General features: G+C 41.5%; 2 protein-coding genes across 3 annotated transcripts; both read right to left on the reverse strand.

Annotated features, from left to right (window-relative positions):
• Positions 1-3,498: 3,498 nt before the first annotated feature.
• Positions 3,499-44,232, reverse strand: trim71 (tripartite motif containing 71, E3 ubiquitin protein ligase). The gene is made up of 8 exons (XM_038724903.1): positions 42,966-44,232; positions 42,034-42,768; positions 19,263-19,430; positions 14,773-14,907; positions 11,361-11,603; positions 10,731-11,228; positions 9,255-9,395; positions 3,499-9,129 (listed from the first exon to the last, which is right to left on the reverse strand). The coding sequence occupies exons 2-8, from the start codon at positions 42,766-42,768 to the stop codon at positions 8,557-8,559; spliced, it is 2,493 nt and encodes an 830-aa protein (XP_038580831.1). The 5' UTR covers positions 42,966-44,232; the 3' UTR covers positions 3,499-8,556.
• A 3,837-nt stretch (positions 44,233-48,069) lies between these two features.
• On the reverse strand, positions 48,070-64,311 carry topaz1 (testis and ovary specific PAZ domain containing 1). Of its 2 annotated transcripts, XM_038725337.1 has the most exons (20): positions 63,905-64,310; positions 59,348-61,946; positions 59,209-59,255; positions 58,740-58,840; positions 58,201-58,247; positions 58,039-58,106; positions 57,800-57,858; positions 57,330-57,416; positions 57,048-57,105; positions 56,672-56,823; positions 56,387-56,479; positions 56,180-56,295; positions 54,452-54,515; positions 54,195-54,366; positions 53,972-54,072; positions 53,329-53,494; positions 49,519-49,671; positions 48,801-49,004; positions 48,496-48,682; positions 48,070-48,349 (listed from the first exon to the last, which is right to left on the reverse strand). In XM_038725337.1, the coding sequence occupies exons 1-20, from the start codon at positions 64,203-64,205 to the stop codon at positions 48,148-48,150; spliced, it is 4,977 nt and encodes a 1,658-aa protein (XP_038581265.1). In that variant the 5' UTR covers positions 64,206-64,310; the 3' UTR covers positions 48,070-48,147. The 2 variants fall into 2 exon arrangements, with proteins under 2 accessions (XP_038581265.1, XP_038581266.1); XM_038725338.1 differs by lacking the exon at positions 48,070-48,349 and having other exon boundaries at positions 48,501-48,682; positions 48,801-48,861; positions 63,905-64,311.
• Between the last annotated feature and the right edge of the window lie 7,778 nt (positions 64,312-72,089).

Raw genomic sequence — 72,089 nt, forward strand, 5'->3', positions numbered from 1 at the left:
TATATATTATATGGGAAAACAGACTTCAGAAAAAATATATAACGAAAGTTTTATGATAAGTTATTATGAAAATGGGAATGATGAAAAGATAGTTCATAATAATGATTTGAGTTTTAATAATTATTTCACACTTTGGTGGCTCACATGATTATTTCTTTCATAAATAATGTCTTTCCTATTTATTTAATTTGAACACTTTGGGCTTCCATAGCTTCTGGGCCTTTTTATATGAGTCTCTTTTTTTGCTCAGTGCAAACAAGTGAGTAAAACTATGAACATGGTGACAAAAGGTGACTGATGCACTGGGCTGATTCTGGCAGAGCAGGCCAGTTTGTGTCACTACCAAAGTGAAACAATCTGGATCTCTGCGCTCTGTGGCACCTTCTCAGTCTGCTACAGCTAATTGGCTCCTCTGAGAGCCACGTACAGCCACTCATACACATATAGTAGATGCAGACATCCACGCAAACACACACCAACCGAGATCCTCCCAGCCATCTGTTGGGGGCTCGCACATACAGGTGCTCCTCTGCTCCTGCTGTCCCAACTCAGTGCTCAGGAGATGTTTGAGGTCCCAGCAGCCTGCTGTTGTGTTTGATCAGCGATACCGTGAGGTGTCTTGTCATTGTAATTTTGCAAACCAGCAGTTCACGACTCATCTCTGTCCAAACAGCCACCTCTCTCACGGCCTCCAAACCCCTCAATGCTACTTCTTTGTACCTGAGTGCTGGAAATATGCACTTCACAGAAAGAGATCACACAGATGCAACAGAGTACATGTCACACAGCTAACATGCTTATCCAGTCCTCCTCCTGAGCCGATTATACCCATACATTAATATACTGTAGCACGAATCCACTGCAACACACAGTAAGTAACCCGTGTTGCTCTCAGGGTGAGCCTGAAATGTAGCTCTGCTGACATCTAGTTGTGGAGGCAGGGAACTGCAACTGAGTCTGGTTAATTTTACTGTGCCCCTTGTGGGAAAATTGTCTTGGGGCTTCTTTTCTTGTCAATATTAACCCAACTCACTGGGATTGAGTTGCTCAGTAAAGTCAAATTGGACTCATACTAAAAAGAAACTTGGCAATTTTCACTGGCACACATTCGGCATTTTAATATGTCACAGCCAGGAAATGCACTGGCATTAATAACATTAATTGAGAATAGAATAGGGGCGGCTGTGGCTCAGGAGGTAGAGCGGGTTGGCCTTTAATCGGAAGTCTCTCTCTCTCTCTCTCTCTCCACACTCACACACACTATTCTAAATATTTGATTATATCTTTTCATGTAACAACACTGAAGAAATGATACTTTGCTACAATGTAAAGTAGTGAGTGTACAGTTTGCATAACAGTGTAAATTTGCTGTCCCCTCAAAATGACATATCACACACCCATTAAAGTCTAAACTGCTGGCAACAAAGTTGAGTACACCACTGAGTGAAAATGTCCAAATTGGGTCCAAAGTGTCAATATTTTGTGTGGCCACCATTATTTTCCAGCACTGCCTTAACCCTCTTGGGCATGGAGTTCACCAGAGCTTCACAGGTTGCCACTGGAATCCTCTTCTACTCCTCCATGACGGAGTTGGTAGATGTTAGAGACCTTGCGCTCCTCCACCTTCTGTTTGAGGATGCCCTACAGATGCTCAATAGGGTTTAGGTCTAGAGACATGCTTGGCCAGTCCATCACCTTTACCCTCAGCTTCTTTAGCAAGGCAGTGGTCGTCTTAGAGGTGTGTTTGGGGTCGTCAGAATCCTGCCCTGTGACCCAGTCTCCAAAGGGAAGGGGATCATGCTCTGCTTCAGTATGTCACAGTACATGTTGGCATTCATGGGTCCCTCAGTGAACTGTAGCTCTCCAGTGCCAGCAGAACTCACATAGCCCCAGACCATGACACTCCCACCACCATGCTTGACTGTAGGCAAGACACACTTGTCTTTGTGCTCCTCACCTGGTTGCCGCCACACACGCTTGACACCATCTGAACCAAATAAGTTTATCTTGGTCTCATCAGACCACAATGCTGGGAGCACTCATAATTTCCCAAAGACAACCTCTGGATATGACGCTGAGCAAGTGCACTCAACTTCTTTGGTCGACCATGGCGAGGCCTGTTCTGAGTGGAACCTGTCCTGTTGAACCGCTGTATGGTCTTGGCCACCGTGCTGCAGCTCAGTTTCAATCTTCTTATAGCCTAGGCCATCTTTATGTAGAGCAACAATTCTTTTTTTCAGATCCTCAGAGAGTTCTTTGCCATGAGGTGCCATGTTGAACTTCCAGTGAGCAGTATGAGGGATTGTGAGAGCGATAACACCAAATTTAACACACCTGAGACCATGTAACACTAACGAGTCACATGACATCAGGAAGGAAAAATGGCTAATTGGGCCCAAATTTGGACATTTTCACTTAAGGGTGTACTCACTTTTGTTGCCAGCGGTTTAGACATTAATGGCTGTGGGATTTTGAGGGCACAGCCAATTTACACTGTTATCCAAGCTGTACACTCACTACTTTACTTTGTTATATTTACACACATGAGGGGTGTACTGACTTTTGTGATATACTGTATATACTATTCTTGTTAATTCAGTGATGACAGATTACCATCCAATACATCTTTGTGTAAACAGATTTATCCATACCTTATGAATTTCTGAGATGCTTGTTGTGGATATTATAAACCTGTACATGCTGACGTAGGGTTCAACCTGGGATTACACCTGGGTTAAATCTGGTAAAGTTAATATATGGTCCTTCTACAATTTGAGGAATTAAATTGTACTCGGTACCTTTTGGGGCAGAGGGGATCATCAAAGAATTGGCAAGGGAAGAGAAGAGTTCCACACATCTGAATATTTAGACCCTACTGTTGTAAGCTCTCTGCATTGTTGCCATCTTCTCACACAATCTCAAACTGCAACATTCAAATTGACAACTTGGCCTTAAACTGCTTCACAAAGCTACTTTGACACAGGTTATGAATCAGTGCAATAAAATTAAGAATAAGGACTTTTATAATAGTTCTACTTCTGTTGCTGGTCGCCTCCTTCCCACAGTGAAACTGTCCAAACCAGTTTCAGACTGACTGAAGTAACACAGGGTGTGTAAGATTTTCTGTCCTGACCAGGTGTTAACAGTTTACCGTGTCAATTGTGTGAACAAATACTGTGGCACCGATTACCTCATGCCCTCTCTACACTTGGAAAAAAATTCAGCTGATTGAAACAAACAAATTGATTTATTAAAGAATAAATACACATATATAACTCCTTAAGCTTTAAATGAGTGTGGCTCATTTAGGGCTACATCATGGATGCGTGTATGTACTGTATATCACCTGCAGTATTCAAAACCCTCAGCGAGTAAAGGCAGCACTTGAACTACATTTTCTGTGCAAATATGGATGTCCTGTCTGAGTCATCTGAGCGAAACTGTCACAATGATGATGGATTTTAGCATTTCTGCCAAAAATAAAAAAAGAGTCACCGGTTTTGAAGTCAAAGAAATACAACTTTATTTATGTGTAAACAAACAAAAAAGAAACAAACAACTGCATAGGAAATGTTTAAAGTCCACAGAGTACAGAGAGAGCAGCAGGTGGCCAATATATTATAGTCTCCTTTGCCTTATTTAGACTGAAGACCTGACATCTGCACTAACTCACCACAGTGTGTGAATGTGTGTTAAGAGGGAGGGAAGGTGTGCTGGCAAACACACACACACACACACACAAACACAGCAGCCTGGCTGAGGAAGCGCCAGCAGCACCCATCTAAACTCAGCAGGCCACACTGGCTCGCCCTGCCTCTTGGACTGTTAGGAAGGATACATTCAGTGGATTTCTGCTTAAACAAACAGATGCAGCGCACAAACACAATACCCGCTCCACACCAAACCAGCTGCTGGGAGAACAGGACACAAAAGAAACAAGAGTTTGGACAAGATGAGCTGCCTGTCAATCCCTCAGGCCAAACACCCACCATCTGGGGAGGATGACATTAAAGCTGGTTTATAAAAGAACACTGTGCTGCATGTTCCACTACAACCACATGATTCCACCTAAATAAGTATTACTGCGGTGGAACATTTAGCACCAAATGTTAGGGAAAAATTACTTTTTGTCTGTGGTCTCTTGTGTCTTGTAAGGCTACCAGCAGCTGGTTGTAGTTGAGTGAGCATCAACAAGATCCCATTTAACCCCTTTCTTCACATAATACATTCTAAAAGGGCAAATGAGCATCGAGTGGTGAGACGTATTTGTACGTTTTGTAAAAGAAAACAAAAAAAGATTAATGAGGGGAAACTAATCAAAAGCCTTATTTCAGATTTAGAAATCATTAGTTTTATAATATGTAAATGGGCACACAAAAGAATCAGCCTAGTACTGAGAGGTCACAACGGGGGGAGGGGAGTCACTACATAATCACTATGGGACATGTTTCATGAGACACCTGCAGGACAGGGCTGTTGAGAACTACCTGAGTTATATTTTTTTCCTTTCTAAATTTTCCAACCTTTTTTTTTTAAATTTCTTTCTTTAGAGTATACAATCATTAAAAGGAGGTCTACAACCTTGCACATGTCACCTGGTGCAGCTTTTCCTCTCTTAAAGCCACGAGGCCAGAAATAAAATGGCGGACAAAAACCACAGGGGCCCAATAAAAAAAAAAAAAAAAAACCCCAAAACCCCCTTGCCCAGCCGAAAAGGAGTGCAGTCAAACGGTCAGCAGCCATCACCACACTTTCTGGAGAGATTGCTAGCTTGCCCTGGAGAAACCCAGCTGCGTCTTGGATGACAGTGAGAGTGTTCCTATTACTAGGTTGGAACACAAAATGGCTGGCTTATGGATTTATCACTGTGGGCAAGCAGGCTCAGCAGGAAGTTTTTACAGCTTCCTAAAGTTACACGGCTTGAGTGTGAAAAGACAATATGTTAATATGTCTACCCATATTATGTATACTGGAGGGAGTTAAAGAAAATTAAGCACTAACGGTCGAGGGGCACACCAGCCTTCTGCATTTATCTGAAAACTCTGCCTCTGTTGTTTCTCAGGAATCGAGGCATGGCTGGCTGAATAGGTTGTGCTCTGTAGAGCCTCTTGAGAACAAGAAATACAATCGCAAAGGTCAAAGGTTAATTCCATCTAACGCACTCCTAACACACATACACATCTTTGGGTATATATTTTGGTAAAACCATCCCAATAGTCAGCTACCGACCCCAATTGAGTTTTTCAACACCTATCTGAGAGACGTCAATATAATACAAGGACTTTTTAAAGCATGCAACAAAATGAAAAAAACAAAAACAAATTAAAGGTTTAAAATACAATTTTCCTCTTTAAGAGTGAAGACCTAAGGATCTTAAAGATAGAATTCTGCAATCTTAATTAAAAAACAAAACAAAAGTGATGCAACATGAATGAACATTTCACAGAGTAATACTGAAAAGCACAAAACAGTCTTGTTGGTGAATCTAGGTGTTGGGTACAAAGCAGCAGGGTCTGTGGACGCAAACCGGCTTGCCATCAGTGTGCCAATAGCTCCACTTAATAAACCAGCCTGTTGTCACACATTAGTTGTAATCCTCTGGGGTGTTTGTTTAAACCACAGTCAGAGGGGTTGAGCTTGTCCCAATGTCCTCCACAACCACCATCAAGCATCCTAAAATTCGCACTGAAATATTGGGAAATTGCGCTGAGTTAAATGTTATGTGTTCAAAGGCGGATTTGTGAAGTTCTTAACTCTTTACAAGAGAGGCCACATCCTCTTCCCCTCACCCCTAAGTAAGAAAGTACAAGTGGAATCTGCATGCTCATCATCATGAGGTAAAGATAAAATGGGGCCCAGCCCTCTTAAGTGCATCCAATCAGAGAGCGAGGATTTATTCTCAGGTGCTCTGATTTAACCATTTGTATTTATGATATAATGATCCAGTGACATTTGTCGTCTACAACAGCGTTGTCCAAATGCCAACCCTGTTTGGCACAGAACTCTGACTGATCATTTTGGCACAATGTTTTCATCGAAAATATTTGGTATTCTTGATGATAAATAGGCATAGTTTACCAGGCAATTTACAGTAGGCTGAACAACCTAAAGGCTGTTCAGGGTTGGAAGGTGGAGCAATGACCGTAACAAATCAACTCAAAACAGTACCGTGATCTTTGGTCCTAGAGCTATAGGGCATGTACTGTAACACAAGAAGATATAAAGAATGAGGTATATTCGTAATGCATAAATATCTGATGAGGTATGCTTAAATAAAAGAGTAAAAATGAGGTATTCAGAATGAGTAACAAGTTGAGGTATTTGAAGATTTCAATGCACAGCAGTTGTGAGTGACAAACGAGGTATTCAGGAGTTGAGGTATGCAAGAAAAGTTGAGGTACACGATATCTGAGATATGACGATGTAAATCCTGATCATGTGCAGACGGGCCCCCTCCTCAGAGGTGAGGGCCCGTTGGTGAATCTTTTCATAGGGTCCAAGGTTCCTTGCTAGTCTAAGGAGGCGGCTAACAGAACGTTTTATTGTCTAGTGCTTCCAGTGGGACACAGATGGAACGAAGGACAAGGGGATTCAAAACCCCACAATGTTTTCACCACAGAGTTAGTACCTATTAGTTTCTATGGTAAATAGACTGGGATACAAAAGCTAATCTGAGATGCTACTTTGAGCCTATGGGCCATCTAATAATGATAAAACCGGGGTGTCGTTTGATGGGCTGAGTTCATAAATGCGCGGGGGAGGAAGCGGTTCTTCTTTGGTGTGGGTATCTTCTGTTCTCTTCACAAACATCTCTGGAGACAGATGAAAAGGATCGTCTTTCAAATATCTGCTTCAGACAGCAAGGGCCTTGGTCTTAGCAGGATCAAAGTACTCATGCACAATAAATCTTCTAAGCCTAACGAGGACAGTGCTATGAGCCCAACTCCATGAGTTTTATAAACTTTAGACTTCCCAGCAAACAATGATTATTTAAGAAAACATTTTTAAAGGGGACTTTTTTTTTTAATTGCCAAACCTAGTTGGCCATTGTGCAGAAATTCTAACTTTGGTTGACTCCAGTAGTGGCTCTATAGACCTCCGTCTTTGGAGGAATCAGTCTACTAGAGCTCAATCTGGAGAGGTCTCCTCAACTGCAAAGATCAATAAATAGGGCAGGCTTTGTGATCACGCCCTCTCATCGGACTGGACTAAATCCTAGATCCAGCCAAAGGAAGTGGCTTTTAACCACAATCTAAATCCAAAGGATTGTAATATTAGGCCTTTTATTTGAGCCAAATTAGGAGTCTACTTGTGAGGCTTTTGTCACACAGCATGCCTCACCAAAAAGGTGTCATTCAACTACTTGATTTAATATCTACGTTAAGATCACTAATAGATCCAGATCTTGGAAAATCTCTCTCTAAAATCCTTTGGTGGGTCCTCCCTTTTGAAGGAGATGCTGCTCTCCTAACATACTAATCTTTGCATCTTAGTTGTTCTTGCAGCTGACTAGGCTATAATGACAGAAGTGGTCTTATTTAATCAAAAACATTAGTCTTATGAGACACAATTGGGGGCAGGGGTGTGTGGATGATCAGACACTTTGGATTATTTTATTACAGGGCTTATTTTGGGGATCATTTCCTCCACTTTATAATTTTATTTTGTCAATAAATCCATCAAATCAGCATTAGCCATTAAAGCTGGAGGGTTAGCCTTAAAAGTACTGATTATTTTTAAATCAGTCCTACCTGAGCTAATTTTGATTCTAAGTTTGGCATCACTTCGCACACTGCTTTTAGACATGACACTACAAACTCCACAAAGCCACGAAGAGACAAAGGGTGATGCATAAGCGAAAGACTACCAAGCCTAAAACTGTGAAAAGGAAACTACTGTACCCTAGTATCCTGTCCTCTCTGTAATGAGAATAAATCATGCAGCCTCTACAGCGGTCTGAGTATTGTCTCAGCAACAACATTCAGGAGGTTCACTTTAACTCATATTTCAAAATGCACAGCAAGAATTCTATTAATCCTGTGCAAATATCAACTGAACAGTCTATTCTTTTTTGTCTCTCTTAAATAACAAACTATAGAGGTAGACTTTTCTTCTCTGTAAAACTTCACGGACTAAAACCTCTGCTCAGTGACTATGAGTACATTCATAAAGAGCTAAATGAGGTAGGTATGGAGCAGAGGGTACAAGATTTTAAGAAAAGTGAGAAATTCCCTGAGATGGATACTTAAGGAGAGCGTACAGAGAGAGTTCAGAGCAGCTGAGAGTGAGGTGGGAAATATGGCTCTTTTTCTACTGATTATCAATTTGTAGAGGCCCCCCTTTGTCATACATACCACACTTATTGGGAGTATATCAATGTAAATGGAAAAAAATATCATCTCAAGTTTTAATTTCCCTTCACTTCAACACGCTCTAAATCCTCTCTGAGCTCTCCTCCTGTTGTGTCTGTTGATTCATTCTCTATCCTCCATTTCCTTCATCGTAAAAACTGCAAAAGGGCAAACAGAGGGAGAGAATGTAAAAAATAAACATTCTTTAGAACTTGAGGATGCGATTATTTCCAAAGTCAACGACCACAATGACTCCGTCAGGCGTCACAGCCACACCTGAGGGGCGATCCATCTGTCCATAGCCACTCCCCTGTGTGCCAAATTTGCATAAGAAGTTTCCATTGGGCTCGAACACTTGGACTCGGTGGTTGCGGGAGTCTGCCACAATGATGCGGTTCTCCTGGTCCACAGCGACGCCCTGGGGTCGCAGAAACTGCCCGTTCCCGGTGCCCTCAGAGCCCAGAAAGCGAGCTGACTGGCAGTCCGGCCGGATGACCAGAAGCCGGTGGTTGTTGAAGTCGGTCACCACCAGGTGGTCTTCGTGGTTAAAGGCCACTCCTCTGGGAGAGTCAAAGTGTTTCCACAGGGCCCCCTCAAAGCCGTACTTGTTGAGGAAAGAGCCGTCAGGGGTGAAGAGCTGCACACGGTGGTTCCTGGTGTCCGAGACCAAGATCTTACCCGCAGAGTTGACAGCCACATCCCAGGGATAGTTGAACTGCCCGTTCTTGGTACCCTTTTCTCCAAACTTCAACAGGAACTGGCCCTCAAAAGTAAACACCTGTCAGACAAAGCAAATGGCTTAGGGCCCAACATGTTTACATCTGCAGCAGAGAGAGAGTAAGCACAAGGAGCTGTGTGTTTACATCTGAAACGTGTTGATTGCGTCTAAGTGGGTTTTCATACCTGCACACGGTGATTGTCCTTATCAGCCACAATGATTCGTCTCTGACTGTCACACGCAACACCCGCTGGACGATCAAACTGACCAGGCCGGGAACCCAGAGAGCCAAACTTATGGTGGAAGGCACCGCAAGGCTTGAATATCTGGAGAGGGAAGGAACAAAAACATTGCTTATCGAGTCCACTTTAATGGTGGAACAACATTGGAAGCCCTCACTTTGTGCCAGCTGTTCTGTAAAGCTCCCACATGCTATGCTAAATGTACTGGTGAAACGGCGTTGTGTTTGTGTGTAGTTATTATAGACTGTAGACTCTGCTTGGCTTTCTGCAAGCACTCTAATGTACACACAGCTAATGTCTTTACCAAGCAGAGAAATACACGGATGTGACAACCACTTAAGCACATGAGTGAGTGTTAAGTTGTTAGGGCCCTCCTGAAACTATAAACTTCAAATTTAGGCCGTTTGTTCAATTTAATACAGTGCTTTCATAGTTTCATCACAAAAAAAACCTTTTAGTGACTGTGGCGCGCGTGCGCGTGCGTGTGTGGAAGGACAGATATAAGCTTCATGCACTTTTCAACATTCAAACAAGTTTCCTAAAGCCTGGTGTACACTAGAGGATTTTCAAATCTTAACTGATTTTTAAAATGGGGATAAAACATACATAATGACAGAATTAACCGATTTTTTATATTTTAATCTTAAGAACGCACACACCAGACAATTGTGACGCGGGACCACACACACTTGATGTTTATGCTTAACGATTTCAGAGTGACGGTTCAGGAGACTTGGTATCTCACAGACTTGCATGATCAAACATGACTTCAGACATAAACATGGAGGTAGACTGTCGTCGTCAGCCAGCTGCACTTGTGTGCGCTATGTTTTGCACGGAAAAACAAAAAAGACGAACTTGTGGCTGAGAAGAGGGAATAAGCGTGGTTTATACATTATATAGGGTTTCTGATCAGAGCCACCCCGATTTCAAGTTGGGTTTGACATTTACGATTAGAAATTGGGTTGCGTCCGTTCCAGCCGGCGACCTCAAGATTGTGTCTGCAAACCCCTCACAGTACAGGATCATTTGGGCTGATAATCAGTTCAGACCAGCCTTGGCTTGTAAACGCCCCTGTGATTGTTGGAAGGAGCGAATAAGTCCCAAAATCTGCCCAATTATCCTCTAGTGTGTGGCCAGCATAAGTAGACACAGACACTCTGCTACATGAACATTTTAGTACAAAAATCAACAGTGTTAAGTTGTGATTAACTAATGAGTGACCTATAAATATCATTACTCTAAATGCAATATCTAAGTGTTTTCTTTCCATTTACTTTATCCACATTTATTGGCTTAATTGTTTTCTTAAGTGCTGTAAATAAAAATTGTGTTTGACACTGGCCAGGTGTAGAGAAGAAAGCTTCATAACACATTGACCACAATGTGATTGTAGAGAGACTGAGGTTCATGCTCTACCTGTATGCGGTTGTTGCTGCGATCGGCCACCACCACGTATCCCTCCTTGTCCACGCTGATACCCCATGGACGACACAGCTGACCATCTCCCTCCCCCTCGCACCCGAAGGCTGACACTTGGGAGCCCAGGGAGCCATAGCTCCGCCCTGACTTCACGATCACCTTGAAGGGGCTCCCCTGGATGTGCTGGTTACACACCAACACCGACACGAGGTGCTCCCCCTCACATTTAGGCAGGTAGCTGACGGTGTATGAGCCATTCTGGTGGTCCGATACCTCTGCTGTAGACAGGTTACCATCTGTGACTGACATGACTATTGCAGACACTGTGTCCCCGCCGGAAAGACGTGGCTCGCCGTCATGGTCATATCCGTTCACAGTGAAGGAGGCTGGCTTGCCACGAAGAGCGCTTTTTAGACCCTCGCCATGGGCTTTGGTGACCGGGGCAAAGGCTCCGCTGCTGATAAGGCCCATGGACTGGATGGCTATGTACACAGCCTGTGGGAACCATGATGGAATACATTCAGTCACTGTCTAATTTTTACATCAGGCTCAGTAAACATAGCAATACAATCCAAATTGTAGGTACTGACCACTTGGATTCATTATCTACAGGGTCCCGGTGCCTACCTGGTCTGGAGGAGTGAACATGAAGCGATCATCCTCTTGCGGCTGCAGCAGGCCCCTCAAAGCTTTGAGTTCATGGATCTGGGTGAGCATTCGCTCCCTGGCCAGCAGCACATCAAGGTGGCGGCCCTCGTCCAGCATCTGGCTGACAGCATCGATGGTGCTGTCCAACTTGGTCAGACTCTGGTGCAGTTTCTCCACCTGCAGGTACAGAGACTTGGCTTTCACCTGACGGATCTTCTCCACCTGAAAGGAGACAGAACCAGAGTACAGAATGTTTGCAATCACCGAATGGGATTTAATTGTTCGAACAGTATAGAAAGCATGTGACAGACAGTCAAAACACAGATACAGTCGCATTCATTTTTGCGGTGACAACTACATGAACAATAGAGAGCAATGTTATTAAATAATATTTTTTATTTAAAAAATTATTCACTGGTTGATTTACTACCTTGTAAGGGCTTAGCAGTATTTGAGTTGTGGTTACCCTCACTGTAACCACTTCTTCCACTGCAAAGCAAAATTTGATTTAGTTATTTAATGTGTGTATCTTGATACCACAGACAGTTAATAGCGAGGCTGGCCACAGGATGGCAGCAGTGTGCTGACCATGTCTGGCCATATTCAGTAACAAGAAGAAGAAAATGGGCAACATGCAGCTAGTTGCCTGCACACCAAAGTTTGATTGGGTATCAGCAATTGACAAATTGTAAATAATTTGTGATGAAATCACGAATTTCTATTACTTCAGATTACATGTATTTCTGTGATTATTTCTGTGGCTTTTGTGAGCAGAAATTCAACTCCACAAAACATTGCGTAACCTGATGTAAGTGATCAAGTTTCTTCTTGCCTTAACAATACATATAACAATAAGATTACATACAATACATTGAATAGTGTATATATTTTTATATAAAGAATACCAGAGTCAGGGCTGACAAAACTGAAGGGGGGGGGGGGGGGGGGGGGGGGGGGGGAGCACTAAAGCGTTAAACTGCTGGGGGTGAATTATTTAGCTAATCATAAAAGTTCAACATAAACACATTTTTGTCACGGTGAGAAGCCAGATGAAGTTACAGTACAGTCAGAGAGAATAAAGCATTGAAGATGGTGGTAAAAGCTGAGAAGGGGCTGGGCTCTAACTTACCGTCACCTAACAAAAAGAGTATAAACACAATAGCCTGACTGCCTCTATGGTTAGAAGGACTTTTGATAGTAGGGAGGGACTCTGAAAGAAACAAAGAGTCCACAAGAGAGGGGTCTTTTGTTAATCCCGCACAAGTGGAACTGCAATTTGAATCTGTGAGACTAGAGTTACACTTTATAGTCACAGAAGACAAAGACTCAAGTAAGGCTTGAGACAGACAAATTCTTATAGCTCCTCCTTTGACGCCGCTCAGTGCCAGAGTTGGTATGAATTTCACAGAGCAAAAAGAAAGAGGGAGACTTTGATATTCTTTGATGCAACAACTACTTATAAGTTACAGCTTCACTTCAACTCCTGCGCTACACATTCACACAATAACATATAGAAGACACGCCCAGACTCACACCCATAGCTTTCCAAGTTAAATGTGTCCCCTGTGAGTCACATTACAGTACTTCTGGCATGACACAGTGTTGAGTCAAAGTGTCACGTCTTCCTGGATTCAGTGTAATTATCCCCCCCCCCCCCCATCACTATCAGCACAGGCAGCCATCAACACTAGCTTGCAGTATGAGAAGCGCTAGCGGCGTTATTTCCAACATCTTGTATGATTCAGGAGTTGTTCAGCTCAACTTGCAGGCTTTCTGCATCTGAGCTGAGGAAAGCAGCAGAGCAGAGCGGCGTGCAAAAGGTGGCGGGCAAGAAAGTGCCGGAGAGCAGCCACCAGTGTAGCATTTTTGATGAGCTGAAAAACTCGCTTGCATCTCAACACACAGCTACATACTTGTCACAAAACGTGTCCGTCTGTCAGTAGAGGGGGAAAAAGGAAAGACAGAAACGGTCTGTGTGTGTGTGTGTGTGTGTGTGTGTGTGTGTGTGTGTGTGTGTGTGTGTGTTCATTCTATGGTTGCTTGTAATGACTATCAGGTCAGGGATAAAGAGCAAGTCCTGCAGTGGTGTAAAAAGGATTAAAGGGGGAACTTGGGTAAGTGAAACCTTCTTGGTGAGACTTTGACCTGTACACACATGAGCTGTAAGATGTGAGGGAATAAGACACAGGTCAGTTTTTACAATGTCACCGAGCCTGCTCTCAGAACAACAGTAGAAAGGAGAGTTTGGTGAGTGTTAGGCTAAATTATTGGTTATGTTCTGTCATGCCTAAAGCAACACATTTGCACACATGCACATACTATCCGGTTTCAGTCACAATTGATATGATGCTGATTTTGTGTGTTTGTGTGTGTGTGTTACACGGGTAAAATGACATGCATGTGGTACAGTCTCCTTTTTATGTGGTTATTCATTTATTACCAAAGGGTTAGGGATTTGGAAGCACAGTTTAGGCAGGGGCGAGGGGCCTCAGGGATGAGGGTTCTTTATTTCACCCAAAACCCCACTCGTTCTCTGAGTAACCTTAAACCTGGGTGGCCCTTGCAGAAGGTTCCTGAAGAGCAGGCTGCTGAGCAAAACGGCTCCTTGGTTTTGTTTAGCTTAAAAAAAGTTTTATTAACCAATCTGGACAAGACATCATATGCTCTACTATAAGCAGACATCAATATTCACCATGAGGGAATCTAAGCATATAAATTTATGGGTATTCTGTTGTTGTCAATTTGTTAGGTAACCTAGCTAAAACTACTGCAGTCGAACAATATTCATCTTTTATTGACCCTTACTTTGTCAGTAATCCAGGTATGGATGTGAGTGGGTGGGTTTGGATGAGGATGTAGGATGTCATATTGAACATGTTTAATGCATTATGATTTGACTATGAATAAAATATTTTTACAAGTAAAGTAATTTATGTAAAACTATGAATAATATATTTTAAAGTAAATTTATGGTAATTATCCTATAGTGTAGGGACTGTTTGTATCAAAGCCCATTTTCTTAGAAGTTTCTTTTTTTATTTTATTGTGCCTCCTATCCAGAGGTATTTGTTTGCTCTTTTAATGTGTTACAGGTGGGAATGCATTGAACTAACACACTGCCAGTGAAATAACCATGATGCCTGCAATGTGCATGCCACAAAAACAGTTTTGTACCCGAGAGTCCCGGTGTCAACAGGATATTTCATTAGCATCTGGGTGAAAAGAAGAGAAAACACTAGTATGCAGTATTGATTACACTATTATTGGCACAATTGGCCAATAACTATCAGGCACAGGGGCCTCAGACCACATTAAAACTGAAATTGGCAAATGAACATTGCCCAGTGTAAGAATTGACAGGGCACTGATGAACATGATGGTAGCAGCTCACCTTCCACAGTAGTTCACATTCCCTCTCCTCCAGCGCTTTTTTGTGTCTGAGGACAAGGGCCTTCACTTCAGTCTGCACCACCTTGGCTTTGATCTCCACCTGCTCTGCCATGGCCTGCACCTTCTCCATGCTTAGCTGAGGAAACCAAACACAATATGTGATCTTACTGATGTGGCATAGGGTGTTATCAGCTTATTTGACAAGCAACTGAAGCAGGAGAGGAGAAAAAAAAACCTGAATTTTATTAATGACCACTTCCAATAATGATGGACCAAACAGTGAGGCAGAAACAAAAAGTCACTGGATGTGGCAAAAAGCAAAGAAGCTTGATGATCTCTCACTCAGTCATGTGACAAAGGACCGGACAGGACGTCTAAATGCTCAAACACACCAGCTGGTCTGTTTTATTACTCAGATGGGATACAGATGAGGCCCAGAAACAGGATGCAGAGCATCAGGAAACATTAAAAAAAAAAAGGACACTGTATGTGACATCTTCCTGGCTAGGAAATGCACAAACACCTGCTCAGTTTGTGATCTATTCCTTTCTCACGTTTGGCAGCTCCTTTGAAGATGAAAAGGAAACATTGGTCACGAATAGGAAGTCACTTCACACCACACAAAATGATGCAACTTCCTGTTGGGCTAATCCTCTTCTCATTCCTGATATTCAAAAGTTGGCATTGCAAAAACAAGTCATAAGCACTACATTTGAAACCATTTTCCTCCCCTCACAGTGCTGAAAAGTTTCCAAAGTTGACATTGCATGCTTGGTTAGACTCTAACTTTAGACAAAATTTTATTTAGATTAGTTTAAAGTTCTTTATTTAACACTAATAAGTTTGACATGTTTATGTAATATGGAAAAAAAAAATTTTATATTCTATTCTGTATGGTATTGACAAAATATTGTTTTGGTATCAAAACTCAGGCACTATATAACCAAAATGTTTCAAACAACACTCAGCCCTATAGAGCAACATTAAAAGAATTACTTTTGGTATAGTAGCTGGGATTGGCTCCAGCCCCCCGCAACCCTGTACACAGGATAAGCGGTTGACGATGGATGGATGGACTTTTGGTATAGTATTTAGTTAAGACTGAATGTACGAAATATCTCCTTTTTCTGTTTTTAAATCCTGCACATTGAAAAAGTCCACCTTAAAAAAAAAAAAAAAGGTTTTAGCTTCCATAACCCAATTTGGGATAAATGCACATTTTCCTTTTTGTCACCCTCCCCCCTCCGCCCTGCCCCCTGCTTTATCTGGCTTTTCCTCTAGCATTTTCTGGGAGGTCACAGGCTGAACCGGACCTCACAGGGACGAAGGGGAGGAGGGATAAGGCTTCCTTTGTGATATCGGCCGCAGGGATCAAAGATCACCTAAACCTCTGCAGGTCATGATCTGCAACCCCTGTCTTAAGACACATACCGCCCACCCCTGCTGCACCTCTGCAGGAACAAAGCCTGGCAGCAGGGTCTTTTCTCTTTCGCCTGGCCATTTGAGGTGGGCAGCTAAAGAGACAACTAAATCAGGCCTCCAGAGAGGAAGCAGCAGCGAACGAATCCTGGAAGAATCGGAGGAGGACTATTATCACGACAGAGTGAGGAAGGAGGCAGGGTGAAAGATAAAGCCACCACCTTTCTCCAGTTGTATCTTTATTCTTATTAGTATTCATTTATTTTTTTCCCCTATTATTCTTTTCTTAATCTTTCTGAGCTGGAGTGAGGGAAAGAGAAAGAAATCTGTCTCTCTTTTTAACACACTTCATATTCAGTCTTCTTCTCTCATAACTGCCCTCTACGTCGCTGTTTCCATCTTCTCTCTTTCTCTCAACATTCCCAGAACAGCACAGCTTGGAATACAAAGAGGGTCAAAATGACCAATCAAACCGCAGCGTGAAAGAGCTCTGGCCAACCAGGAGGTCCCAGGTCCAGGGTCAGAGGTCAGGGAAGATAATGGGTGAGGAGTGGGCGGAAATTTCCTACCTCGAGGGACAGGAGCGCGTGTGCGTGTGCGACGTACGTGTGTGTGTGTGTGTGTGTGTGTGTGTGTGTGTGTGTGTGTGTGTGTGTGTGTGTGTGTGTGTGTGTCTTATCTGCCGTCAGCATTTTCTCTCATGGTGACCTGGGGCAACATGGACAAACACACCACAAACACTGCAACGTGTTGCCAGATGGCATGCAGGGTTTCTTTTGGCTCAGCTGCACAGATCCTGGTGCTTTCCATTCAATAAATTGTTGTTGTTGATTTGACTCTCATTGTTCAAGAACAAGCGAGTGCTGCTGTACCTTGTTTTAGTTTTAAATTTTGCCACACATGTCCTGGAGTCTGGCATATAACGGAGTTTATAATATATATTTACATACATGTGAGAATATTCCAGAATTAAAACTTAAAAAACAGCCCAAGCTTTTTATTCCTTTCATACAAAAGCTCAGCAAAGATGGGAAATACTATGAAATTGTTTATTTAAACTAGTATGATTATTACTTGTATAAAATTAGGCTATGAAATAACATAATACAGACAGCGCATCTAGGCCAACCTCATGCACGGACTAAAGGGATATAAAAAAATATATATGAAGGAATAGATACATATTTAGACTTTATGACCGCTTGAAAAGTCGCCACTTTTCCTCATCTTTCGTTTATCACGCAGGTAAATCTGAATAAATTATTCTTTGGTGATCATGGTTTCAGTAAAATTTCCTGAACAACTGAATTGTGGAGAATCTAACGATGTGTAGCATGTTCATATTGGCAAAAGTTTAAATGCTTATATTTGTATGTACGATCTAAGCAGCTTAGAACTAGCTCAAGAGTGGTGGGTGGGCTTTAAAAAGGTTTTACACATCTAAAGCACTGCTGGTCAGCACAAATTCTGCGTTTGACAAACCGGTGCAGTGTCTGGACAAGACAAAACTAAACAAAGAGGGATGATGGGAACGACGACGCAGAGTGACTGTGTTTCTGACTCTTTTGATATTTTGGAATTTAAAGAACACCTTGAGTGACATAAGTGCTCATCCATTAAGGTACAAAGTGCAAACCGGTCACACAAAGGTCAAGATCTGCTGAGGACGCCTGCATGTCACATGGCTTAAGTGGAACAGCTAATGTTTCATGTTTCGGGAGAAACTTTACCAAGGTCACAACACTGCCCCACCTTCCAGGCAAATTGGACAATGCGTGCGCGTGCGTGCGTGTGTGTGAGACAGTGACCTATCACTGTTACCCCCTTTTAGCTGTGGTTTCAACACATACCTCACAGGACAATATTTTATACACCACTTATTTGCATTTTTTATGAACGTGTCTTTTTTCTCTTTTCTCCAGTGCCACCGTGAGGTTGACATTTGTGTTTTGTGAGAAATATTTAGACCTCAGAATGAATGTAATAATAACAACAACATTTACATATATAGTTATAACTTAACTTTTCATCCAGCCCCATCATCAGGTCAGTCAACCTGGCATTCTTACTTAGCTCAAAGTACTTAGTATGACTAAATAAAATGAAGTGCTTATGAAAATTGTTGGTAATTTGTTTAGTGTCAACTGACAATCAATGACAGCAAAAAGGCACACTAAGACTGCTGAGGCAGTTATGAAGCTTCACTTGCCCATATGACACTGTAAAGCTGGAATCTACTGGGGGGGGCAGGTCTAGAAAGCTGCCACCCAAACCATAACTATGTAAATGCAGGGTGGCAGTTTGTGTGGGAGTGAGAGTAAGAGGCGGGGGAGTGAGAGAGTGAATAGCTGAATAGGGGGAGGGCAAAGTATTCCACTTCTTTACAAGAGGAGGGGAGTTTTCCTCTCTCTGAAATCCTTTAAATACCTTATCCACCCTCCCCCATCGTCCTCTCCACTCCTCATCCCCTTTGACCTTCAGCCCTGCCCCCACCACACCTCACCCCATGCGACCCTCCCCTTTTCAGGGCCAGCTGGACACCTCTAACCCCAGGCTTCCCAGCAGCCTAGGACTGGTCAGTGTCAAACAGATTCAAGCTGATCATCTAATAGCTGGTGGCGCTGTGCTGAGGGACGATGGAAAGACACAGCTGCTGTCCTCAGCTTCTCCTGTCTCTCTAGGAGACGGATGAGTGTGGATTTGTGTGGTTTGACCTTCATAAGGATTGTCTTTTCGTCAGACTTTGGAGAATCATGCAGAATAGCGCTTGGCTTCGACTATTTGAGTCCCTTGGTGTGATGCAAGAGCATTTTCTTTTGATGCAAAATAAGAACATCTGGCCACAGGGTTAGGGTTAGGATTCTTAAATTGATTATTTTCTGATTTACCTTTTACAACACTTTGTACTGAGACAAAATACAAGAACAGGTGTCATTTCATGGAGGTGATAGGTTTGATTTAATACTACTGCCTTGGTTCCAGATTTAAGGGGCAGAAAAAGCAAACAAACAAAAAATAACTGACATTTCCTTTTTAAACCCCTTTGAATGTGTGTCTGGGTTCCAGTCTCACCTGTACAGCCTGTCGTCCCTGCTGTGCATCTGACAGCAGCTGGATGGTGATGGCCCTGCAGTCCTGTACGGCGTCTTGTAGATAAACGAAGGTGTGGCCCATATGACGGCCCACACTGCACTCCCTGCAGATAGGCACCGAGCAGGTTTCACAGAAGAACAGGAATACCTGGGATAACAGAGACATAGATGGACAAATTAGTGATGTGTTCAAAATAGTATAAACTGAAACTGCACCTGCCGTTAAACAAAAAAACTGTTCTAGACCACAAATCCGATTGGGCTTCATATATGTATCCTGAAGGCTACACTTACAAATTGACAAACTTGCTTATTTAAGAAGTCGGATACATCTACAATTGATCAGTCATTTTGAGTACTCATTGGGCCTCATTCACCAACGTGTGTAGAAATGTTCTTACTTTGCACACAAAAAGTCAGATTTATGACACGTGAAGACCAGCCAATTTTGTTCTTACCAATGTTCGTATGGTAGTGAATCAGAATCATTCCAAATTGACAAGCGGGTACCTGCTATATCGGCATGCTGCCATGCCCCCATTTCTATATATAAGGAAATATGCTTGATAATTGATGAGGTCAGACAGGGTGTCATTATCTGTGTGTATACACATGGTCTGAGGCAGTGTTCACAGAGTTCAAACAAATTCAGGAGTGAGAAAATATTGATGAATCACTGATTTGTGCGTAAAACGTTCGTACAGTTTAAGCACAGACCCAATTATCGCTCAGACTGACACGCGAAAATGTTTTGAGAATGTTTGAGCCACACTATAATGTTCCTCTGTGTATGCATAATTAAATGACGACCTTCACAGCATGAATGGCACATGAGTCACCGTTTTTGTGTAAAAGAAGTGCAATATTAAAAAGTCCATGCTATAACAAAAATATACCAAACTTACCCCAAATCAATATTTATTAAGGACGTGTCCATTTAGATAGACCCCCAACAATTACTGGTATGATATTGAACTTTGGCAATGTGATAATGGTCAACGTGTTTCAAAACAGATGCAAAGACATATCTGTCGTTGTCACACTTCTTCCCGTGACTTGATAAGAGGATGAACCAGCTCTATGCAGGCTAATGCGTTTTACTTCTGTGAGTCACCAAAGGCATGAAATGAGACTGGCAGCATGAATACATTAATCACAAAGTGTCACCTGTTCGCAATCTCACTCACCCACCCCCCCCCTAATTACTGAGAAAAGACCATGAATGATAAAGAAGTCATCCATATGCATGTGTTACCAGGGAGGCTCAAATAGGCCAAAACACAGAGCCAGAAGAAGCACAGAAGGACTAAAGGGCAGCAAAAATAGATCAATACTCATTCTGGACCATCTTTGAACATCTGAGGACGAGGGCCATAAAGGGATGTTGCTCCTGTTTCCAAACCATTTATTACCGTAACTAAGGTAGCAACAGTGTCAAGCTTGTTGAGATTTCTGCGTGTAAGCTTTTAGTTTCACCTGTATTTTATTTTTTATCTCTCTGTGTCATACATACATACATACATACATACATACATACATACATACATACATACATACATACATACATACATACATACATACATACATACATACATACATACATACATACATACATACATACATACATACATACATACATACATACATACATACATACATACATACATACATACATACATACATACATACATACATACATACATACATACATACATACATACATACATACATACATACATACATACATACATACATACATACATACATACATACATACATACATACATACATACATACATACATACATACATACATACATACATACATACATACATACATACATACATACATACTACATACATACATACATACATACATACATACATACATACATACATACATACATACATACATACATACATACATACATACATACATACATACATACATACATACATACATACTACATACATACATACATACATACATACATACATACATACATACATACATACATACATACATACATACATACATACATACATACATACATACATACATACATACATACATACATACATACATACATACATACATACATACATACATACATACATACATACATACATACATACATACATACATACATACATACATACATACATACATACATACATACATACATACATACATACATACATACATACATACATACATCATACATACATACATACATACATACATACATACATACATACATACATACATACATACATACATACATACATACATACTACATACATACATACATACATACATACATACTACATACATACATACATACATACATACATACATACATACATACATACATACATACATACATACATACATACATACATACATACATACATACATACATACATACATACATACATACATACATACATACATACATACATACATACATACATACATACATACATACATACTACATACATACATACATACATACATACATACATACATACATACATACATACATACATACATACATACATACATACATACATACATACATACATACTACATACATACATACATACATACATACATACATACATACATACATACATACATACATACATACATACATACATACATACATACATACATACATACATACATACATACATACATACATACATACATACATACATACATACATACATACATACATACATACATACATACATACATACATACATACATACATACATACATACATACATACATACATACATACATACATACATACATACATACACATACATACATACATACATACATACATACATACATACATACATACATACATACATACATACATACATACATACATACATACATACATACATACATACATACATACATACATACATACATACATACATACATACATACATACATACATACATACATACATACATACATACATACATACATACATACATACATACATACATACATACATATACATACATACATACATACATACATACATACATACACATACATACATACATACATACATACATACATACATACATACATACATACATACATACATACATACATACATAGATCATGGTTCACAAAAAAAGTCCCCCAGTCCCTCGGGATAAGGAGAAGTGTCATTTAACCTTTGTTCCTAAAAGCTAAAGCTTTGCTTTAAACTCCTTGTCTGAATGTTGCTTGTTTATAATTAAAGGCTAATTAAATATGTGCCATCATATCCAAAAGAGACACCAGATCAATGGCCTCCAATAGCAGGAGACCTGAGTGGATGGGGAGGGGCCTGCAATCAATCCATCAATAATGGCTGTTCCCTCAGGGAGCGGCATAATCAAATGAGACAGACACACACACACCCCTCCCCCTTTATCTGACTTCCTCCTTCTTTCTGCCTTCTCCATAAGCTCCTCTTGGATCCTTTTCTTCTTGTCCTTTTCTCAGCACCACTCTGTCACTCAGTGCCCTCCTCTTCTCCCCCCTCCTGTCCTAACCCACCCCCGTTGACATCTCCTAAATTCCAAGGGGACGGGACACACAAAAGCAAGGAATGCAGCTGGACTGGAGTGGAGGAGGAAGATGGAGATAGACGATGATGGACACAAGGCTGAGGCAGCTGGGGGTGAGGGACGGGCAGATTGATGGCGCACGGACAGCACGTATTCTGGTGAGCGATCGGGCCATAGCAGCAGATAAGCAGTGCTCAGATCGCCAAATAAAGTGGTTCCAATGCTGACGATTACATGACAAGTGGTTTAATGAGCTATATATTTTTATGGTGATGAGAAAGCCGAATCTGACATGAAAACTCTGACCTGCTTACTTGCTGTTTGTGAAGTGCATAGGCATATAAAGTATCTAAAGTATTCAAAATTGTATCCACAAAAACCTGTCGCAGGCTACTCAATTTTCTAGTAATAATTTAAAAGGTATCTTATCCCAATTAAAAACACCATCAGCTGGTAGCTCTACAAAATTTTCATTCACTCAAACTTTAATTTAACCAGGATAAAAAAACTCCTTGAGATTAAAAATCTCTTTTACAAGAGTGTCCTGGCAAGTGGCAGCAGCACGGTTACAAATAGATACAGAGACACTTATAGGTAAATACACAGACACACTTTTACTCTTCATATTCAAACAACGTCATCGTAAAAAACTGGGTCCTAAATCAATTTAAAAACAGTGACAGACAGACTGCCTTTCTGCAAGGTCCTTTAAAAAGCCTTTAAAAGAATAACTGTAGTTCATTCTGAAGCTGATTCCATGCTGCTGCAAAATTAAAAGCCTTTTTGCCAAAGTCAGTGCGGGATTTAGGGACAGTCAATAAAAACAGATCCTGTGAGCGCAGGTCATATGTCCCTGCAGGCCTTGGGATGATGTAAGGGTTCAGATGAGGAGGAAGAAGTCCTAACACTGCCTTATAAATAAAAAGATGCCAGTGCATCCAACGCCGAATGGAGAGGGAGAACCACCCGACCCGAGAATACAGCAAACAGTGATGAGAGAGATTTTAAGTTTGTGATGTACCTCAAGGCTCCATGAAACACAGTGTCCAAAGCGTGAAGACACTGGGAGGTTGAATACATGTATAAAATATCACCATAGTCCAAGACAGACAAGAATGTTGCATTTACAAGTTCAATTTAAATTTAACCAAATCTTGGACATGCAATATAAAAGACAGCAATTGGTCAATGGTAATGCCAAACTATTTGTAATGTGACACTTTTTCAATATCTGTACCAGAAAGTGTACAAATGTTTTTAGTTGATTTTCCCAGAGTGAAAGTCAAGACTTTAGTTTTTTTTAGAGTTTAGAACCAATTTTAAAGTAGCCAAATTATGTGGCAAGATCTTAAAAGTGGACTGTAAATTTGTGATTGCTTGACTTAATGCAGACCCAGAACAATAGAGAACAGTGTCATCAGCATAGTAATGATAGTTTGTATTTTTTATATTATTGCAGGAGGTTGTTTGTATAAATGATAAATAGAAGAGGCCCAAGGATTGAGCCTTGAGGCACCCCTTTTGAAATATTTAGGGAGGCAGAAGTGAGGCCGTCTACATGCACACATTGTGTTCTCCCTGACAGGTAACTGTTGAACCATCCCACTGCTTGTTCTAATAGTCCAGTGGAGGTGAGTCTTTGGAGTATTTTATGGTCCACTGTGTCAAAAGCTTTTGACACAAAAAAAAATATCATCAAAATCAATAAATAGTGCTGCACAGTGCTGTTTACTGTCCAAGATTTTGACCAGGTCATTAACAACTTTTGAAACGGCTGTTATTGTACTATGTTGTTTCCTGAAACCAGATTGAAATTCATTCAGAATATTGTTATTAATTAGATAGTCTTATTTGCATGCTGATGAGTGATTCCATTAATTTAGCTAATACTGACAATTTAGAAATAGGCCTATAGTTATTTATGTTTGCAGGATCACCACCTTTGTGGTGGGGTGTGGGGAGAACATTGGCAGATTTCCAGATGGCTGGTACTTGATTCATGGCTAAAGAAAGGTTAATTAAATATGTAACTGGATTGGCTATCAAATCTGCAGCTATTTTTAGAAAATATGGTTCCAATTTGTCTGGACCTGATGATTTTTTTTTGGAGCTAGATCTTTCAAGGCCTTCCTTACTTCTGGCACGGTTACTGTCTTGAAATTAAATGGTTGAGCTGACAGTGACTGATCAATAGGACATACAGTGGGAGAGCTGGAAACTGGATTATGTAGTGTTTCATAAAGAAATGATTATTATTATTATTTCATTTTTGTCAATGATGTTTTGGCATCAACAACAATACAAACAAGATGGTACTTCTGTATCTGTTTTTGCTTCAGTTAATAATTTGATTGTTTTCCAGAACTTGAGAGGGTTATTTAAATTTTTGGATGTTTCAGAAAAGAAATAGGCAGATTAGGCCTTACGGATTTTTACAGTGCATAAATTATGTAAATGCCAAAGTCAGACTTTAGCTTTGACCTTCTAGCTTGAGCCCAGGCTTGATTTTGCTCAAGAAGAAGGTCTGACAATTCATTGCTAAACCAAACATTATTTCGCCCTTTCACTCTGTCTTTTGAGTGGGCCATGCTTGTTCATCAGGCCTATGAAACCATCATAAAAAAAATGTCCAAGCATTTTCAACATCAATAAGGCTAATTCTCCCCAATCAAAAACATACAGATCATGTAAAAAGCCTTGCACTGAGAACTGCTTCATTGCCCTCTTAAAGATTAAGCGCAGCCTTGTTTTAGGAATTTTTGTGTTCCTTACTGATGCTATAAGACAATGATCGCTTATATCATTGCAAAAACAGAGGCACAGGAGTATTTGTGAGGGGCATTTGTAAAAATTGAAAATTTTTACCAACAATGGATGTAACACGGTAGTTACATTCAGAAACAGACAGAACGGAAGACAGACAGAATCGTCGCAAAGTAAATACGGCGACATGCACAGTAGAAGTGTAGGCAGATAAGTGTTATTTGCACAGTACAAATTTTTAATAAAAATGCCAAATCAAAAACTCTGTCAGCAGCATCCTGTTTCTGCTTTGCATGGCTTATGAGACCCAATCAGAAGGCCAAACGTGACCGCCTGCATAATTGTTTTTAAAGTCCTCTGTTTTTGCCCGTCTTCACTAAAACGAAAGTTTCACGACATAAAACGGGGTCGGCAGCGTTTTCAAACTTCTCCGTTTTAGATCTTCATTTTCTCTGTTTTAGTCTGGATGGGAAGTGCAAACGTAGCAAAAGGTCTCTGTTTTTAAAATGAAAATACAGTTGTGTGGATGGGTCCTAAGTATTTTTGTTTCAGAGCTGAAATTTTCAGAGTAACTTTTGTAGTACTACAGGAGACGACACAGTAAAGTTGTGCTGGTAGTTTTTTCCTTGATGAGGAAAGGAGGGTCAGAGGGCCATAGTTTTAAGAGTCACTGTAAGCTATTAAATGTAGTGGTTGGAAAAGGTCAACCTTTGTTTTTATTTTCTCCAATTATAGCTACTGTTGGTGTGAAGATAATAAAAACATGGTTATTTATGGTGGAGGGACAGTCATGCATTTTCCTCCAGTCACTCAGGGAGGCTCAAGGTAAAGTATTATCAATAAATAACGAACAGTCCCTTGTATTTCCAACTTTCCCAACTATTATACATTACAAACGTGCAACCCAAATTTTCTTTACAGCGACTGAATGCTTTACGAGTACACATATGCTGTTAAATGTTTTTAAAAGGTTTTTGCTGTGTGTAGGTGTGTCGATGTGTGATTTCAGTAGGATTTGATACATGAGTGTTTTTAAAAAATCATATTCATTTAAAACATCCATGTTGCTCATGAGATATTATATGGCCTATTCAGAAATCAATAGTATATTGTGACTGTATTATCTCATGTTTACAGTTTCCATTTGTGCATGTGGAAACATGGCAAAATGAAAAACAGAAGCCTGGAGTCCTATTTCACAGAACTAGATCTTATGACAAATGGCTCCAAGAGGCTTCAGATATCTAATGCTATCTGCTGCTTATGTGTTGTCAGCAGCACAACAGTCCTCGAGGTGAAACACACTCACTCATACACACAAGTTGTAGATTATATAACATACCGGCCTCTTGGAACCACAGTCAATATTATTGACTTGCACAGGATACTGGCTCTTCCCAGAGGTCTTCATGGAGGGATCCTGTTCCTCCTCTACTTGCCTCTGTCTTTATCTGTCTTTCTCTCAAACCCATCTTTCACAAGCTTTAAGACATTTGCCACATAAAAAAAAAATAAAAAATTTAACCTATCAGACAAAAATGCAGCACACACACAAAACAAATTCTTTGCAAGTCAGGAATACAGTGGCTCCATTACACATGTGGTACTCGAAGAGACCAGGCATTTCACAGCCATGCCATGCACTCGACACACCGGATACCCTCACACATGCAAGAACAAACCAGAAACTTCCAGTGTGCATGTGATACAGAAATGTAAAAAAAAAAAGATACGAAATAGGCGTGGTGTCCTGCTAACTAGGTTGTAAATTCCACAGACAACACCCTTGAGGGGAGGCCTTCAGGCTGAGGCGACTCACCTACAAAACTTATCACATATTTGCATGTAGCATGCTAGGGCTGAAAGATTTTGAAAAAGATATGATTGCGATTAGGGCTGAAACAATTCATCAATTAATTCAATTACTAAAATGCATCGAGGCAAATTCTTTGCATTCGTTTAATCCATATAAACTATACTCCACTGCCACCAAGCAAAAGTACTTTTTAACCGTGAAATAATCTACAGAAGCTTCGAGTACTAAAATCATCGTTAGCTGCAGCCCCGATTGCGATTATTTTTAATGATATTGCAATTATGAGATTCTAGTTGTTTGATTTGCACCATATTGATTTCGTGAAAATTTTGATTAATATTTCAGCCTTAGAGCATGCGCTAATAAAAAAAACACAAAGACAAAAATGTTAACATTGGTGCAAAATGCAGAACACATACACAGAAACACAAAGTGAAATACAGACTTTGCTGTCGGAGAGGGACTGGAACCAGCAAGCCATCACCAGCCATAAAGCTCTGAGCAGCGGGGCTTGGCTACGTTAGGGGAAGTGAGTTATTGTATTTCATTAGTGCACCGGATGTTTCCTCTCTGCCCATTACGCTCTTCCATTATGAGTTTACACTTAGACACACCCACATATGTTGGGGGTGTTTGTGTGTCTTCTCATAAACCAAAGAGATGCCTCCAAAAGAATTTAAGGACTATTTGTTAGTTTTATGTCACTGTAAATCATTGAAGAAAAATAATATTTTGGGTTTTGGAGTGTTTGAAGAAGTCACCTTGGGCACTGGAAAAAATTATGGTGGGCATTTACACAATTTTCTTTGTCTAAAGAAAAATTGTCTAAACAATATATATCCTAAAAATATTTGACATTTTTAATCAATAATGAAAATAATTATTAGTTTTAGCGACAGATTCAAATAATACTGAATTATCTACACTCTAGCTTGGCAAGGTCAAAATACTGAAATCTTCAAACAACGTTAATATAAAATGCATGATGACTATGAGCCTGGCCTTGTGCTCACACAGAGGGCAGGCAGCAGTAGGATCTGCACCCTCTCCCCCCTCCCTCTGGGAACTGGGGGAGAGGGCACGAGCTCAACTAGCCAGTAAAATCACTCAATGCAGCACTCACTGCCTGTATGCACAGCCGAGTGGGGGGAAGGGACCAGGGCCATGTAATGTCACACTGTGGTGCCAGAAAAACCAGGGCTGCTCTGGGAACTGCGAAAGCACGTTCTTAACCACTGTTCTCTGACAGTAAGATGCTCAGACATCTGCAATTGTCAAATGACATTTCTCAACAGTTTCCATCTCACTCTACACCTCGTCTTTCGCGTGCAAGAAAAATGTATTTCAAATGAAGTGGAAGAATATGTTTTGCAATGCCTTTTCAAATTCATGGTTTGCATGACTTCAAACTCAATTGACAAATGAAAGGATTTTCTCAAGGAAAGTTGTTAAAAGTTGTTTTGTGCAATCTTTGTCAAATCCAGAATGCATTTCCTGCCCTTCATCTGTTAAGCACCCTATTCTCACTTTAAATCAGACATTTACTGGTTATTGGAATACCAGCTCCTGATCAATCTGACTGAAGCCACGCTAATGAGCTTGCACAGATAATGTATGTGTTTATCTTTATAATCAAACAACCACAGTGAAAAACTTTAATTTCTAGGGCTGACCGCGAATAGTCGAAGATTCGATACTTCCATGGGCGGAGCCCGATTTGACTGTATCTCAGAGTCGAAGCTTCGCAGCGAAACAAGCATCATGACATTTTGGCGATATGGGGGTGCTCAACATCTGATTTTACATAGCACTACTAGTTTTCTCCCAATAAGTTAATATACAGCCTATTACAATACACATTTCAACATTTAATGCTGTAAATAAACATGCAAAAAGAAAAAAAACTTTCAATAAAATGTTTTTAAAGTGCATGAATAAATCCAAAATTGTAACCCTAACCGTGGGTCGTCAGTGCGCATGTGTAGGTGTAGTGTTTGTACAGTCAGTGGTGTAGCCTAGTGGCAGTGGAGGAACACTTGATGAAGAGACGGAGCATCAGCTTCACCGGTGTTGTGCCGAGATAATTTGTCACCGTTGATGAACCACACAAAAGGATTTTATATCGTTTTTAAACACCTGGCAACTTGAAATAGACCCGCAAGGAACCGCGGCATGCATGCAATTGCGGCAGCACGGAATGCACGCAAAACTCTGCATGAGACTGGTGAATGACAGGCGAGAGAGAAAAGATGTATCAACATCAACAATAAGCCTCAGTTTAGCTTCAGCTCGCAATGGACGTGCACAAAAACACATGATTCGACTATAGGCAGGACTTGACGATTCTGATTCGACTATGTAAATCCTTAGTGGGGGACAGCCCTATTAATTTCACATTAATTATATATTTGATACTAAATATGCCACATTAGACAGATAATACTGTTGGTGACCTGTTCTTAAGTAAGAAAGATGTGAGCTTATTTTTACAGATGAGATCAAACTCCAGCAGCAGTGTGCCGGGGATCAGGTTAGCAGGATTTGATCTGTCAAGAAACTGTTACGAAAATGATTTTAACCCGAACTATATCAATTTCTGTTCAGAACAGCCGGGAAGTAGTGTTCTTAAACTATGGGTATTAACTGTGTGGATGTTCATAATCCGTGTCAGTGCCTAAGGCCTATGCACACTTTTTTTTTAACTAACTGTCAACAAACAAAAACAAGAAAGGTCAGAAATGTATAGACAACATTCCTGGCTGATGTCAGATGTGTGCGTGTGTTTAGCAGTTTCATCCAAAACACATTTAAGAAAGGCGGCTACTCTTGAAAAATGGACATATCCTTACTTACAATTTCACCTGGAAGCTGTCCTATCAACTTGCTGGCCACTGAGCAGTCCACTCAAGCAACTGGGGCTTATGTGCCTTGCTTCAGGGCACCAAAACGTTAATAACGAGGGAGGGGTGAGTGCTACTCATTCAGAACCGCACCTGGAATCATGCCAGCCCAGGATAGATTAAGTGACTGTGCAGTCAGTTTGTCTGTTTTCTTTCTGTGCAACCGTAACCATTTTCAAAGGCTAAGATTTTAGATAACTATACAGACAAAATGAAGTGTTCTGTGAAAACATATTTCACAGTCATACGATTAAAATGTGGGTTTCTCTTTTTAATATACAATTCATTTTTAATAAAACAATAATGACAGCAGCAGTTTTTAAAAATCAGAACATGCTGTTGTTTCCCTCTGAGAAACGGTTTATCAAATATTAAACCTGTCTGAGAGCTGCATCACAAATACGTTGACATTTTACAAAAGTCGTGTCAGGTAAGACTGCCCTGCTTTTCAGAGTAACGCATAACTCGCGTCACGCCCCATTCCAACACATCAGACAGGTGTCAGGAAGCTTGGCTTTAGCACTCGCACACAAAACAATTTCTTCCTCTATGAAGAAAATATTACATTCTGGAGTGTTTCCTGCACCAGCACATCAGGCGGATTGAGAACTGTCCAAACTCGCTAAACCATTTTGTATCTGTTATAGTGAGGCTTGAGAACTAAGGAAAGGGAGGAGGATTCACGAAGTAACTTCATTTATGAACGGCCAAATAGACAGTCTGGTGTGTCCAGGCTGGATAATCTGTAGAATACAGATTCTCAGCAATCCTGGGAATACCACCTGCCAGACAAAGCTCCTTCTATGAAGTCACAGACCCCTACTTTCCGAAACACCGTTCATATCTTGTTCACATACAGTTGATCCCTTCCCTCTCTGTTCCCTCCCTCATTCTTTTCTCCCATTGCTATTTTCCTTCCTCCTGCTGCTGCCCCGCCCTCTCGTGGCAGCCTCTGTCGGCTTGTTGCCACAGACATAACAGACACACACACGGACAACTCTGCTGATGTTTTGAAACTCAGCGAGATACGACATTGGGGGCAGTGGCTGTAAGCCAGCGATCTGATTGGACGGCCCCACAGCGGAGTAGGAAAACAAACCACAGTCAGCTGGCCTCCTTATCCAGCGAGCGTGTCGCTGACCGTTGTGCACTTAATACTTGAGCACTAGAAAGTGGAAGTGAGAGGGTGGGAGAGATGGGGGAAGGAAAAGAAGAAGGAGTTCAAACAACAACAAGAAGGTGAAGAGAAGGACAGAGAAACATGAGAGGGAGTCACAGCTTCGGGCAAAGAAGGGGATGAAATTGAGAAGCTGTGTGAATGAAATGTAGAGCAGCTGAGATGTAACAAATGTGCATAGTCACAAACCAGCTACTCTTACTGTGACATTAGTGAGCTTAAAGGCCCACATGCTTAATGACCTGGCAACTGCGTGCCAACATTTTCCACCGGTCCAGAAACGGTAAAATAACGATGCTACATTTGCACGACATTGACAGATTTGTACACTGCTCTGTCCCTGAGCGCTCCTATATCCAACGTCTGTCGCACACCTACACACGTACATATCTGACATACCAACGTGGCAGCCTAAAGAACATGGCCTTTACAGGAAACGGCCTGGTTACACAAGTTAAGGCGTACACATAAAGAAAACCAAAGTTAACAAAGTCCAAAAATGCCAAAACAATGAAGCAATATTGACCGAACGCCGAATTAATACATCATTAGAATATGGGTATGGTTCGTTCTTTGATCATTTCTTTTCAAAACGAAAATCAGAAAAAAGCTTTGCAGCTTTTCTGCACTGTTTCCACCTGACCTGTATTTTCTTTGTGAGATGGAAGAATTTAGAAAGTTGCATGGCCCTGCGGAGAGCCTCTAGCTGCAGTAACACATGGATTAGGCATTTTATAACATCATCCAGCCAGAGGGAACGACCACTGACTATCCAGTGTGCCGGTTCGACTTTGAATTTTATGCAGCAATAGTGTATTGTTGACTAAATTTAAGTTATCCAGGCATTCAGGTGTGGGTGTGTTGTTTCAGGTACCATTGAGATTATGAAATATGATTCAGTGAGGTCAGTTTGCACAATAGATTGAAGATTTGAAGGCTTTCAGACAAACACAGCACAGTAGTTTCTTAAACTACGAGGAAGGACTTTACAGCGCTGGTGATCCCGGCATCCCGGGCAGCGATCGCGAGTTGAACGGCAGAAATATGATGTTCCAAAGTAGTCTACTAGGAGAGTGCACATTTGAAAAGGGTTAGACCAACTGTGTATCGCAAATTTCTGTAAACAAACTAGCATAGTCTGGGCCCAATATTAAAAAAAAAAAAAAAAAAAAAAGGTGGACAAAGGAGGGACAAATTGTGGATGGAAGCTGTGCAGTGTCCCCCAAATTGGGTTGAGAGCTTTAACGTCAAATGTGTTAACAGAACAATCCCGTTGAGTGAGGTCAAATAATTGCCAATTAAAACCCCATTTGTGCCCAGCCACTGAGTAGGAAGTAGCAAGTTCCAGCTTTTAAATCCCGTTGTCAAAGAGAATGTGATAAATGCCTTCCTTTCTATCCATTAAATTTATATGGGCCAAAGTCCTCAAATGGACATCAAAGCTAGGACACACACACATGCACACTCCCCCTTAACCTACATGAAACACATTCACAACACACAGGAAACAGGGAATGCTCTGTAATTACTGGGCACATGTTGCACATTAAAATGCTGGAAGTCCAACTTCATATAATCCAACTCTGCTGCAGTGTGGAAACACACACACACACACACACACACACACACACACCCCCTCTTCAGAGGATAACTACCTACAGATGGGAGATGCTCTTGGAAAGGAAAATTCTGTAGCCTCAAACTCACAAAGATACTTCCAGGAGTGATGAAATGTAATCACTTGCCCCTCAGCAGAAACAGTTTCTAAATCATGTTGAAGAGATTTTCTGCATCCATAATGTCCATTGTCCCTGACACAGAGCAGAAAGAGAGCGCTGATGAGAAAGGCAGGAGTTGGCAGAGGAAATACCCTGTGTGTGTGTGTGTGTGCGCGCGTGCGTGTGAGAGAGAGAGAGAGTCCAGGAGGTATAAACTCAAGTTACAGGAATTCCTCTGGCCTTGTATCAGCGTCGGTGTTGGGTTAGGTTTCCTTACAAACATTCTCTGCTAGCGAGCTAAGAGGGGTGGGGGGGGGGGGGTTGAACTGGTGATCACAAAGCCAACCCAGCATATGTTTTAAGTGATGGTCTTCCTCCACGGAGCAACATAATAGAGCAGTAACATTTTACAAAGAAGTAGAATAGTGGAAATGCGTGACGAACAATAAAATCCCTAGAACATCCTGCTGTCTTCCTAACTTTACTGCTAGACACAAACGGCACCAGAGGAGATACAAGAGCAATGGTAGGCCGTCAAACTGATTAGTTCAACTTCACCTCATCCTTTAAAACCGTGCATTGTAGGCGCCCATTGCCCAGCAACCACTTTCCGTCTGCTCTCAGTGTGCTTCAGTAACCCCACCACCCGTTCTATATAAAGACAATTTGTGTGTGTGTGTGTGTGTGTGTGTGTGTGTGTGTGTGTGTGTGTGTGTGTGTGTGTGTGTGTGTGTGTGTGTGTGTGTGTGTGTGTGTGTGTGTGTGTGTGTGGGGTGCTGAGACGGCATGCACGTGCACAGCCAGACGCGTCGTCATAGTGACGGTTTAATCTAAACCACAGAGTGACATTTTGTAGGATCATCATTTCATTGGCTGTCTCTCAGATGGAGCCGCATGGATTTGTGTGTTGGACGGTGACATCACAGCAAGCAGAGGGCACTCCTTTGATGTAATCCAATTTTCCATTTCCACTTCACGCACACAACATGGGACCCTCTCACACTGCCAGTGCTTGATGAGTAACAACTCACATTTACCCAGCTGAAGTAGGCCAACACATTCAACGCATACCCTATACCTTCTTATCAGCGGGTAGCCGACTCCCTTTGCTGCCCAACGAGCCTTATCTTGCAACTGAAACCCTTCATTTCACGGTCAATCTTTCAGTTTCCACCATTTGGGAATCCACGAGGTTCTACAATCCCCGATACCATCTCCTTCAAAATGACCGTAAATTGAACTGTGTGCATTAATAATGGGTTAACTCAAAATGACTGATGTATCTGTCTGCAGAGAACTGGGAGAAAATGCAAGCCAAAGCAAACAAACGTGATTTTCACTCCACAGTCTCAATAAGAAAAAGAAATGCATTACAGGTAATGAAGTTAAACATGAAGTGAGAGATTTTGAATGTCCCACCCTGTCAAAGTATCACCATCCCTGTTTTTCCAATATCAGGGTCTGACCAGAATTCCTGAGTTTGAAGAGGATATCAAATCCCAAAAAGTGGATCAACTACTATGTATACACTTAGGGCTAGAGGCTTCACACTTTTAGCCAGAACTAGACAAAATGTGTTTATGTTGTGGAGTCATGTTCTGCCATGATGTGGATTTTGCAATACCGTCATCACTGTTCTACCGTTTTAGCATATTAAAACTAATGTGCTTTACTGTCACTGTGATAATGTGCAGGTTAGCATTTGAATGGCAAATAAAACGCCTCTGACTTTGAACCTGGCGTCAGCATGTCGCGTAGCGGATGGGATGGAATATTGTAATACTGAGGGACAGTTGAGAGAGAATGTGTGATCATTATGCCTCATTTGAAGCCAATAAAATTTCCAGATTAGCAGGCTGGATGTGGGAAACTGGTTTTTCACATGGCTTTTTGTGGAACTTCATAGTGCAACGCTAGCAAAGCTAGATTTGTTGCTACATGAAAGCCAACTCTGCTCTCACCGGTGTTATGTCCCAACTAGAGCCCGACCGATTAATCGTTTTGCAGATATCATCGGCCGATACAAGCTACTTGCAGATATATCTACTTTGGCGTTTATAACAGCCGTTATGACAATGAAGAAAGAGAGTCTGATCCTTCCCTCATGTCATGAGTGTTGCATAGTTTGCCCACCAGAGGGCGCACTGCAGCTCCTCTGTTCAAAACACTGCAGCACCACAGAACAAAACATCAGCTGAGCACAGTCTACCAGAGCTCTGAGCTACAGTGAGTAGTGCTGCATTCCATTTATCTCGGAAGTTGGAGCTGGGAATGACGTCACACCCGAGTTGGCGTTTCAGTTAAGTCAGAAAACCTCGCTCGGCCAGCTGTTTGTTTACAACTAGCCAGGTTAGCTATTGATACGCCGGTTGATTTAAAAATTAAAAAAAACGCATTGTGCTGTTGGACAGTACTTTGTGTATGAACATTTATGAGTCAGAAGTGCTAACAAACAGTATAAACTACAGCTTTCACTAACTGTTGATACCCCGACAGCCATCTTGGATCACGAAGTCGGGGTAGTGCGGTTGTCCCGACTTTCCGAGTCGGAAATCCGACTTCAGTTCCAACTGGGAACTTGGAAATTCCGACTTCCCATGTCAAATGGAACGCACCATAGCTCCTGCAGCTCTCACACTCAGTGTTCCCGGTGAGTTGGTCATTTGCCAATAGCCCTCATCACTTTTCCTCTTCGGAGACCAGACTTGATAACCGTGTCGTTTTTCACTGCCCTCTCCAGGCTCAGCAGCAGGTTTAATGTTACAGTAACCTAGTGTTAAAGGCTACGCTGCTGACAGACGTGATTGTAGATTTATTTCTGAAACAGTTTGGCAGTTCTAGAGACCGGTCCTCTCACTTCTCTCCAATTTATTACTTCTAAATATTTTCTGACATCGCAAAAAGCAGATAATGATGCCTGTTGCTAAATTAGCTGCAAAGCTAATGCCGTGTTTGGTGTTTATCACTGGAGGAGCGCTAACATTAAAGAGCGATCACACTGTCGTGTCTCTAGGTACAGTTGGCGTGTCAAATGATTAAATGTGAGCTGAACAAGTATCTAACATGCAGTTGCAGGTCCTCGTTGTAGACAGTCATGTAGTATTAGATTAATTCAAGGGCAGCATTTTCTCTGCGTCACTGTATGAAGTGTGTTAAAAAATTGTTTCTGTAGCATTGGATAAAACCTCTCTCTCCAAAGAGTAAAATTTTTCATCACGATTAATCACATTGTTACACGTAAAATTTAATAATGAATTCTAAAGTACTGTAGTGCACAATTTTAATTTAAATGTACTGCTATATACACAAAAGTACAATAACACTTTAAACAAATAAGGTGCTTTTTACCAGCAATATTCTCTTTACACAGTAGCAATAAAATATTAGTTGTAAATCTCAACATAAACATTAATGTAATCAAATATTAAACCAAAGCTATTTGCCACTGCCAGGGCATTACCTTTTATCTAGCTTGTCCAATTTTCTTCCCCCCCCCGAACAGGTATCAGCATCAGGTCTGTTCAGTAGGGTTGAGACGATGTCTACAAAACTACATTGAAACATCAGAATGGACTATGGCATGGGAGTGGTGTGGAGGGATCGGTGCGTGTGTTCACTCGCACAGACTTCACTCGGTTAAAACTTGACTTGAAATGATGTTACAAGTCGAGATGGATATTTTACAAGCACAGACCAGGTAACGTAAAGCAACATTGAAGACAGGGTGCAGATGTTGGTTTCAGTTGTTTGATAGGCTGCGTCATTAACAAGCAAGCAGCTCACCTGCTGCCGTGATGATGGATCGCGGGTGGAAAAATATGGAAAAAAGATGACAGCGTAGTCTGCCGAAGCCTCCCTCAGCTGCATGTTTGGGTGGGTGATTTGCAGTCTGATCAACATCCCGCCCCTCCTGTGACCCAGGGTTTGACTGTATGTGTATATAGAGCCAGTGAGCAACGGACTTTCAAACTAATAATAAAATAAAAACTGCGTTGACGTGCGATAAAATATTTGTCGGCGTTAATTAATGTGTTAACGCGATAATGTGCCCAGCCCTAATATATATTTATACACACACACAGAGATACTACTACTAAAAATTATAATATATAGTATTATAATTTTTAGTAGTAGTCCTATATTGGTATTTATCGTTTCCATTTCGCTGGCCCCCACAATACATACACTATTTAATGTTCAGTAGTCGTCGTCTATAATTTATAATAAATTAGATATTTTAAAAATGTTTTCTGTAGTTTTATATATTTGACTCTTATTTCTCAAAACTTTTATATATTTTGTTGTACTTTGTTCAAAGTACTATTTCTAACAATATAAGTTTATTTTTAAACTGCATTATATCATGATATCTTGATGAGGTCTCAACATAAAGGTTAGGGATAATCTTTGCTTATGTTATGAGTTTCTTAAAATAAGGGGGGTAAAGAATATCGGCGGATATATATCTCAGATTTTAAAATCCTCAAATATCAAAATCTGTATGGGACTTAAAAATCTCATATCGATCGGGATCAACTGGTTTTAAGACTAATTATTTCCCATTCGCATGCAGGTGCTGTGGTCACATAGCAGCAGCTTCTTTTTGTAGGTGGCTGTGATGCAACAGGCATGTGTGCTGAGCTGGATAGTGCACTTCAATCATGTTCACCATAGTAGATATGAGATGGGACTTCGAAATCGGCAGTAACATGTTTGTGAATGTGTGAAGACTCTGAACAAGTGCTGCTGATTGTAAATGTATTTATGGCAGACGTCGGCGATGTGTCAGAAATGTGTCGGGGAGCCGCTTTGACGCGTCCTTGAGTTGTTCACACATAAAGAGTGGCGACCGCCGATCGATCACTGATTCACCTCTGATCACTGCCCGACGGTCACCGAGCTCGCCGACCAGCAAATCGGGGTTAAAATCATGTAGTGTGAACTAGGCTTAACTTGTGAAGCTGCAGCACAGAGCTGTCAAAAGTGTCAGGTCTTATCATTAAGATGTCATTTTACACTGTCAGGATTGATTTCCACTTTTAAAAAGGACTTTTTCACAGCAGACATTAGGGTTGGGCCATTGGTCTACATCAAAACATCGGGATGGATGATGGCATAAGGGCGTGCATGCGGGGGGGATGGTGGTTGTTTAATGTGCATGTGTTCACTCGCACAGACTTTACTCGGCTAAAAACGTGGTAATTTTACAAGCACGGACCGGGTAAAGCAGCAATGAACACACAGGGTGCCGATATTGGTTTCGGTTGTTTGATAGGCTGCATCATTAACAAGCCCACAAGCGGTCCACCTGTTGCCGTAATAAAAGATCAAGGGTGGAAAAATATGGAAAAGAACAAGTTCTGTGTCTTTTAGGCGACTTTATAAAACATACTGCCGATGGAGAAAGTGGAGTAGACGGGCGAGGGGGGGAGACAGAGAGGCGGGGCAAGCCAGTGGATCCGAGGACGGTGCAAAACATTTGTGGTGATTAAAATCTGCTTTCACGTCCCGGCATTATGTGAAAAATTTAGATTTTTTTTGCCGGGGGGCGGGGTTTTACAATCACGATGACTGCTCAACCATCCACCATCTGTCAGCCATTGCTGATGGACGATGGTATCGACTATCGGCCCAACCCTAGCAGACATTTTGACTTCAGGTGTAGCTGATAGCATTTATTTATGGTTCCACTATATTTTGAACAAACATGCAAAGTAGCAGGGGCTGCAAGGTGGAACATATCAAATACAGCCATTGTTAACGTTTTTAATTACACCTATGCTAAATATCTTCTTGTTGTGCCCTTTTCCGAATCCAATGACCATTTCCCTATGCGTTTGTGGCAAGAATGAGCATTTCAAGCAAAAATACTACTCTATTGTCGCTGGGAACTATTCGACCATTCTTCAAAGATCGGCAGTAAAAACAAGGAAAATATTTTTAATAATTTAATACGATGGTTCCATAAAATTTTTATCATTTAAGACTCTTTGGAAATTGTGACTCATCCCTAGTTTGAGAGTTAAAAGAGGTAAGTGACTCGTCATTTAGTTGACCCTTTACTGATTTTGTTTTAACTCTAGTACCACTTTTAGACAGAGAGACTGAACACTCCCACAGCACCCTAACAAAATCTGTTGTTTAGGTGTTTGAGCAGTGAGGAATAACCATCGTCGCCACCAATCTCCTGGGAGCGGAGAAATTCCTTGGCAAGCTTACATAACACTACAGAGGGGACAGATCCCAGCTCCTGTGAAAAAACCCTCTCCATAAGTCACTCTACGCTGTCCTCTAATATTGGTATGAGGGCCCTGACACACCGCTCGGACCTCAAAGATGTAGCCCAGACAAAAACGGATGTAGCGCCTTGTGTCTTCTGTTAAGAGTTGCACTTGAATACACAGCAAAGGCTGCAGCTGACAGCCAGCTGACTGCAGACATGCATGTATGTTCTGGGCTTGCGTGAGAGAAACCAACTAGTCAGTAGTCTATAATCCAAAGAAAGAAAACAACAAGGAAAGAGTAACTGAACAAACCAGCCAACTGTTTTTGCGCTACTGCAAATCTGATTAAATAAGATGAAAGGATAGCAAAACTTATAGCCAAAATTTTAAATGACAAGCTGCAATGCAACAACAACAACAACAGGACACAGCCACACTGACAAAGTATACTGGGCTCCTTACGAAAGACTCCAACACAAACTAAGAAATGGCATTGTGCGCATTAGGTAAATTTGCATTGGATAAGCAAACTGGGGATTGACCGAACAAACAGAGATTAGAAGGATTTCCACTTGACCCATCATTACCAAATTTAAAAATCCTAAAAAGGCCAAAACTGGTCTTTTAAAACAGACTGGGTTTATGAGAAACCATTTCAACATATGATGGATGAGGAGCAGGGTGACGGACAATGAGTCTGCTTGCTCAGCGCACATAGGTAAAGAAAGACAAGCCTTCTCCTGTGTCATTCCCTCCCCCAGGGCTGAAGCCCAGTGAGCGAGTGAGTGAGGCTTTTATGGGAAATGAAGCCCTTACTGGGAAGCTGAACCCACCTATTTACTGGCAATGGACAAGGGTGTGTATGGGGGGGGGGGTCACAGAAAAATAAAATTAATTGGAAATCTGAACTGGGCTTTTGTGACTTAGCGCTAAATTAATGTTTAGAAAACTGCAGACAGAATAACTCATTTATTGATCTCTGTTTATTCGTATTCAGCACATTTTACACCAAATTAACTGACGTAAAAGAAGGGTGAGCTTTATCGTATGACTGCAAAAAAAAGGAACATAGAATTTCATTGGTGAATGTGCAAGGCAACATTTCAACACTACGTGTTTTTACATGGTTCACTTTGGCTAAAAAAATTAAAAAAAATAATGTGTTCGCCCCCAACACTACAAGCCATCCTGCTCCTGTTTTCAAACCCACCAATTTTCATCTGGTTCACTGCATACCCTCTGTGTGCACAGAATCAATGTTTAAGATATCTTATATAATGCCTCATTCACACATAAAGATTCAGAGCAGCAGGCTCTCTCTTGTCTCTCACATACCTCCAGCTGAGGGCATCTTTAACAATGAGTATTTGACCACTAGTGGTGCTATCAAGCAATGTTTTTAGGAGTGGGTCTCCGTTTTGTTTGTCGTGGACGCACAAAGATTCACAGAAGAGCACGTGGGTAACACAATACACATTCCTGCCAATGGTTTCATATTATTTCACTAATAATTCACTGATAGGTGGCTGTAACATGCCAAGAAGCATAGCAATGTGCCTGAAAAGGCAAGGAAGAAGACTAAGTTAGCAAATATGCGTGTAATGTCATAATTCACAAATGTTTTATAAGGAAGGATATGTGTTTATTATGCCTCAAAGCTGCACACCGTGCATTTTGGTGAGAAACACTGAATATAAACACAAATTTTGTTTGTTTACAAGAGAACTCCACAGGGCAGCTTTAATTTACATACTATTTTTTTTTTTCCTCTCTCACACTAAAAAGTCCTGCCAACTTGCAAGCTGTGGCCCATACACTAAGATCATCATCCAAATTGAGTTTACAAAAATGATTTGCTTCTACGGTGGAACCAAAATGAGGACAATTGGTTATCACCAGCTGCTGTTAAAACCAAGAACTTCTGAGCTCCTCAACAGAAACCAGAAGTGGTACAAAAATGACATTCCAAGACCCCCTACCAATGCTATTTGTTATTCTTCCTGACCATATGACTAAACCAAGAAAAGCTGGTTTCCTGTTTTACAGGCCTTTGTAGTTTACGTTGCCCAGATCACATGGTAGGAAAAAAGGAACTTTGGGCCCCCAGTTCCAACTTGTCTTTGCCATTATCAGAGAAATGCTAGATCTCCATAATATGTCCATGGATAGGACTTCTAACATTCATAGAAACATGTGTGCAGTTACAGGGGCCTCTCTTTGCCCAGACTGGATGGTGTGGTTCAGATTAAGCAGACTCTGCATGTGTCTATGCTTATAAGTGTGTGCGTGCACGCTGGGTCTGTGTGCGTATAAATCCAGCTCAGCACACATGCCTGTTGGTCTCCAGGGAACTAGGTGAAGAGCCATTCAGCTCCCTTTGAACCTAAGGCCTAAGGCCATATGGACCCCAGTATGTTTCTAAACTACACACACAATCCTGTCACATTATGGGAGTGTGTGTGCGCTCAACAAATACACTAGTATGAAGTACATGCATATATTTTTATCATTTCTAAAATGTGTTATTCATATGAACAGCCCTTCTTCTGTTTTATTCTTATGCTCTACTCACCTCATTGTCATGGTGTTGGCAGAAGCTCATGCGATCCTGAAACAGGGACAGTAGGGCAAAGTTGTTCTGGAGGGACTGGGCGAGGGACACCGACACCCCAGGCTGCCCTGGGTTGCCGTTGGCATTGACCCGGCCCAGGTGGAGGTTCTCTCCCAGGCGCTCTATAAAGTGGTCTTTGGTCAGCCGCACCCTCTGGTGTGCACGCACACAGTTGTCACACAGATACTCCTGGCAGTCAAGGCAGTGGGAGGTAGCTGGGTTCTCCTCGTCACAGGAGCTGCATTGAGGTTCTCCCAGGTGGTGAGGGTGCAGCAGGCCTCCATGAGGGAGATGGAAGCTGGAGCCTCCGCCTAAGCCTCCTCGGAGGTGGTGGTGGCCATTCTTGTTCTGGATCTGCTCCTCAGAGCTCACCACCACGTCCAGCAGGTTGCTGAAGAGGAAGTTGGAGGAAGGCAGGGAGTCCACCCCGGCCTCAGAGATGGACACCTTCTGGTCGCAGGTGGGGCACCGCAGCTTCAGCGGGTCCCCAGGACTGCGCTGGCCCTCCAGACACTGCCTGCAAAAGGCATGGAGGCAGGGCAGGACGTGGAGCCTCCTGGTGGTCTGGCTGGAGGAAGACGAGGTATGTGAGGAAGATGAGGAGGTAGATGAGCTGGAGGAAATAGGTGCAGAGGAGCCGCAAAGCTCCTTGCAGAGAGGGCACGTCTGCAGGTCCGAGTCTGGAAACGAAGCCATCTGCAGCGTTACGGAAACACAGGCTAATTTTAAAACATGCGCAGAAATAAGGCTGAGGTATTCATTTGGGAACAGATCGGCCCGTTATGTGTTGTAGGAAAAAAGTTGCATTTGAGGTAGATTCATGGAGGTTTCAAAGTCAGTTCAACAGTAAAAAACGGTGCTCATCCACTCACAGATGTCTTTATAACTCTGACCTGATGCAAAACAATGAGGTAGCCAATTTCTTCAAAGATTGTTTCAGAGGTAATAAAAAGAAATCCATAGGCTGTTAAGATCGTATCAATTCAGCTGTGTAAGGCGTTTTTTTGGGGAGGAGGGGGGGGGGGGGGCGTCCGCATAATTGTTTTCAAATAAAACCAACAATGGACGATGCTGGCGCTTCTGTGGAGGAAAAAGTCGAAGTCGTGTCCGATGCGGTTTCGCCGAGGCTCATAAAATAAACCCGAAACTGCAGAGCCGTAGGGTCAAAATACTGGGGGCTCCGTCTCTGCTCCCCCACTGACTCGGCAACATGACTACGGGGCTCTGCGCTACAGAACAGCACCCAGGCGAGTAACGTTATCAAACAATGTGTAATGTAGTTTTGTTTTATTCACAACGATTGAGGCCCGTGTTGTCGTTGTGGCGTTTCTCTCTGGTCCACCACGTCGGGCGCAGCCAGCGGTCGGTGGGTAGTCGCAGCGCGAGCCTCGGACAGCGAGACCGTAAATTATTCATCAAAGCAACGATCTCATAGCGTGCCTCGGGTCACTAAGGCATCAAAAACAAACACAGAGAGTCTCCGATACAGCCCAGAACATCAGACAGGACGTCAATCTCAAGTCTCTGCCGGTGGATTCCCCGGTCCCCCTTGTGAAGAGGCCGCTTCCAGCTCTCCTTCCCCTTTGAGTCTGTCCTCTGGTCTCCCTCCGTGGCTCTCTCTGCGTGGAGGAATGCGCAGGAAAACTGTCCCCTACAACCGGGAAACACTCGGTCCAAAGACCGCCAGGACCTTAATATCGTCCCATACTTCGTTATTGTTGCCGGTGTTTGCTCACAGGTGAATCAACATAAACATGAGGTGTGCGCTCTCGTGGGCGCGTGTCGCTCGTGCTGCAGCTCCTCGAGCCGCTCTTATCCGACTGAGGTGAAAAAAATGGACCCACTTCCGCCCTAGGGAGGAGAGGAGGGTGTGCGCCAAACGCTCGCTCCCGATAGTGAAGGGAGTGTGGTTATGTGCGCGTGCGTGCGGGCTGCTCACGGCGTCTGAGTGACAATAGGTGTGCCAACAGTTAAAAATTGATCCAATTGTTTGAACATTACAATGGGAAAGGTTAAAGTAAATAAAACGGGATAAAACCCACTCATTTATTTTTATTAAATTTACTGTTCCCCAGGAAATAGCTACAGCGGATAAAGTTAATTATGATTGACGTTCAAACAGTATTAAGTATTTAGTGAACCCAAGCCCTCCAGCTGGCAGACTGGTGGAGGTTAATGGCTACTGAAAGGCCTCAGAATATTTATTTCAACTGATGTCAAGTGAATGATGTAAATAAACACATTTCCACCATGGACAATAAAGTTAACCTACAGTGTAATCTGTGTGTAGTGATTAGAGTTTTGTTCTAGGACATATGCTGCCACTTTTTTAAATCTGCACTGAAGTTGACTGCCTAACCATGTAAAGAGAGAAGCCTCTCATATTATAACACACATATATGTCAATAATATTTAAATGAGCCCTTATTTTGTTGGTCCAACTAAAAACATTTTTCAAGTGAAGAAAGGGGGAACTATAAAATTTCAATGATTTTTCTTTTTTTTCTTTTTAAATGGCACCAGTCAGTGGTTGGAAATAGCTACATTTAGAGTAAACAGTGTTCTGTGTACATGTCAAGAGTCCTGGCATTTGGAAGGCTATTGATCTGCTTTCCCCCCCTTTCTGAAACAGAGGTGAGAGCAGAAACACAAGAGAGGCCTGTAAAACTGGAAGAACTCATCCCAAAAACCCATTAAGTTATTATTCAGCAGAAGAAGTGACGTAACATGAGCATTTGAGCGAAAAGACTGCATCCACACGTTCTGCTGTCACTCCACAAGTTGAATTTTTCTTCAAGTTAATCATCCTCTCACATCTTAGAGGCATATAGCATTTAATTTGGCTACACCATAAGCACGTCAGGCATGATGTTATTTACATCCTGCAGAGGAAAATGGTGAAAAAATGAAAGGATTAATCAATAGTTCATTGACTTTGGAGAAAGAGGCTTTGTTTGTGGTAGCTTCTATGTATACAAAAGCAGTATTTTGTACTAAGAACTAATTGAATACGTACTTACAAAGAGTTCTCTCACAAACGTTTGATTCATTATTAAAGGAGCTGTACATCATTACAGCCGTAGGCAAACTTCTCCAATACAACTTTATTTTCTGCCGTATTGGAACTTTGTCTTTCACACAACACGAAATTAAGATATAGAACATTTGAAATAACATGTAAAACATACACATATAAACCATCTCCACTATAGGAGAGTTTTTTCTCTATTTATCAAATCATCATTCTAACTTTGAAACAGAACAAAATGTGGAAACATGCACATTACAATTCCTCGAGACCAATGGTGATGATGTATTTAAAATGGCTTCTTTTCCCTGAACAACAGACCCAAACCGAGGATATTCAATTACAACGTGACAAAGAAGAGCAACATCCTCACATTTGAGAAGCAGAACCCAGTGAATGTGTGGCATTTTTGCTTGAAAAATGACAACAATTAGTCGATTATCTCAAAACAGCTGCTGATTGATTTTCTGTCAACTGGCTACTTGAATACTCGACTGATTGTTTGGGCTCTGCTCTGCACCCATAGTGGATAAAATTATGTTTTAGATGTTATTGCACGGAGGATACAGCGAGGGACTGTGGACAGCAGAATGTGGTGCAGAAAAAATAAGTACTTAAAACTGTGGGGTTAGGTCATTATCTCATCGATATCATATGAGACACTAGACTAATTTAATTTGACATAGGTCACAAATGTGACTCCATTTGTCTGCGGGGTTAAAGGAAAGAACAACAGCGACTCAGAAAAAATAAAAGAATGGCGAGCTGATTTACAGCAATCTCCCAAGGTCGTCAGAGTAAGTGAAGGCAGATTAAAGGATGAATTGTTTTGAAAAAATGCCAGAGGTTATGTTAATATGTCAAAGTGAGAAAGCACTCCTCCCGCAAAAATACTCCAGAAAGCAGTATGGTGTACGTAGGCCCTTCATAAAGCCACTACAGGCAACTGATGAGCCCATGACTCTGACTGCAGTGAAAAAATAACACAAACAGTTCTATGTTAGGATTATCTCCTCATATCATCTGACTGAATGGTTGGGGTGGGTGTGTGTGTGTGTGTGTGTGTGTGGGGGGGGGGGGGGGGGGGGTAACACTTTGCTTTTAGCATTTATAAGGACTATATAAACATTTCAGAATTGGTTTATAATACACTGTAATGTAGCAGCATGAAAGAACATCTCAACAGACATTCATGTATCCAGACCACATGAGGGTCTACTGGGCCTCTTTTTACTCTCGCTTGTCCCGGAGCTTGCCTTTCAGGACTGTCTCAGCGATTGTTAAGGGCTCCTGCAGCGTTTTTCTCAACACTATAGCTGGGCTCCAACTGGCTGCAGCACTAAATTCGTACCGCAGATGACAAACGGCAGAATGGCAGAATGAAATAATTCAATGTTCGCATGTGCGTTACTTGCATTATCCAGTCGGTCATATCAATCTTTGGCAAAAGCGGTCAACTGCGTAATCTCATTTCTCTCTGGTGCTGCAGAAGTCAAACAGCTGGGCGATTGGTTTTAGTCATAACAAAGCCGAACAATTCTCTGTGGACTTCAACTTTTCTTTAATCAACTGTACATCTCTAACCAGGCATGCTTTACATACACTGTATACGTGCATTGTATGTTGTTCCTATAATGCATGTAAATTCTAGTTAAATGTTAATCTATCTTCGTTGTCCTTGTTTTTAGCTGTATTTCTATCTTCCTGAAAATTCTTCTTGGAACTGTGTGCAACATTGAGAGCAAGGAAATTACTTGTGGGTGTACACATACTTGGTCAATTAAGCCGATTGTGATTACCACTAGTCTCACCACGGTCCAGTACCTCCCCCTGGTGGTTCTGTTGCTCTGTAACACCCTTATGCACAAAGACAGAAGACGGGCATCTGATCCAAGGCATATGTTTGACTTCAATCTGATCATATGAAATGAGACAATGCATTTAGTGGGGGGGGGTTTGTGTGAAAATCGCCGTTTGTTTTGGCATTGAATGGCAAGACTATGTGACCATTGTTCCATGGAGCAGTAAAAATGGCTCCATGTAACTGCAGCTACCTTCATTCGTAATAAAGGCTAGAGAGGCTAATTATGTGTCAGCTGGACATGAAAGCAACAGGTTTTTGTCATTAATCAGAGCACCATCATTAGTCAACCAACTGACCGCAGAGCTCACCACATATGTGCAAATGTCTAATCAGAGTTTTAACTGTTGGCCCTTTCAAAGATGATCAGGCTAATCAGTGTCACACATGTAACCAGCAGGGCATTGTACCACAAAGGTTCACAACATATATTATGATTGATATTTCAGTAGCAGTGTCTGAACTACCCTCCCCAGTCCTCGACAATTGATCTTCCCTTATGTGCTATTAGGAAATGGAGCTTTCTGCTGCGGGCGGGGGTTGCAGATTAAGTTTTCAATCCCCTCAGTGACTTAACACAACACCAGGCAGCTGCTGTGAGTGAAGAGAGCTGCAATATTAACAAGAACATTGAAATTGACTAATGATGCTGGTAATACCATCGATACAAACAACAACAATGGCAATGTGATTTTATTCCAGAAATATATAAATATGTTTTAGGATTTCTGTTTCCTTTTGTAAAGAAACACCAAAGAGTCAAGCCTTTTTGGAGCAGAACAACTTTTTTTATATAAAAACTTCATATAAAGAAAATGTAAATCACAGCTCTTGAACTAGCAACAATTGAGGTTTTGACAATCAGTAATATAATATGGTAACATAATATTGTCAAAGACCACCATTATAAATACATACTTATTTACACTCAGATGTTATTTACACAAAATATAATACTTGGAACACCAACCCTACAAATTATGCTTGACTCTGTTCCCCAACAGACTTACTTTGTTAAATAGTAAATCACACAAACACTGAGTGACATAAATCAAAGACAAATGATCTAAAAGAACTCCTCAGGAAACAACAAGGAATTAACATAAAAATCTTTTAACATATTTTATGTATGAAGGGATAGGAAAGTTAACGTACTTAAGGGGCCACAGGGGAATAACTGCTCAGTTCAGTGTGTCCACACCTCATTGGCCCACAAATGATTGTGTCGGAGCCAGCACCGAGCAGAGGAAATGTCAAGTGTGAACACTTGCTCTTGTGAGGCGTTCACTGCTGTGTTGTAGTGAATGATTAGTTTGGGCTGAGGGATACAAGCTGCAGAGAGGAGGCGGCTACCAGCTGAGAGGTACTCGCTCTCGCAGCTTTGAGTCCTGGAAGAGGAGGAAGCAGGAACATCATGTTCATACAGAACACATAATGCAACCAGGGTTTTCTCTCTCTCTCTCTCTCACACACACACACACACACACACACACACACACACACACACACACACACACACACACACACAAGTTACCTTTTAAGAGTGATGCTGAGACAGGAAGTGGTGGTTTCTGACAGGTGGAGGATGGCCGCTGCGTTGACAGTGATGAACATCTCAAAGGTGAGAGCCAGCTCCACCTCCCCAAGACGACAGGGGACGATCAGTGACATGAAACCAGGGGGAGCCGACACCCCCGGGTAGTACCCCGCACTTACAGAGTCTGATGAATAAACACATTGGTGAAACCACTGAGTTATGAATAATCTTTCAGATTTTCCTAAACTGTATTTATGATCTGTGTGTGTGGAGCAGCCACTAAACCAGAAGGTGATCCTTACGTCTGAAGACTTCCCGTGCCCGGAGCCAGAGGTTCTGCTTGCCTAGTTTGTGTATAAGTATCTGTAGCATAGCATGGTCAACTGTCAGGTTTTTACAGAGCATGAAGTCCACTGTGTCTGAAGCTACAGGAAGTGTCTGTCTGTCCACGCACACTTGCAGGTGAGAGTTAAACAGACGACTGTACTTGGAGACATCGACCATCTCTGATGAAAACAAAACAATTACATGCAAATATATTGAGTCATTGTTTAGCTTTGTATATCTACAACTACTCCACTTACCTATGAAACAGTGTACTTTTAAGTCAGCACATTTTAAAATACATTTTAAAATAAAGATTTTACATACATATCATTGGGTTTTACCTCAAAATGAACATCCATTTGTCCAGTTCTTTTGCTTACTTACCTTTGCTAATCAAATGTGCTTACAGGTAAACAACACTTCAGCAATTACAACCATGGATTATTGTAAAAAGCTAGTTGATTTGCCTGAAATATGAGTAATTCAAAGGCTTGTGAAATGTTTAGAAGGTCCATAGGTTTAACATGGGTCATTCACAAAGACATACAGGTGACAGGTCTGGAACCCAACCAAATTAGGTCTTGGCACTGTCTGATACACGTGTCACTGAACCTCAACACAAATGTATGTAATAGCATATTAGATGTGATTCTTAACATTACAGGCAATGGAAAGATTTTTTATTTCTCTCACCATTCGGCTCTTTGAGTCCAGGGAGATTACGGAGGACATCCAACGTGTCTCTGTGAGAGGTTTTCTCAGCAAGACGTATCAATACACGAGTCCTACTCTCCAGATCAGCAGGCTCACACGGCCACGAGCGGGAACTCAGGAACCATTTGTTTTCTGAGACAAACGAACAATTTACCAAGGCACCATTATTTAACAGGTTATCTACAAGATGCCCCATCTTAAAAAAAACAACTAGAATTTCCACCTTTGCATTGTATGCCACTGCCAACTAGTCAAGTGTAAATTTACATCCATGTCTGTCCAGATTCATAATAGATGTAGTGAATACTTGGAAGGTATTGAATAAAAAGGTATACTAGATATAGATATGTGTTTTTTGGCTAAATAAAACTTGATGCTTTTATAAATAATGAAAAGGCTTTTTAAAAATGTCATTTGGTAACAAATTTTGATACCTAAGGAGGTGTAAAAAGAGGCTTTATGCTAATAGCAAGATACAATATATGCAGAAAGGACATTGTTGCCAAGACCGGCAACATGACAAATTTGAAGAAACACTTGAGCGTGCATGGAATAAATTTAAGAGCATAATATTACTCTGTGTTCGACTGCAAGAAGAACAGAATGCAGCCTGTTCCTCTCAGTATTCAAGTCCACCTAACGTTACATAACACCTGGATTACTGCAACAGCCTTTTTACTTGCTTAACCCAAAAATCTACTGATCGACTACAGACTGTCAAGAACTCAGCTGCCAGGCTTTTAACCAGAACAGAAGAAATATGACCACATCACCCTTGTTTTAGCTTCATTACACTGGCTCCCAGTATGTTTTAGAATAGGCCTTAAAATTTTATTGACTACTTTTAAAGCTCTTCATGGCCTCTCACCCCGTTATATCTCTTTCCTTTTGTCCCATATGCACCAGCAGGTACCCCGAGAACCCCGGGCAGAGGTCTGCTGTCTGTTCCAGAGCCTCGACTGAAAACTAAAGGGGACAAAGCGTTTGCAGTCAGGGCCCCGAGGCTCTGGAACAGCCTGCCCGAGGAAATCAGGTTGGCTGAGTCAGTGATGCTTTTAAGTCCCTTCTTAAAGAGGTGGTATTATGCTTTTTTGGCTTTTCCCCTCTGCTTTGAGTTATTTCTCTTTTTTGTGCATGTAACAGGTTTGCAAAGTGAAAAAGCCCAAAGTCCAGCCCAAAGGGAGTTCCCATCTCCCACAGAAAGCTCTGCTCTGAACCGCTTGAAACAGCTTGTTTGTAGTCCAGCCCTTCACTTCCTTTACTTGTGACGTCACAATGAAAACACGTCATAAAGTTTGCCAAGCAGCTAGCGGGTCAGGCACGCCCTCAAACCAAGCTAGTCTGAGCGGAGGCCCTTTGGCTCGACTCGCCTTTGTTTGGGTTTCCATTGTAGAAATGATGCACCTGTACCTGCTTCCAGGTACTTTTTTTCATATCACCTCACCTCCGTCGAGGTTCCAAACGAGCTGAGGGATACTAAAATGTAACTTGAAAACACGACAGACTGCTGATTGGTCAGAGAGAGTATTCACTATTCACTGCATCATCATTGCTGCGCCAGACAGAGGCCAGCAACAGAAAGTTTTATGGAATTTCATCACTAAATCCACTTCTGAGAAGTTTTGAGGTGAGAAATCAGCTGTGTAGATGTCGAATATTTTCAGTTTTATGAGAAGTGATGGCGGAACAAAAATGTGCTTGAATATTTTCGGAGTTGAGGAGCTGTCGGAGTTGCGGCAGTTGTGTGTGGCGTCGCTATGACGACGAGCTACGTACTATCTCTGGGTACTACCTGCAATGGAAAACGGAGCAGGGCAGAGTAGAGTCCAGTCTATCGATTTGCGCTATGGTAGCATTTTTCTGCAAAGCAGCATAGATCGTCAGAACACCGGCAACAGTTCAAGGTTTAGTCCTAACAGACGATGCAACTCCGACTCTGTTTGGGCCTGGAAATCCACAATCACAACCTGTAAGTAGACTTTATTGGTTGTGAATTATATTTAAAATAAACACGGCAATGTAACTTCACAGACTGTTGAAGTACAGAGTTGTTGTAAACGTTGGCTAACAAAGCTAAAGTTATAACTATAATGCTAATGTTACACCCGATGTGAAAGCTACTGAGCAAACGTTCAAATTGTTTGGACAATTTTTATGTAAAATTGAGTTGAAATATGATGATTTTTGTAGTGGTTTGTGGTAAGATGTGGAACAATGATGTTGTGTGGTTGTGGACTTGAGAGTAACTTATACCATCTGCTAGGTTACGGTCGCAGTCTGAAGCGGCTTTGATTTGGATCACACTACCTTGTTTCTTACATCTGCCCTTCTCTGCTTCTGATTGGCTAGTAGTCCTTACCTGGGAACTGCACATGTGCAACTCCCAACAAAGATTTTGTATAAGTAAGATGCATCACTCTGTAGCTCAAGAGGGGAACACAATATGGTGTTTTTTGAAAATTAAACCATGTAAACCTGTTCTGGTACAATCCCTAAATAAGATTTTGAACCTGAAAATGAGGATAATACAACCTCTTTAAAACATACTTTTACAGGAGAGCCTTTACTGATTTTATTTTATTATCTATACTTTTTATATTTACCTTTAACGTGTAATTTAGTCTCTTAAGTGTTTTCTTGCTTTTATCGTGTCTGTTTTTATGCACTTTATTGTTTTTGCACTTGTTAAAGCAATTCGTAACCCGTTTTTGAAAAGTGCTCTATAAGATTATTAATTTTAGATTTTTATTACCTCCTCCAAAATCTCCAACGCCAGACACCCGACATCCAAGTTTACTGAGGACAGTGCTATGACGAATGGGATTTTAGCAGGTAAACATAAACATTAGGCCTGTACATGGTTGTTTACTAATGTTACAGTTACTCTAATTAGGTAAAGTGACCTAAACTAGGAAATTAAGAATGAGACAGGAGGTAAAAGGCAGAATGGACGAGAAGGAGGAAAGCCTCTACTGTACTAGTTATTGTTTACTCATTGTGTCATCCCGAATGAAATGTGGAATCGTCCAATTCATTCTGGTTTTCAAAAAAAATTTTTTGAGGTTCACAATGACCTTTGACTCAGAAGTGTCACCTGTTCAGTGTCCGACCAACTGTGAAATATGGTCATAATGTCCCCTTCTGTTCCTGAGTTATGGTGTTTAATAATGGCTAAAAACATTGTTTTTCAGGACATTATGATGACCTTTGACCTTTTAAGAAAAAATCTTTACACAGTAGTCAAGTACATGTGCACATGCTTGGCCAATACATGTATTATAATCCCTCATTAAATCAGTTTAACAATTGATATTCACTGGAATCATACATAAAAAGCATCAATATAGTGATCACTTCCCTGTAGCCAGAAATACACTTTATACCTTTTTTATATCCCCCGACTTCCAAGTATTCTCTACATATATTATGAGTCAGGACAGGATGTAAGTACAGTCTGTCATTTTAGGTTTCTAGGCATTAACTTATATATTTTAATACTGGTGATAATACAATGCACCACTAGGTTTTTCTGTTTACTTCCTTTTAAAAAAAAATCCATTTTGACAGTGTGTACTATCAAAACACACTCTCTGCTTCCAAAACGCATTCAAAATGTGCTTTAATAAGCTGTTTATTCCAGTCTAATGTCTCAAACAATAATAAAAAATATGACATATTTCATGGTGGTGTGAAACATTGGGTAGAAACACAGTTTACATTTTGACGCATTATAAGGCCAGCTAAAAGCCAATCACAGCTACCAATTTACTCCAGGGTCAGAGCTGTTACCTCGGAGTGTGTTGAGAGCTCCCTCCACGCTGCCGCTCAGGAGGAAGAGCTCAGTAGCCACAGTGACCAGGTAGCAGCGTGAGGCTCCATCTTCATTCCCAAACAAACCCTTCAGTGTGGAGTACTCAATTTTTGCAATGGACAGCACCTCCACCACCCTCCGACCCTATATGTGTGTGTTTGTCACACACACACACACACACAATACAAGGCAATACCTTAACATAATTGTGTCTTAAATTATATTTACGTCTACCAGCATTTATTTAAAAAAAAGTATGATTATGATTACAAAAATAATCCAATCTTTGTATACCTGCAGTATTTCTGAGTTACCATAAAACCAAAAAAGTTTCTAATCACATCTTAAGAACAAACAGCTGAATTGCCTTTTGTAAAATATGGACATCAAGTTGTTGAAAGTTAGATCAGGCCTTTTTTCATTCAAAAAGAGATTAAAGCCGGTTAGATAAGATCCCTTGAGTCAAGACATCTCAGAAAAACTGCACATTAATGTTGTTCTATAGGCGCACACATCATTTACCGGACTGTCTTGACTCAAGATAGCGGGCAGGCCATGACAGATTCTATCAGATGTAAACGGGAGATAGATGTGTGAAATACACAAAGACTGTAATTTTACCTTGGCCCATTGATGCGTTTTGTGGTACCTCAACATGAGAGAGACTCCAATTCTGCCTAAAAAGCTCCTGATCAGGCTGTCCTCATTTTCAGCCTGACACACTGAAGATCAGAACAATCAAATGATCAGGAATCAGACATGTCAGATTAGTAATTACACAGAAACATGTTTTGGAAACAAATGCAGTTACTTCCTTTTTAAGTCTAGAGTAACATGGGTTTACTTGTGTCAGCGAAGGCAGCAAAGGGCAGTGACAGCTTGTCTTTGCTCTCAGACAGGAGTGCTATGGCAATGCGACCGCTGATTCGCTCCACTTGGTTGGGATGTTGACTGGATTGACAGATGGACCTGAAAACCTCCCCCATCCGCCTCCAGTCCTCCTGCTTGGTACAAAGCTGACAGACAGAAAGCAAAATGACAAACTGAACACAAAACCTTTGATAAGTTGACAAAAGTAATCTACTAAAGAGAAGAACCAACCTCTACTTCTACAATGGCATGGGCCAAATTCAGGTACTCTGGAAAGGGTGCACTGCTGGATAACCTTTTATAATAAGGATAAAAGGTAGAATAATTAGTCATATAGGTGCTGGTCATATAATTGGAATATCATCAAAAAGTTGATTTATTTCAGTAATTCCATTCAAAAAGTGAAACTTGTATAATGTATACGTTCATTCCACACAGACTGATATATTTCAAGTGTTCATTCCTTTTAATTTTGATGATTATAACTGACAACTAATGTAAACCCCAAAATCAGTATCTCAGAAAATTTGAATATTGTGAAAAGGTTCAATTTTGAAGACACCTGGTGCCACACTCTAATCAGCTAATTAACTCAAAACACCTGCAAAGGCCTTTAAATGGTCTCTCAGTCTAGTTCTGTAGGCTACACAATCATGGGGAAGACCGCGGACTTGACAGCTGACCATTGACACCTTGCACAAGGAGGGCAAGACACAAAAGGTCATTGCTAAAGAGGCTGGCTGTTCACAGAGCTCTGTGTCCAAGCACATTAATAGAGAGGCGAAGGGAAGGAAAAGATGTGGCAGAAAAAAGTGTACAAGCAATAGGGATAACCGCACCTTGGAGAGGATTGTGAAACAAAACCCATTCAAAAATGTGGGGGAGATTCACAAAGAGTGGACTGCAGCTAGAGTCAGTGCTTCAAGAACCACCACGTACAGACGTATGTAAGACATGGGTTTCAGCTGTCGCATTCCTTGTGTCAAGCCACTCTTGAACAAGACACAGCGTCAGAAGCGTCTCGCCTGGGCTAAAGACAAAAAGGACTGGATTGCTGCTGAGTGGTCCAAAGTTATGTTCTCTGATGAAAATAAATTTTGCATTTCCTTTGGAAATCAAGGTCCCAGAGTCTGGGGGAAGAGAGGAGAGGCCCAGAATCCAAGTTGCTTGAAGTCCAGTGTAAAGTTTCCACAGTCAGTGATGGTTTGGGGTGCCATGTCATCTGCTGGTGTTGGTCCACTGTGTTTTCTGAGGTCCAAGGTCAACGCAGCCGTCTACCAGGAAGTTTTAGAGCACTTCATGCTTCCTGCTGCTGACCAACTTTATGGAGATGCAGATTTCATTTTCCAACAGGACTTGGCACCTGCACACAGTGCCAAAGCTACCAGTACCTGGTTTAAGGACCATGGTATCCCTGTTCTTAATTGGCCAGCAAACTCGCCTGACCTTAACCCTATAGAAAATCTATGGGGTATTGTGAAGAGGAAGATGCAATAGGCCAGACCCAACAATGCAGAAGAGCTGAAGGCCACTATCAGAGCAACCTGGGCTCTCATAACACCTGAGCAGTGCCACAGACTGATCAACTCCATGCCACGCCGCATTGCTGCAGTAATTCAGGCAAAAGGAGCCCCAACTAAGTATTGAGTGCTGTACATGCCCTTTTTTTGTATTGGTCTTAAGTAGTAATCTAATTTTCGGAGATACTGAATTTGGGATTTTCATTAGTTGTCAGTTTTAATCATCACAATTAAATGAAATAAACATTTGAAATATATCAGTCTGTGTGTAATGAATCCAAGTTTCACTTTTTGAATGGAATCACTGAAATAAACTTTTTGATGATATTCTAATTATATGACCAGCACCTGTAAATAAGCATGGATGACAATTAACTACTTTTATAAGACTGATGTGACAGTGCATTCAATATGTGGGGGCTACAGAAGTTCCACTTACTTGTGGTTGCCAAGTACTGAAACAAGTGAGTTTGGATAGACTGTCTGCTGGAACTCAGGAGTGTTTTTGACACAGTCTAGGCAGTCCAAACTCAGCTCTAGGCCCGTACTGGCCATCTGTCAACACATATGCACATTAAATTCTTCAACATAGAAAATGAAGCTCCTACTGCATTAAGAAAAGTAAAGTGTGTCAGAATCAAGATACCTTGAATGTGAGCTGCATGAGTTCAGGTACAAAACTCACGAGACCTTTTTCTCTCACAAGGTTAAAGAGAGCCAACAGGAACTCATGGCCAGGCTAGCAAGAGAAGCAGAGGGAAATACAGTTTAACATCAATCTTTATGACCCTAGTGGTAATGGGTCATTTGAAAAATACCACAAAGTGCTTCTCTCCACATACAAAATATAGCATGCCCTGCCCTCTACTGGACTGCAACATGTACTGCAGAGTGACAATATTGTTGAAGGATGGATAAAAACCACACTGACCACTATCTTGTGGGCCACGCTGATGCTGAGGACAGAGAAGACATCAGATACCATGCCAGCCTGGAGCAGAGACCAGAGGAGTGATAGAAGCACCGGCATGGAGAAATACACTCCTGGTGGGTTGTTCTGGTAGTAGCCTGTAAACACAGCTCCTGTACACAATGTAAGATGGGCAAGAGATCAATGTAAGGATGGAGAGTCAGACAGGCAAAGCAGAATGATGATGCATCAAAGGAAATTGAGGACAAAGAGTTTAGTGGGAGAGAAGTAAGGACATTCAAACAGAGACATATTTACTCTGTGCTATCAGCCATGGCCACTTAACTCTAAATATTGTCCATTTGGGGTTCAATTATTGGATAAGTTGAAAACCTACGTGCTTTTTGAAGGCATGCTGGATTTTTGGTGAATCGTGTTACAGTATCAATGCAGAACTGAAAGAAAGGAAAAAAGTGAAGCAGCAGTGTGGAATTACAGCTATGGCACAGCAGAGGGTGATGTCGCCTCTCAGAGTGACACCCTTTAGAAAGCTTTTGCAAGAAGCAACTTTACTTGATGAAAGAACAATGTTCAGTGCAGATATGGCCTGCTCTGGTGTATTCATGGTTTGCCATGCCTCTGTCAAGCAAAGAAAACATTCATTTCACTTTGATCGTACCTTCTCGTCCCCCTCCACAGGCACATGCTGGAACCGACACATCTTGAACCCACAGGACAGCGACTCACTGAAGTACTGCCTACAGTACTGAGGGTTTGGAGGAGAGAAGTTGCCACGTTACTCAAATAAAATTAAAAACATCATGTCAGTGGCAGGAGAATATGCATCTTTATTAAATATCATTAACAATCTGAGCGTCCTTGTAATTCATCTCCAGGCACTGATCTTCTGCCTCCAACCAAATCAATATTACAATGGACTTACACTTAAAGATTAGCATCCAGGGATATTGAGTCATACCACACCACCTACAGTAACTTCTGTTAAAAACGTAGTTTGTCCAACAGTGATTCAATTTGATCAGATTCTTTAGTTTAACCAGAAAATGCAATCTATGCTATAGCTAATAAACATAAATGATGGTCTTTTCTGTGGGAAGACAGTGACTGTTTATTTAATGGAGCACTTACGGCATTAGATTTCTGCCGCCTAAACTCTGCCAAGTTTGCTGGGTTTGTGATCCGTGGCCCTGTGTGGACAGAAGGGAAGCAAAAGATAAGTCATACAAAGCAGTTGAAGTTTTTACTTTACATAATGGACATTGAACTGAACATTTACATAAAAATGAGGGGTTATCCATTCAAACAAGATACAAGTAACACAAGTTTAAACATTAGTCACTGTCGATGCTGTTTTCATTTTCCCGCACCAATCTTTTGGGTCATAAGTGGAGGGATGTGATAATGCAGGGAGGTCACTGTCTGGACGGGCTGGCTCCTATTTGAGGACACAAACAAAGTGAGCATGAAAATGCAGAAAGATCAACTTTGCCGAAGAAATGTTTGATCATGTGACGTGCGCCAACAGGTACCTTTCCAGGAATTTGTTTACATGATTGTTGTTGGCGTCGGGCAGACCCTGCTCAAAAACACAACACAGATTTAAAATTATAAAAGTATACTTCTTATTGTAGTAACAAAACCTGTTAGGTCAAGTTTGTGTGTTAAACACTCCTCGTGTCCATTAGACCATCACTTCATCCACAACATCTAACCGTAACGCATTAGACCCAATGTTAGTGTAGTAGTGTGTATGCTGTTGCAGGACATTATAAATACCTGTAAAACACTACATGGATTTAGTGGAGACTGTTATTCTGAAAGGTAACACTTTTGGTTATTTATTCATTTTGTGATGTTAATGTGCATTATGCTCTCTTTCTCTCTTCTCTTTCTAGGCACAGAGAGCATCCATGCAAAAGAGACCCTTGTTAATGTTTTGTTTCTCCACAACTGCGAAGACGCTATGCTGTTGCAGAGTCTGGTGCCCTCCAGTAAAGTCCTGACATACAGTCCCAGGAAGTGAGGTCCTTGTCCACTACAGGACACATCTTTAGACCCACTACATTACCATGTATTTGGTTTGCTTTTCTGCAGCAGGCGATGCGCTGCTCTGCCTTTTGAAAGGGCTGCTACCACACTGAGGTCTCCATGGCCTCTTGCTGCTCTCCTCTGTAAAATACACAAAAACAAAATCACTGGATGATCTTTGTATCAAACACAATGCCTCATGAGCAAATTCCATTTCTCAAAAGGGACAGATCACATTTTTCTGAGTTACACATATGAGTTGCACATCAGTTGTGAAACTGTCTGCAAGCAGAATTTAGTGTTTAGTGTCCTAATCATGGGTCTGTTTGCTCTTCATTTGTGTCTAATAAGCCACTGGCTGGCTAGAAAATCCCCCAGTTTGAGGATTTGTAGCATCTGCTCATGTCTATGCATCAAGGTCAGTACCAGTGAGCAACTAGTGTCACATTATGACACAAAATCTGAAATATTTATTAGAAGATGGATTTCTACTGGTGCACTGGCCATACCTGTGATGGGACTGTCGCAGTGAAAATCAGTATGAACTGGGAAAGATCTGAAACACAGCCGAAGTAATTTATTTATTTTTAATGGACTACATAATTTATCTGTGACTGTAAGGAGATGTGATTTAATATGAGACCTTACCTTTGTTCAAACCTCGGTGATGCTGCATCTGTCCCTGACGACTGCGTCTTCACCCCTCCAATAGGCCTGATGTTTGGTGTCTCAGTAACCCTGCTAGGACCCAGTTTCAGTGAACTTTCCTGGGGCAGGTTTTCAAACAGCTCAGGGTCAAACTGGACCACGTCGACAAGCAGAATATCCTGTTCATAAGCCGTGACCTCATCCAAAATGCCCTGCTCAGTATTGTCCGCTGACTCTACTTTGGTTTCATCCCTTTCACTGTCTGATATTTCAGATGGACTTGATTCCACATCTCTAGCAGACCGTGGCTGTCCTTCCTCTCTGAAGGCTCCACCATCATCTTCATCACTGCTGGGAGAAGAGCAGGGTTCTGTCAGGTCACTTGAGGTAAGGGTCGCCTTTATTTTAGGGTCTGAGGGAACTTGTTCGGATTGTTTGTTAACCTGTTCCACGTCATCTTCATAATCACGGTCATCCTGGTCTTCCTCTTCATTACCATCATCCACATCGTCTTCATCATTGCTGGTAGAAGTTTGAGTAGTTGGGAGATTTGTTGAGGCTCCTTGAAATTCTTCAACGCCATGTTCAATATAATCCCTGGAGTTGTCATTATTGCCATTAACAATTTGTGCCTTGTGACATTCAGGTAACATTTCGTGTTTGCTGCTGTCTTTGTTTATCTCCTCCGCCTCCTCCTCCTCCGACGACGAACAGCCTGGGTGCTGGAAGCTTGTCTGTGAGGGCCCTTGTGGGGTATTGACAGGAGAGAGCGCTGGTGGAAGCATCAACTCATTCAAGTCAATGTCTGCACACTTGTCTGTGAGGATGTTGTGCGTTGATCTCCCTTTGCTCCTGCCTGCGAGAAGATCTTCGTCACTCTCTTGCTCGTCTTGAGGGAGGAGGAGGGAGGATTCACATGAATGAAAGGAGTCGGAGTCGTATGGAGGAGAAGTTCGAGTTTCTTCGCAGCAGAACAATGTTTTTCCTACAGCTCTGACCATGCACTTGGTTGGAGAGGCTTCAGCCAACTCAACCCTTTTGACTTTCTGTAGTAGGAATGATGGAGGTGGGAGAGAGGAAGGTGTGGCTGAGAGGCTGCTCAGACCACCATGTGTGAATGGAGATGACATGGAAGACAAAGTAGTGGCAGTTTCCCAGTCACTCAGGCCAAGTGCTGAGGGGGAGGGGGTAGACAGGGAGCTGTCAGTTTTAGGTCCTGGCAAAGGTGAGGCTGAGGCTGTGTCAGTGCCAGGCTCTCTTCCATGCTGACGTGGGTTGGAAAGGGTAGCCGTATCTGAGGGAAGGCTGGCTAGTGATTCTTCAGCCTCCATTAAGTGAGTTGCACATTTTGCACTGTCTGAAGAGTTTGAAGACATATTATGTCTTTTCCCATTTCTGTCTACTAAAATGCTTTCACTATCCTCTTGTTGCTTCTCTTTGTTTTGATTAGAAAACTGGTGGGCTCTGCCTGAAGCGGGGGCATGTGCTGTAAGGGTCCTGACGCTGTTAGAGAAGGGCCACGACATGTATGTGCGTGCACAAGAAGAAATGTTTTTCCTGAAATAGACCCTCGCTCTCTGGCAGGTGAATGACTCCAGATCATCCGTGTCCACCTCATTCCTCTGACAGAACCGTTCTGAGGACAGTTGTGCTGCATCCGATTTTGTGGGATTGTCTCTCTCACCACAAGGGTTCTTACAGTTTTCTTTCACAGCTGAGCCAAACTTGCTGCTGTCCCCAACAGCATTCCCTAAACATGTTTTCTCTTTGTCTCTAGTGTCTGTTTTTGCTGGGTTTTTGCAACTCTTGCTTTCTAAATCTGAAGTGGAAGGCAAAATCCCATCATTAACACTATCCCTACGCTTTATTCTTTTGTCTCTGCGAATCTCTGCCCCTATGAGATGGGATCCTGGCCCAGGATCCTCCTCAACATCACTGTCCCACATGCCAGTCCTGCATTCACCTTTTTTTGTACGTTTACCGAGCAAGAAAGAAGCTGAACAGGTTGCAGAGTCATCACTTGTCCAACTGTTGAGGAAACGACATGAGGGATGACTTGATAACGCCTTTGCTCCAGCGAGTTCATTCAGGTGTTTAGTCAAACTCTGAGACTGACAGACACTCTTCTCAGATTGAGCCCTGGGACAAAACTCTTTAGCTAGAGCACCTTCATCACTTTGGTGTTTGTTATGCCCTAAACAACCGGGCACAAACTGAAATCCAGCTCTCATGTCCTGTTTGAAGCAATGCACAACCTTGGTCTTGAGAACATCTGGTAACACGTAGCCACAATTGTGACTTAAGTCACATTTTTGGGCTATGTCACAAAGTGGCACCTTTGGGTACTGGTCTATCCATATTACAATGTTCTTAGAGGTCTCAGTGACAGTGTTTTCATTCTTGATGTTAACTTCAATGGTAGGCCGCTCTGGCCCCGGGCAACTGCTTTCTTGCCCTTGCTTACCTAATGTCTTCCGCTGAGGGGAAATGTATTTACAGTCACCACAGAGACCACAGTGGGAGGTTCTGACAGCTCTTCTTGAAGACCGTTCTGAATCAGCAAGTCCTGTTGGGCTTGGGTGCGTATTTCTATCAAAGTCTGCAAGTGGAAAAAAAAAAACTATCAAAAAGTGCAAACGTGAATGCAACAGTCACCATATGGAATTAAGCTTAAAGAGAAGCCCACCCTATCACCATGGTACAGTGGTTTTATTTATTTTGGCTAAACAGTGTGGATTCCCTCCAATGTCAGCCACATTAGGAACAGTCTAAGCCGCAGCATGGGATACAGTATATCAGACAAAACACTTTGGAGAGCAGCGATGCGTTGCTTTTATAAAAGTTAGGGATGTTACGAATTTGCCAAATCAACCAGTTACCACACGTCTGACATCTTTATTCTTTGCAAAACTTAAAAATGCTGTTTGAAAACACAGTTTGAAGCATAAATTTCACCTTAGTGTGGCTTGGTTTTCAAGTGCAGCGTCTTGTTCACCTCAATACATAACACCAAGCTGTAATGTGTTCATTACTGTCTATTATTGGGTGTTTTACTGTGGAAAGCATCCACTGCAACAATGGTTGGTCAGAACCACAGTTGCAGTGGATGCAACCCCAACCCCACCTACCCGTCAGTCACAAGGAACAGCAATGAGCCCATTCCATAGTCAAAAACTAACTCATGCGAGCCACACAAAGGTGAGACTTATGCTTTATTGGAAGTGTTGCCAAACCGTATATTGTGGTTTTACAAGTCTCCTATGATGAGGACTTAACCTCCCCACCTCTGATAAAAAGCAGCACAGAGCTGCTTCAACAGATTTTTTAATGGGAAGTTTCTGGTACCGATTTCCATGATGTGGATGAGACAGTCCAAAATAGGGATATGCATTGCACTGTTTTAATTCCACAGCATCCTAGGTTTAATGGCAACCTGGTAAGCAGAGACGATGAAACTATCCCAATGGAAATATGCAAGTTGCAAACATTTCAATCCCTATTATCAAGCAACCAAATGACTCTAAATCTAGCCCAGTCTGACTGAGTCACAACAAACCAACAGTCTGATACAGTGGCCTCCAAAATCTAAGTAAAGGTCCCCCAAGGGTCCAAAGCTAGTAGTGTGCAAGGAGTCTCACCCAATATGGCAGTTCATTTGAATTGACCTGTAGGGGGTTCCCTCATTAGCTGCCAGTTAGCATCTTATTTAATTCACCATAGAAAATAAATCTGTGGTCTCAAACTGCCATTTTTTAAGTGTTAATTAAAATACATTTTAATTATCCCCTATATATTAATTACACTGACAGATTTGTTTGGACAGTAAAATTATGATTTAGCCGCGCCATTAGCTTAGCATCTCACACGTTTCCTCACACTGTACTATAGCTAAAAGTAGCATGTTAGCCAAAAGTTAGCTTATGCTTTTACCTGCAGAAATACAGTTAAGAAATGTTGGCGTCCAAACCCAGCAACTTAACACGCTTACTTACGGCTAATTGACTAACCAACCTTAAGCAAACAGCACTGATAAAGTGCATCTTACTTGACAGTCCGGTGGATATCGACCGTGATCCTGTTTGTGGACCTGGCCTTGGCTTTGCTCTGACCCTGTCCCCTGTCCCCGCTTTTAGCAACGTGGGTCACACGAGTTTTATGTTTAACATGTCCTCGCCTGGATTGACATCTTCTACCAAATGATTTGCACATACTAGACTTCAGACCCGACGGTGTCCGGGTCTTTGTAGCCTTACTTGTTGTGGCCAAGGGTGTCTCACTACTCAACTCAACCTGACAAGACATTTTGCCCCTCGGTGTTACCCTGCGGTGGACCTCTGTATGTTCACGCAGCGCACTGTTTGCATCGGCGTAAAGGCCACAAGTAAACCTCAGTCTGAAGTTGCAGGGGTTTCGGAGTCTGTTCAATCTGCACCTGGTTCTGGTTCTTGGTTTGCTTTGCTGATACTTGCCTACAGTGTACGGCCCCTCCAGTATAAATCTCACACGATCACTCTTTGCATGACTGCGTATTAATCTCCCCCTTCGCCTTCTGCGTACCTACGCGATTCTCCTCCGGCTCTCCTTCGGGGATGGCACCGGTCGTATCGGTCACATTTTCTGGCCAAATTTGGTCTGTTAAGGGAGTTTGGACGTGTTCACTGCAGCAAGGGAGTGGTGTAACATTAGTGTCTTTCATTGACTGTAGTTGGTTTTCCTCTTGATTTTCTTCGGAGTCAGCTGTAACGTTAACGTTATTCTGCGACTTCGGGACTCGTCTCCGCCGCGGCACCAGTTTTAGCCCAATGACGTCTTTTAGCGCGACTCGGTTAAGTTTGACCCTGCTAGAAGACGGGAACATGCTGACAATTAAAACCGAATGTTATTAAATTGTACTTCTTTAACTTGGTTACAATGAAACGTGCTTTCGAGTAAACTTGCTATAAATAAACCTGCGTAACACCGTCAGATCTAGTGCCGACCCTGCTGCTCAGGTTGATTACCTACAAGTTGACATAGGGACTAAGGCGTGTCATTGCGCTTGCGCAATGTGTTCACAATTAACATTTTAGGCGATTCATTTTTGTGCTAATTATGATCAGATATATAGTAGATTCTAATTAATGTCAGGCAACCGCATTGTCAAAAAAATGAGTGACTAAATAAAGTAGACATAATTTAAATGAAACAGGGGCTGTGGAAGTGGTAAATGCAACCATAGAGTGACAAAGAAATCTAAAGTGACATGAAAAAACTATATTGATTTTTATCACGTCTTAAAAAAAACAGTTTTGTGTACAAAATTGATGTAAATTTTCTACATTCATGATCTGGAACTGACAAATAGGTAACATGGCTGCGAGAGTTGAAGCGCAGAATAAAGAAGGAATGAGGATAAGCATTTATGCAAGGGGTAACAAAGTTTAGGATTTTTAACAACTATTGTTCCACATGTTCCTCACAAAATGTGTACTTCATGTCAACAATGACCTCATCGTATTTTGTCTCATATTTGAAAAGACATCAGTTCTTCATGAAAGTCAAGAGTGCACATCATAGGGTATGTGCCTCTACCTGGTTTCCCCCTAAATCCAGTACCTGTGAATCAAGCCATAAATTTCTAGTTAGCCTATCGGAATTGTGTCACTTCATTGTATTTTTAAAATCCAACTAAATATTGGAAATTAACATAGGTAATGCATTTTTGGAACCCTCTCAATTTTTTTACAATGCCATTAAGGGAGAGACCCAAAAAATTAAACAAATAAAGGCCCAACAATGGAGCCCTGTGGGATCCCAGTGTCAATTGATTACAACAATTTGTTATCTGTTAAGAACATCACTTATAGCCAGTCATGTGTAAAGTATTAGGTCCTTTTAAACGTGTCAAAATGTATTATTTAGGAGGAGTGATTTCGAATACAATCTGTAATGGGTAAATAAATGCAGTCATTTTAAACACAAACAAATGCAAAATTACTTCTTTTTTTTTTGAGAATCATGAGAGTATGTGATTTCTTAATATTTTCTGAGTCATTAAAAGAATAAAGCCACAGACAATCCACATTTTATTAATTTATTTGGGAAACATACTGTTAACTTACTAACTAAATTACGTCATTATTCTTGTATGCCTTAAATGGGCTGTTTTGATGGACAGTTTTGAAAATTCATTTAAGATATTTTCTGTCTGTTGTACTTTTACCTGATTCATATTTTGAGAAGACATGATGCAGAAGAAATAAATTTGACAGATTTAGAAAATTAAGCACATGTATTACAAATAATTAATCACCATTAACATCACACATGAAAGAGTATAATGCACCAATTTAAAATATGACTGGATCCTGCAAGACACTGGTGAAAGTCGGTCGGAAGAGAGGGGTGAAGGTGAGACCCTGGTGTTGGGAAGTAGCCGGTCCCTGGACTGCGGCGGCCTGATTCACAACACCAGCTGTCCCGCCCCACCGAGCCAGCAGATGGCACTCTGGAAGTGGTTTTCCATTGGAAAGCGGAGAAGTGGTTCCATCTCATTGCGTCCTCCCCAGGGGTACGGAGTCAGTTCTCCCTCTTCCTCTCTCTCTTAATCTACGCTACATCTGTGGCAGCTGTGAAAAGAGAACATGCAAATTAGTTTCTGAGGAAACCATTGGAGGTGAGGAGAGGAGAGAGACACCGAAACACGAGGGAACTTTCTCCGGGTTCTCATCATAAATCCAGACATGAGGGATTCTGGGAGTCTCTGCCCCACCTCTCTACACCTGACAAGCATTAGACCACCCACAACCCCCTGCTTCAGCTATGGTGCTTCTGCACTCCACGGCTCCAACAACATCCTCTATGCAAATTTTATAATCACACCGCAGCAATGAGGAATGTGTGTGTACGTACAGTGAAGAGGGATATAAGCTTTTACTTAGCATATGAAATGAGTTGGGATTAGAATGAGATAAAGAGCAGAGTGAAGAGGAAGTGTTACGAGAGAGGTCACTCATAATTTTGCTTCTATGAAGCACTTTAAATCTTCCTGACTGCTCTCACAGGCAATGCAATTGCACGCTGGGCTCGACTGAGTAATAAAAGAACACCGTCAGTTTCGCCAATAATTGTGCACTTCAAATTAAAATGTTGCAGAATAGCAGCATGATAAAATGACATAAAAATCAGGAGCATTTATTTATAGGAGAGGAAGAATCACCTCTCAACCCTGCAAGCCCAGACCAGTGAGGCTGATTCCTACAAATAATTCAATGTTTTGATCTCAGGCATTTAGCTGATGGAACACGTTAAGGGTGCGGTGTCTTGTTCTGGGAAAGACCAATTGAAGTCTATTAATGGCTGCAAATAACGATTCTGTTCATTATCTGTAATTCTTCTGATTCTGTACTCAATAAAAATTAAATGTTTAGTCTATAAAATGTCAGCAAATGTAGACAATATCACAAGACAAAGACTAGCAGTAGAAACTAATTGTCTCCTTGTGTAATTATACAGGAAATGTAGAAAAAATATCTTTTGAGAACCAGGTAAGTGACTTCTAAAACTTTCTTTTAGTGGTTATTTGGAGACAAGTTCAGATATCTATTAAAAGATGCAGAATAGAAATATCATTAACAGAGTCAAATGTTGACAGAAACACATAGGAGGTTAAGTTAAAATACTCAATTTCTCAATAAAAAAAATACTCAATAAAAATGTCAATTTCCTTCAGGTGTTGATCTTCTTACAACCCAATATGTATATAATATGTATTTAAGCAATGGTGTTTTCCTTTGTTTGCTCTCTCTCTGTTTGGCATGCAAGGCACTGTATGTTCACAGCAGTTGTCCGCTGAGAAATACCTCTCTAGAGGAAAAAGTATGCTTTTTTTATTTCACATTTCATTACAGTGGCCCCTTCTGCAGATAATTCAAGCATATGCACATAACCATAAAAAAATCCGCTATTGCGCAAACAAGCTTTGGCTAAATGTTACATTTCATTTTTGCATATATCTCAACAGGAAAATATTTTACCAATGTTCATCCATTTTGGCAGGAAAGTAAGTGTGTGTGTGTGTGTGTGTGTGTGTGTGTGCCTGTCCATTTTATGTGAAAGGATTTAAAATGCATGTTTTCACCAAAATGATGGTGCATTCACATGTTTAGCTGTGCTGTTAGGTGGAAGTGCTGCAATTAAATCTGATTCATTTAATTGGCAGTGGAGAAGAAAGAGGTGCTACAAGAATAAATACTAAGGAGTGGTGGACAAAAACATGTATCTCATGGGTAGGAGATTCTAAATCAGGACTTAAGACAAATGAAACAAATGTTCAACATCCTAGCATACAAGATTAAATGTGTGAGCATTGTTAGTTAATAAGTAACCCTTCATTTAGAATCCTACTGAGTTATTTGTTGCATTTTACTCTTCTTTCCAGCCTTAATACCAGACATTAGATTGTAGTGGTGGATATAGTATAGGGATCTATATTTTCTTGCATTCACATCTATTTCTTTGTCTTTCACTGGACTGGTGTGAAGCTGACGGGAACGCAAGCAGCAGCTGAATTCCTTTAAATAGCCCTGCCTGCCTCATCATATGGTTGCTATGGCAGCCAGCCCCTCGTTTCAAGATAACGTCCACATGCTTCAAGAGACCTCCTCCACCTGAACGCTATAGATCCCTGCCGCTGGCAGAAAAGAGATTTGCCGAAGCGATGCAGCCACTTAACGGCACATATGAATAATGTTTTGTGTCTGCATATCCACGGTGTGAGGAAAAATCACTATTTCAGCTATGCATTTGTGGGCAAGATCAATCCGCTGTCATCGAAGCGTCTATTAGTGGGTGATTAAAAAAACACTTATTGGGGGAAAAAATGACATGTGTTTAAAGGATATGAGGTAGGAAAGGAGAAATTTTAACCAGGTAGAGAGGGAATGTGATGGAAAAATCTGAAACAAGATCAAAAGTGAAACAGATGAGTGAACAGCTGGTACAAGAAATGGGGCGATACAGAGAGAAATGAAGGGTGAAAATGAAGAAAGATGAATGATCTGTGACATTTTTTAAGAGAACGAAGGACTTTAAAGATAGTGGAGTATAATAGTAGATGCCATCTCTTACTTCTCTTAATAACTCCTTTACTGTCTACCACCTCTTTCCCACCTCCTCTTCTCATTTCTGCCATTCCCAGTCCCCACCCTTTGTCTTGCGTCCTGCTTCCCTCTCCTCAGTTTTTTCCCAAGCTCTCAATTAGTCATATGTTTAGCTGAGGGTCAACCAGGGCGCTAACAGTGCAGCAATGTAGCCAGCTGGTGTGTACGCGGGGAGATCTACATGGATGTAGCTCTCAAGCTGACTTTGTCCTGAATCTCTCCCCTAAGTGCACTCAGAAAACTATTGTGAGGCTCAAAGGTGTGGAATCAATTACAGGGAGAGAGAGAGAGAGAGGGGCAGACTTTCAGGTTATCAGCAGGTTTCACAAAGCCACATTTAAAGAGCTTTTTAATGCTACCTGGAAGTGCATTCAAGATCAATTTAACAACTAAAATACAGAACAAAACCTGTCAAACGTGGGTTATTTCTGACTGAAAAAGCATGATGACCATGTAATTGTAGTCTGCACATTTCATATAAGTTTGAGCCCATTTTTGTTGTCTTATGCAGCTAAAATGTTAAAGAAATTAACATAACCTGCTCATTTTGCAATATAGTAGATGGACATAAACCAGGTGGACATCGATGGATAGCATAAAATGGGTAAGACGGATCCAAGACTAACTCAACAGTTTGTAGAAAGATATATTTTGAACTTACCATAAAAAATCTTAATCTATCTAAATCTTTATGAGATGAGTTTAAACAGTCTTCAAAAACGTCCTCTTCATGTAACCTAAAAGGGAGACAAATCAGTAAAGGGCAGTCATGAAAAGAATCCATATGCAGATGTTTATGTTTTGAAATTATTTTAGTGGGAAAACGGATCTACAAAGTGAAAAAGAAGTCGATGAAGATGGCACCCTCCATATCCTCTTAAAACACACAGGCAGTCTGATTGTATTTGAGAGAGTTGGGCGTGCCTCAGCATCTCCTAATGCGTCTGTAAATTGAGTTGGAAAATGACGACGTCTGTTGTCTGCACTTGGGATGGAAGCCAGGGAGGCAAAAAGCTTTGCTGTGGAGAACATCCTCCCCATCTCTGCATTTTAGACCCATACTATTAACCAGCAGACCTCCACTTGTGTCAAACACTATTCTCTTTCATTCCATATCACCTCATGCTGAGAAAGACAGAAACCTACTCAGAACCTACGCATGCTGAGAAAGACAGAAACCTATTTCATTTTCTATACACTTCTTCCCTTTTTGTGTGTGGAGCAGCACCTTTCCCCATATGGCTGCTGGTCTCATGGTTTTTTAATACATTATTTTGTGCATTAATACTATCTGTAGTGACACACTGGAGGACTGAGAGGTGTTAGTGAGTGCATAAATAGAAATGACTGTGTTCTGTGTCCATTAATAAGGGGCTGTGGTGGTCAGCTCTGAGCAGCAGCGATAAGGATGCTGAGCATTTGCCAAGCATCCATTTCCCCTTTACTCAGGTCTAAAAAGCCCTTTGCCAAACACAGGTACACACACACACACACACACACACACACACACTGCTGTCCTCATGTTACCTTTAGTCAAAGGTGAACATCAATATCCTTCCAATTAAATAGGTTAACAAAACAAGATTATGTCTTTACCCCAGCCTTTCTAACTTGATCTCTTTTATGGTCTAGCATAGCGGTGAATACCAGAAGCTCTTTTAAATGGGACCCAATAATACTAAATGGGCCTCTGGCCGCTCGGCTTACTGTAGCTTTCTAATAGCTCTGACAGTAATTCTCTACTTCTGTAATACTTGTAACATGTGCATATTTCTCTCATTAAGGATGATGTGATGATTACCCAGTACAATTGTCAGTATTTAATAATCCTAAAATAAAACATCAAATTTTATACTTTTCTTAAATCATTCAATTGTATTTTTGGGAGCCAGTTATTTTCTGCTTTAAAACAGTTTCAAAAAATGGCTCCGTTATGTCCATATAGGAATAGCTGATGGAGAATGTGAGAGAAAGAGAAAAACAGAGAAGCATTATTCCCTCCAATCAATAGCAAATAGCTGCTGTATCTCACATTCACATACGTGCCCTCTCTATTTCTCTCACACACACACACCTATATGCACAATTCCACAGACACGCGTTACGGTGTGCTGCATGTGAGCGTACAGCGGTGCGTTCCCTCATCATCTTTGTCTCTCCTCTCTGCTGTATCTCCGCCGTTCAACTGAATGGTGTGACCACACTACTGCTTGACAAATGCATTAGAAACAGCGGCAGAGATTTTAATGTGTAGGCTCTCTCTCTCTCTCCGCACAGCAACACAGTTGCGATAAGGCCTGAGCGCTGGTAGTCATTTAGTTCAGCTTTGTCTTTTTACAGCGTCTCCCTGATGAACTGCAGAAAATGCTAGCACATGCAGTATTTGAATTATTAGCAAAACGGCACTGCTTTAACTTAATCCAGCGATGCTTATAATCTGTGTGTGTGTGTGTGTAGTTTAATATGAATGGAAGAAAAAGTGGGTATGTAAATGAGAGAACGCTGCTTATCTCTGTACAAAAGTGTGTGTGGGTGAACGTGCGCGTGTTTAAGAAGGTACCCACCTCTGAAAGCCTCTCTTTCTTGGAGATATTATATTGTATTAGTGTCATAAGAGAACTGATGTGGGAGAAAATGAACTAAGAGGTCCTAAGTGAAATCATTGCTCTCTTTGTGTCAAAGCATAAAGATATACAAGCATTCATCAAACAAACAAAATTACCATCACTCCATATATCCTCTAAGATTACAATGAAACTTTGGTTTTTGTGCTACACTAAAACTACTGCATGGCTCCTGACTTGTCCTATTGACTGTTATAAAACAGGAACAGTAGCAGTGTTTTATGGATGGCTCTGGATCGCCCCCCTTCTCTCTCTTTCTCTTATGTAAGTATATTATTTGATTGTCTGGCCTTTGGTTTAAGTGCAGATCTATACATTTACAAGTTTCTGCCAGATGCTTACAGATGATTTTGGCACGGGGGCGTGCCAAAGGCGCACTAACCCTGATGACTCCTGCAGGTTGCCAGTTCTGAGAAAGACGGGGCTGGCTGGCTTGCTGGCTGAGCGGGTGGAAGGGTAGATGGCTGGATAGCTGGCTGGGCGGCCGGCTGGGTGCTGGGCTGGCGAGGCAGAGAGCTGTAAAGAAACAACAAGATCAGCTCTTTGGCGGAACACATTCAGCACCTTAATGCTGGTCTGGGAAAATGCAGACGCTCTGAAGATGGTGGACCTGAAGCCGAAGGGACTCCGGCGACTCCCAGCACCGTCGCTATCTAAAACACAGAGCTGGGTTTTATTGTCAAAGCTGAATATGGGATCTCTTTACAGGTGCCAAGAAACACAATCATCAACTGTTACAGAAAAGCGGTTTGACATAATGGCTCCTACAGTCTAGGTATATTGAGGTTGGTAATTATGGATTAGCAGAGATCTCCGGTGAGCGGAGACTTCCCCTGATACAAAGCAGTCAGTAAAAAGCAACAGCAGGATTATTCTCACATAGTTAGCACAAACACACAGAACAGACACACATTTACAAACAGGCGTACACACAGACACATAGACACAGCTGTATAAACGCACACACCGTAGACCTAC

The sequence above is a fragment of the Micropterus salmoides genome, unplaced genomic scaffold (assembly GCF_014851395.1).
Source record: "Micropterus salmoides isolate LMB-PRFRI ecotype aquatic unplaced genomic scaffold, ASM1485139v1 Ms_hic_scaffold_17, whole genome shotgun sequence".
Classification (NCBI taxonomy): domain Eukaryota; kingdom Metazoa; phylum Chordata; class Actinopteri; order Centrarchiformes; family Centrarchidae; genus Micropterus; species Micropterus salmoides.

Bases quoted from the DNA above. Each gene is read 5' to 3' on its own strand.
- trim71 (XM_038724903.1), bottom strand. From the start codon at position 42,768: ATGGCTTCGTTTCCAGACTCGGACCTGCAGACGTGCCCTCTCTGCAAG. The intron at 9,396-10,730 runs GTAGAGCATGAA...TTCCCTCTCCAG, and splicing joins GCAGCAACAACCGCATACAG to ATATTCAAGCCTTGCGGTGC. The intron at 9,130-9,254 runs GTATGAAAACCC...TTTGTCTGACAG, and splicing joins AGGACAATCACCGTGTGCAG to GTGTTTACTTTTGAGGGCCA.
- topaz1 (XM_038725337.1), bottom strand. From the start codon at position 64,205: ATGTTCCCGTCTTCTAGCAGGGTCAAACTTAACCGAGTCGCGCTAAAA. The intron at 57,106-57,329 runs GTACGATCAAAG...CCTTTCTTTCAG, and splicing joins CTGTGGAGGGGGACGAGAAG to TTCTGCATTGATACTGTAAC. The intron at 53,495-53,971 runs GTAAAATTACAG...ACACACATATAG, and splicing joins AAACGCATCAATGGGCCAAG to GGTCGGAGGGTGGTGGAGGT.